The following is a 72,089-nucleotide window of genomic DNA, read 5'->3' on the forward strand; positions in this document are numbered from 1 at the left end:
CAGCAAGAGTCTTTTCCTTATCCTATCTGTTGCTTATATCTTCTGCACATGAGAAATAAAATAATTGGCAGGAACAAGTTTCTGGCGCAGGCACTTTGTAATTGCACAGCACAATTAAACCAACAGGGCACATAACTGACTATATTGTGGATGTTCATTGAAGGTACTAATATGTGCTTCTATATTTTATGTTGTCCACATATGGTGCTAGAAAGTATGCTATTTCTTATTATATTTGTTCATTTTCTCTCCTTGCTCTATGTCCTAGTGTTTGAGCAGATAATTAATCCTCCCACTGTTGAAGTCTTCAACACCATCTTTATATTATGAACATCATCTGCTGCTGCTGCAGGTGCAGCCATACCCAACAAGCTTAGCCCCTTCCTCCTTGTTGGTGGAGCCCTTGTTTTATTTTGGTGTTCTCTTTCCTATACGCTCAGAAAAAGTGATGCCTTTCTCAGCCCCAAGAGGGTGACTCATGACAAGTTCTAACTGATCATGCTCATTCTATCCATCCCTCACCCTCCACCCCCACCGGTGGGTGATTGGTCTAGGTATGTGCATGAGGCAGATGTATCATCACAAACATTGAGTGAATCTCATTTCAAAGGCGCCAAAATGTTAAGCACTGGACAAGAAACATCACTGTTCTCTCAGGAGATTATTATTTAATTGATAGGTGAGACATGCTTACATGAAGACATAATAAAATATAAGATATTAATAATGCTAAATGCCAAATAAGCTATATAAACAATAACTTTAACTGAAATACAAGGGAAGGAGAGACTATTAATCTCTACTTTATAGGCCCCCTGTGAAGATATGTCCTTGATGATGGAACTGATTACTTTTTATCTGTATTGACAGAATGAAATTTATAGGCTCCAAATTACTGCAAGCAAGGAATAATCATTATGGAATAAATAGTCTCAGAATTTTTGAGGAGACTTGAGACCATAAATCACTATTCCCTACCAGCAAAAACTGAAGAGTGTCCATAGAGGCACTTACAGCAATTGTCAAAAAAGTGACCTGGACAATAAATACATTTTTTCCATGATGTAAAGAAACCATCTTTCTATTATCTAACTTTCCATTTAAAGAAAATGCACACTTATTAGGGAAAATTAGAAAAGGAAAATTGAAAGACAGAAAAAGTTTATCTTTCATATTCCCGATCTTATGACCATCACTTTACTTTTAGCATTTTGATATCTGTTCTTCTAGTTTATGTGTATGTCTCCTTATTTTTCTTTAGAATGTATTTTGGTTAGCCAATATGTAGATTTTTAAACCATATTTGTATTAGTAAGCTAACTGTCCAGTACTATTTTGTAATAAACAAGTCTCATTACCTCATCCCTTGGATCGTCTTTGACCATCTGACCTTCTCGTAAACATCCAAGGAAGACATTGCAGTAGAGATGAGAACGAGGCCACCTAATGAGATTTTAAAAGAGTAGAATATGACATCTGGCTACCAGAGAGAGTTTTAGCATATAAAAATATCCTGAAGGAAATGAACATGAGAGTTAGGTTCTTTAAAATACAAAATGTTGAAAACACCAGTAATAGAATTTAGTATTGAACCAACCTAAATGGCTTTCTTGTTGTGTACATGAAGTTGGTTGTCTACACCAAAGAAGGGGTTTTCCTTTTACTTAAACACACACACAAATATACTCAGTCATCCCTCTCTCAAGGAGTGCTTGCTCTCTCAACAGTAGAAGGGTATGATAAGTATGGGAAACATTTGTCAGGTAATTAAAACTGCCTGTGGGAGGAACTTCACAGCTAACTGGCTTTTAAATTTTTTTTCAAATTGAAAAAAAACTTGTTAGGGTAAACTAAATAAAAACGGGCTCAAAACAGTGTTAAAGGAACATTCAAAACACTTAAAAGTCAGGAAGTTTCAAAACACAGTGTGAACTTGACTGTTTCCTTATCTGAGTTTTAGCTGCTTAGAGAAGTATTTTGCAGTATTCCCTTCTCCCTTTGGCAGCGCATATACTAACATTGGAACAATACAGAGAAGATTAGCATGGCCCCTGCTCAAGGGTGACACGCAAATTTGCGAAGTGGTCCATAAAAGAAAGAAAGAAAGAAAGAAAGAAAGAATTTGTAAGCTGCCGTGTATGCTGAATAAGCTGAAAATTCAGTTGCTTGAAATGGTCTACACACGGAACATAACTACAAAGCCAAAATGCTGTTTCTATAGAACCATTTGTGAAAAATCGGAGTATACGTAATCACACAAGATGCTTCTGTTTTATTTCCAAGAAATTCATTCTGGATTTTTCATTCACTTTTTCTTTAGTATTTCATCTAGAGATGGGTAATTCATTCTGATCATTCTTACCTAAATTTTTTGTTTAGTGACTTTTGGGTTTGTATTCCAAAAGAAGAATATTAAGAGCCTGCGTGTGATAGGCTTTGTGTTAATAGGCTTTCGCACTATGTCCTTTTGTCACATTTCAAACAGGCATTTGTCAGATTAAATATATAATTTAGTTTGGGGAAACTGGTCACTCCTTTAATTGCAAAGTTTGGGAATTTGACTTGATTTTAAGATGCTAAGGATTTTAGTAATATCCTGAAATAAAATACCTTAAGATTTCAGGAATACACAGATGAGATAGAAATCCTTCACTGTGGAAACTGCAGAAAGATTTTATTGTTTAAAACCACTGGTATGAGTAGAGTGTTCTTAGTACAGGAAAAAGGCAGTTATGTTCTCTTTAAATCATCTGAAAGAGGGTAAGCAATTTGAGTAGTGTCTTTTTCACACTGTAATGTTTGTTTTGCATGTGGTCACTTCCTATAAAAACGTTCACGCTTGGAACTTTGTGCAAATGCTATCTTCTCCACACTAATCTTTGTTGCTTCTTTGCCTGAACTGCAACACTAGGCATAACACTGAGCACTCTCGGGGTATCTTTAAATCAGTGTCCTGGCTTTTTCCTTTACAAACACATCGTTAAATAACATTCAAATACCTGACTGTGTCTGCAGGCTTGGAAGATTAAAGATCTTTTCTAAAACCCTGTGAAATACAAGGAGTCAATTTGTGATGGAAAAAATAATGGATAAAGTTAGGACAGTCAAACCCCAGAAAATTCCTTAAATAAGATGTATTGAGCGAATGAAAATTGCTTTGGCTGTGCTTTGAATCAAATACTTGGTGTTCTAACTTTAGAGTGAAAACCTCAGTCCTATTTCATTACCCAGTTGACTCTCCAAAAGCCTGCTCATTGCTCAATCACCTTAAAGTGGCAGCCAGTCCTGGGTTTGAATCCAGATTGTGCAATAAACTGGCTGGGTGATTTGGGACAAGTCACTTAATCTCCTTCAGCTTTTCTTTCCTTATCTATAAAGCAAAGATACTTGCATGTACTTCATGAGGTTTTTTAAAATTAAATACAAAAACAAAGAGCTAGTAAAGTGCCTTAAATGTAGTGGGTGTGTCATAAATGTTTTTCTCATTTATATTATCTCTATGGATTAACGTAATTTTTAAGGTTTCCATAAATAATCAGAATATTAACAAAAAGTAGAAGAAAATATTGGTTTACCAGAAGAGTAATACAGATCAAATGGTAAAAGTTTCTAAATGTCGCCTATTGATAGCTCAGTATATCATAAATTTGAACACATAATCTAGATTTGGAGATGTTATATATATGTATGTGTTTGCATGTGTATGTGTGTGCCATATTATAAAAGAGCTACCTCTTTATAGTTCACTTTGAAATAACCTTTGGTCATTTTCACTTGGAATGCGTAAGTGGAACTTTTAGTATTACAATATTTTTGCTGAGATTTTAAAACATTTTTAGTAGAAAAATATTATTATAAAGATTATTGTAATGAAATTTTGCTTCAGAGCCCCTTGCATTGGAATAATTTCAATCTGTGGGTTGGTTTTATATAATGATATTGTGTGTGTTATATCATATGACTATACTGCGAAGGTATACCCTAAACCTAAACTACCACCAGTGTGGATTTTTTTAAAAGTGGGAATAAAAAGTAAGTTAAAAGAAAAGTCATGTTTATTGAGGTATAATTCACATACAGTAAAGTTCATCCTTTTTAGCATATAGTTCTATGAGTTTTGACAAATGCTTAATTACCACCCAAATTAAGATACAGAGCACTCCATTGCCTCCCTAAATTTCCTCGTATCTCTATGTAGACAACTGCTCCTTCTCCACCAACCTCTGGCAACCACTGATCTGTTTTCTACCTTACAGTTTTGCCTTTTCTGGTGTGACATATAAATGGAATCTTAACATATGTCACCATTTGAGTATAGCTTCTTTCACTTAGCATAATGCTTCAAGATCCATCCATATTATTTTCCTTCCTTCTTATTGTTGAGTATTATTTCCTTTTATGGATATACCACAGTTAGTTTATCTGTTCATGGAGCTGAAGGACCATCAGTGTGTTTTTAATTCAGTAGATAACTTTGTGATGACTAGAGAGACGAAGGATTATGACATTTTATCTTTTCTTTAAGAGTAACTATTGTGGTAATTAAGAGTAATATTTGAACATTTTACAATTTCAAATACTGAGAATCTCTCTTCTAAGCATTGAATTTAAGAGACTCTTGATTTAAGAAAAATGTAATTTTTGGAAAACATTTTAGAATGAACTATGTATTTTAAATTAGGCTTTCCCTAGTATTTCTTGGTATTTGAGAACCTATTCTTCTCTTAGTATATTTCTGAACAAGTGTGTCACATGATTTGGAACATTCATAAGGCACAGATATTATTGCTTCAGTTAGTGTAAATGAAGAAGTGTAAAAGCAAAGGCAAGAAGCCCACCAGACACACAAAGCCACTGTTTCCTTGACAACTTCCAGGGTTCTATATATGACCACAGTCTACTGAACTTCTGAAGCTAATGCCTAAATCCAAAACTATTCTGCCTTGCTCCCTTTTTATTATTATCTGGAAGCACAGTTTGATGAAATTGATTCTTTGTATAAAATCTTTAGGAAGTCTTGCAAATAGAATATCCATAGGTTGATTTGGAGGTGTTAAAAACTCTGTAATGTGATCCCTTTAAATATATCTATATATTATATATTTCTAACCCAGAGTCTATTTAATTGCTAAAGTAGCTGTAGCCTTCTTTTTCAGGGGGTTTAGAAGAGTTCCTGGAGATGGATCAATTGCATTTTTTTATGGATTTGGCTTGGGGCAGAGAAAATCTATTCTTTCAAATAGGTCTTTTGACATGCTTATTGAAGTTGAGTCCAATGTAGCTTAAAAGCCTCAAAAGTGGAAGCACAATTTTATTTTCTGTGGGGGGTACTGTTCTTCTTTCCCCACACACTCCTAAATAAGTAGCTAATTGTTAAAAGGAACAGACTAAAGTGGTTAAAAAAAAAAAGGTTTCAGTCTGCAAGACACTTCAAAACCAATTTTGAATTCCCTTCCTTCAAGGTGTGAAAAGTATGTCTGACAGCAACAGAATGTAGACTTTGAACTTTTTCTTTAAAATGAACTGAGGAAAAGTGCAAGATTGGGACACTGAATTATCACAGAGGGTCTTCACTATTTAAGATAGTTGATCAGTCTGTTTGGAGAGAGATTATGCTTTTGCATTTTCATTTCTTTCTAGGAGAAGTCTTTTTGGGTTTTTTTCCCCAATTTAATTACTCCCCAGGGCTCAACTCCTGGTTTGGCTTTTTCTGGGGTTGGCCACCTTTCATTAGCCTGTGTACTTTCAGACCGGCTTACCCAATTTAAAACTCTTGGTCCCAGAGCCCAGACATCAAATTATCAGATAGTTTATTTTCCTTTCTGTGTACTCTTCTAAATTCAAATTTAAAAAAGGAAAAGCAAACCCAGTCCAAAGAATTTGACATTTTCTGTTCTTTATTTTCTTCTTTTTTGTAAAACAGTCCAGGCTTCAGCTGACTCCAGAAATGGAACAAAAATCTTGTACAGGACCAGGGAACTGGGGAACAAGGGCTTCTCATCCTTTTAGAGGAAACACAGTAACCAAGAGAATTAGAAACCACATGTTTACTGCACAATTCAAACAAGATGTTTCCAGACAGCCCCTCCCCCACATAATTTAATTGGTTTTCATTTTGTCACTTTTTGCTGTAACTGAACCAAGTTCTTTGACTGCCGATAATAAAACATAGTATGAAGAAGTAATTTTGTAGCTGTTTGCATAAAGACATACAGAAGCTATATTCTAGAATCCTTTTTCTAATATTTTCAGTCAGCTTGCTGATAGTATAGTGTAATTCCCAATGTTGTTCTCCAAATATTTTAGAAGTTGAAATTATAGAAGCTACACGCCAAAGTGCTCTTCCTATCTGCATTGTCTAATAATCACTCTGCATATTTGAAAAATGGAAAATCACTTTATAACATGTCAATGACTTGTTAACATAAAAAAGAGTTCTGAGAGTTTAGTTGCTTTCTAAAAAGAAGGATGAAATTTAAGAAAGAGTAATGTACGTGAGATCCATTTAATACACTAAGACTTTCCTACTCCTCTAAGACGAGTTTTGGTTTATCATCTAGAAAATGAGGATGACGCTTACCTCATAGGAATGTGGTGAGGATGAATTAATGACATCTGCCAAGTGCTTTTTCCATTTGGAGGATAAAATTGTCTCCTGATTTGTACTATTATATAGTGGGGTTTTCTCACAGTTTGAAGGGTTATGAGATCTCGATGCCATAGGAATATGTAGACTGGAGTGGGGAAGAGAGAAATGGGCTGAGACTAGCCCTTGTAGGACCTTTGCTTGCTATTCAGGAACACCTGAAAAACTGGAGAAGCTGAAGTGTGTCAGTATGTAGCGACAACAGCTGCCACCCTAACATGCTGCATCTCAACCAAAGTAGAAAACAACTCTGACTCATGTGGAATATTTACTTCCTTTTGAGGCTTTATGGTTCCTATGCCTTTGAGACCACTTTGGCTCCAGGGGCTGGTTTTCATCCTTGTGGGTACAGAAACACATTTTATTCTTGTCACTAAGGGGTGTTCTGGTTCCAGTGAATGAATACGCTCTTAAACACACACACACACACACACACACACACACACACACACACACACACACACACACACACACACACACACACACACACACACACACACACACGAGACTAAATGTAAATCAGAAAGTTGGTTAATTAGTTTACTATGAGAGTGGCCCCTAGGCTGATAAATGGGACCAGCTGTCTGATAGGCACCCCACTTGGTAATGTAATCCACCACTTGGAAGCTTCATGAACAGAGAATCTCAGCAAAGGCAAAGAGAAATTGGGTTTCTAGGATGTTTTCATCAAGCTCTGGGGTCCTAAAGACTCCCTGTTCTTCACTCTTGGTACATTTCTGCCTAAACCACTAAAATTGCTGCCTAGAACAGATCACTGTCTCCTGATTATGCTGTAGAAACACTGAGAAATTCTTATTATCTTATTCTATAATTTTTTTTTCTGGATTACATGTTGATGCTACTACTTTTAATTTCCATGTTTCTAACTCTTTTCTGCTTTGGCAATATATAATTTTAAGAAATCATTTTATGTTGAGTGTATTTCATCTCCTTATTGTTTTAGGAAAAGCTTGTTATAGTGACCTAACTCTATCCCTAGACTTGAGACTCTCAGACTTTTTCTGATCTAGACTCACAGATTGTTGTAGTTGAACGAAATCTTAATGATCGTTTAATCCAACCCCCTCATTTCGTAAATGGGAAAACTATGGTCCAGAAAACAAAGTGACTTTTGCCTAAGGTCAAAAAGTGAATAAGTGGGAGAAACAGGACTGTAATTGACTCTTAGTTTAGAGCTTTAAACATAACATACTTTGTCTATTTTTCATGCCATGTTATTTCACCTTTTTCCTAATTTCCGACATTCCACCCAAGATCCAACGTAGTTTTGCATCTACTGAAATATTTGTCTACTTTGTATATTTTTTTAAAAGTTTTTTTTTAAGTTTTTTTTTTTTTTTTTCTCATCAAAAAGTATGTTGCTTGATTCAGAACATCATTTCTAACAGGAGAGTGGCCTGTTCTTCCAAGTTGTATATTCCCAACAGGAATGCTAGTCAGTAAACTGGCCTTTAGAAGAGCTCTGGTTTATTTTTTCATGGCTATATTTTGCCCCCACATTGATCATAGGTAGTGCTGGCCACACAGTAGACTCTCCATAAATATTTCTTGATGGATTCACTGGTTAAACCTTGACTAAGAAGGGTGAATAAAGCTAATTGGATTGAAATTAATCCTAGGTGCTTTAGCACAGAGATGAGATTTGATATTCCCTTATTCTACCATCATCCCTTTTTTGAATTTTTTGATTGACACATAATAACTGCACACATTTTGGGGGTACAGACTATTATTTCAATACATGTATACAATGTGTACACAATGTGTAATGATCAAATCAGGGTAATTAGCATATCCATCATCTCAAACATTTATCAGTTCTTTGTGCTGGAGGCATTAAAAATCCTCTCTTCTAGCTATTTGGAAATACAGAATAATTTATAGTTAACTATAGCCACCTGCCATCACCTCTTAATTGAAAAGTACCCCAAACTACTATTTTGGGTATCCAGGCTTCCTCATTTTTGTGTCATGACCAGCCAACTAGCACTAAAGACCATTTCCTGAAAGATATCCTTCATGATTCTTTTTCAAACTTTACCCTTTGCATCCCAACAAGTCCTGACATTTTAACCTCCAAAATGTGGTAAATCTGTTTACTTTTTACCACCTCCACTGCTACAACCCTAGTCTAAGCTACCATCATCTCTCACCTGGACAACTCGATAAGCTTATTAACTGGTCTTGTTTCCACTCTTATCTCCCTCTAATCTGTAATCTAAACTGCAGCAGGAATGATCTTTAAGAAAATAAGTAAGATCATATCCCCACCACAATCCATACCCCTACAATAAAAATTTTTAACTACTTTCTAATACTCCTAGAATAAAGATTGCCTCTATTACCATGCCATTCCCATTTGTTTCCACTCTCACTCTTGCTTCCCATTTTCCAGCAATAGTGATCTCCTTTCAGTTCCTAGAACAAACCACATTCTATCCCATAGTTGGGCATTTGCCCACTCTGTTCTTCCTTCCTAGATGGTCCTTTTGGGAGATCCAAGGAGGCTTCATAAAGTCAGCATTGGAGTTGGAATTTAACAGGTATAGGTAGGATTCCCACAGAAAGAGATGATTCATTTCAAGATTACTGTGTGTAAATACATTTCTAAGTGATCTGGGAGAGGTATTCGAATCATTAACTTGAATCCAGAAGGAGTTCATATTATTGTCCACTCTGATCGATTATTTCAAGGTATCCTTTCCTCTTAATAAATGTTCTTTCTTGAATACTGAATCTCATCTGCTGCACCAATACTTTTCTGTCACCGTTACGGTTGAATATGTAGTCATATCCAAATTATTAATACAAATGATTGAGACTGCTAGTTAACAATAATTGGAAATTTGTTTATTTTCAACAGCTTCACAATAGCATCTAGCCAATTAAACAATAGACCTAATATAGTATAAAATATACCATACCTATAGAAGCGATCATATTCTAATTGTTGTTAACCTGGGGAAGTTATACCTCTGAAGAAAGTGACACTCTCAGAGAAACATTTCTTCATTAAGGCTACCAGGGCTCTGTTTAGTGTACTGCAATAGTAATTTACAGAGTGGTACCTTATCAGTCTCGGAAATTTAAAACAACTCCCAAAGTGCCTGAAATACTCATTTTGTTTTCATCACCTTGTATACAAGCAAAACAATCCAGAGCCAAATGTTTGATTGGATTATACATGTTTTGGGCAACACATTTGACATCCGATTAGTTTTTTTCTTAGGTTAACAATAAAATTGGTTTGTATTGATTGAAGTCACACCAATTAACAGAAAACAGTTAAGGGGTGTGTGTGCATGTGTGTGTGTATGTGCATGTGTGTGTGTATGTGCATGTGTTTGTGTTAGGGTGGAGGTGGATAGGTTGGAAGAACAGGCAGAAAGCTATCTTAGAGTTTCAGACCTTCTGTATATAATCTGGTGTTTGAATAATCCACATTTAAAACTGACTATGTTAAGTAAAATCCTGGTTTCATGCAATGGGTTCGGACTGAAGCCATCCATAAGAGAGAGATTTTCTATCAAAAGGGAAGGGTTTTTTTATTTAATGTACATAAATATTGTAAAAGCTGCACAGAAATTTTAGGGTCATTAAATTTCCACCAGGAAATCAATGGAGACCACTCAGAACTCCCCACTTCCACATCACTCACCTACAACCATCACCCCTACCAATACGGCCATCACCTTCTACTGTGATTACAGGGCAGAGGAAGGCAGAGGAAGAGGATGAAAGAGCGATCAAGAAGATGATGTAGTTAGGTTTCTTGGTGACAAAGACACAATTGAGTAGATGAACCTGAGTCCTCCTTAAGACCAGTCCAAGCAGGGCAGAAGCTGGTGGATGGGAAGACATGCTCTCACAATCCTCATGGGGGCAGGAACACAATTCTTATACTCTTTCTGCCACAGAACACTGTAGGTGTGTAATAGAATTGCAGTTGCCCAGTAAATAGAGTAGTAGGTTATGTACTCATAACCCTCCTTGCCAAGATCATCACAGAGAACCAGGAATTTAACAAAAAAGCTCTGAGAAGCCCAGAATGACATTACGAATCCCTGCAATTAACACTCAGCCACTTCTCTCATAGGTCTGGATTGTTGAAGTTCCATTATACTTTTTAAACAACTGAATGTATCGACCAATTGATAGGTTAATTCACCATTCTTTCATTTTATACACACACGTGTGCATGCACACTCTGCCATGTTCCAGGCAATCTGATGTTCTAGGGATACAGGAAGGAATATGATGTTGTCTCTGTTCTTAAGGGGCTCTTAGTCCAGTGGGATATGGACAAGTAAATAGAAGATGACAATACAGGGGACAAAGGTGAGCTCTGTTTCTCTGATGGGAGCAATGAGGCAGAGAACTGTGCGATTGCCTGTGAAGGAACCATCAAGGGCAGTGGACACACAACCAGTGAGAATATGAACTCTGCCTTGCCTGAATACTGTAGGAAAATTACAGAAAAATGATGATGGATAAGAACAGAAGATCTCAGATTAAGGAACAGGAAAAGTGATGTATGGTGGTAAATTTTTACTTGATTTACATAGAGAAAAATAGGAAAGAAGCAATGAACTCTTTGGGGTTATACCCGAGCTGTTGCTGACAGAAAAGAAAATTCAGAGTCCAGAAGCCTGGGTTGGAAAGTATGATCATGCTTCTAAGAAGAGATGGGGGTCTGCACCCACATAAGGTGTCCTGCTGCCTGCCCAGCTCTGGGGAGACAGTCCTGTGGTCAGCAGAGGGTTTGCACTGGGACCTTTCGGAAGTGTGTTCCTCTTTAGTCCCAAATTACTTGGAAGCTTTTTGGCTTGTTTAGACCCTTTAAAAAAATTTAAAAGGTGATCTCCATGACAAAATGGTGCCTGTGTTTTTGAAAACGCTTCAGCAAGCCATCAAGATGATTTAACAGATTCAGAAGAACCTGATAAATTCCTCATGGCAAGTATCAAGGGAGAGGTACCTTTGAGTTTCCAGCCTTATGTTACAGATGCTCTGAATGGTGAGCTTCCAAAGAAACTTTTGGAGTATCTAATATTTCTGAGCAAAGCATTCTGGTTCCCATTTTACAGCAACACAGAGGCAGCCTTAGCAACTAATGGATTTTACATCTGGAAAAGGAGAAAAGAACAAAGTTTTTGGCCAATGACTAAAATATTTCCACATCATCTTGCCTTTGAAAGATCGCCTATGAGACAGTTCAGTTTTAGAACCGTAGAAGTTAAATAAAGTAATTAATTCAAACTCTACTTCTTTGGGAATACTTTTCAAGATTCTGCCTAGTGTAGATTACGCCAGGGAAAATGTGGAGTTGAATCAGATGGCTCAGCCACATACACTTGCCACTGGATCTGCTTTGAGAGAGAGAGAAAGAGAATTAATTTAATTTTAGGAAGGCCTCCTATGCCTTCAGAAGAAATGGAGCAGAAGGGACCTGCATTTTTGTTCTTTTCTGAAGGATTTTGATTTATTTCCTCTTCTGAGCACCCAAAGGGGTTCTGGAATGCTCTCTGAAGCCCTTCTTTATCTCTCTTTAAACCTTTGTGCTGCTTTCTTCCTCTGGGTGCCCAGAGAATAAAGACTGCAATGGAACAAGCATGGAGCACAAATGATATATATTGATGACACTATTTTGCTATATAAGGGTACAAGAGTCAAGGAACAAAACTGCACTGAAACAATTTATATGCATATTTCTAACCAATGGGATTCAAGTACTCAACCAATCCTCAGTTACTGTGGATTGGGGCTTAGGGTGACCATCACTTTTCAGGGTATACTTCACCTTCCCCCTCAACAATTTTTGGCTACCAAGTAGGAGGGGTCCAGATGGATAACCATCTGAGTACCAGCCCAGGGACCAGAAGGATGATCAGTGTGGACATTTTTGACATTAACAATGCCCCTTTGGGGACTCTTAACTTATGCCTTGAGCCCAAAATAGATGTGGTCGACAAGCTACACTTTGTGGATGATTTTGACACAGATTTATCAAGCAATTAAAGTCAACTTTACAATTTATTACAGTCATGTTGTACCTGACTTACTTTTGTATGACCACTTTGTCCAGGGCGTTATCTAGCCAGAGGTGATTAGGCCAGTGCATCTGTTCTACTGCATTTTGTCTTGTCATCTTCTGTTTTCCTTTTCTTTGTCTTTCTTCCTTTTCCTTGTGTTTACTACAAGAAGCTTATGGTCCCTTAATAATAATTTTGAATACTTGCTATGTGCCAGGCATCATCTTAAATGCTTTAGATACACTATATGATTTAATTTTCTAAAAACTCAATGAGGTTGGTCCTATTTTCCATCCCACTTAGCAAATGAGAACACTGAGCCTTCATATAGCTAAGTACTTTAATATATTAGTCATCTTTTGCTGAGGTCACAAACAAATAACCCCAATATCTCTGTGCTTAAATCAAGGTCTGGCAAATTTTTATTAAAGGCCCAGATAGTAAATATTTTAAGCTTTGTGGGCCATATAGTCTCTGTCACAACTACTCAACTCTGCCATTGCAGCACAAAGGTAGCCATATACACTGTGTAAACAGATAAACATGGCTGTGTTCCAATAAAACTTTATTGATAAACATGGAAATGTGAATTTAATATAGTTTACATGACATGAAAAATTCTTCTTCTTTTGATATGTTTTCAGCCATTTAAATATGTAAAAACCATTCTTGGCTCACAGGCTGTACAAAGATGACGGCAGGCCATATTTGGCCTCCCTGGGCTATAGTTTGTGAACCCTTGACTTAAACACCCATTTATTTCTTGTTCATGTTATGTGAAGACTGCAGTTCAGCTGTGGATCTGCTGGGCTCCATCCAGATTGGCCGTGCTTGGCACCACAGTTCTCCTTATTCTGGAAACTAAGCTGAAAGAGTAGCCATTATGTGGGGCATGCTGTTTGCATAGGACAGGAATAAGAGAAGCAGAGCCAAATTACATAAGCTCATTGTCTTAGATTGTTCAGGCTGCTATAACAAAACTACCATAGACTGGGTGGCTTATAAACAACAGGAATTTATTGCTCACAGTTTTGGAGGCTGGAAAGTCTAAGATCAAGGTGCTAGCAGATTCTGTATCTGGTGGAGGGCTCATTGTTTGGTTCATTCAAGTTTTCTTCTTGCTGTATTGTCACATGGTGGAAAGGGCAAATGAGCTTCCTTAGACCTCTTTTATAAGGGTACTAACCCCATCCATGAAGGCTGTGCCCTTTTGACCTAATCACATCCCAAAGATCTCACCTCCTAACACCATCACCTTGAGTGTTAGGATTTTAACACATGAATTTTTGGAGGATAAAAATATTCAGACAGTAGCAGTCATCTAAAGCTTGCTTATGCTTACACATAGTATATGTCATGTCTTCTCATATTCCACTTGCCAGAGCAGGTTACATGGCCAAGTTCAAAGTCACTGGGGCAGGAAGGGAAGCCATGTTCAGGGAGGAACTGTATCATTGTAAACTAGATAACTAGTAATACAGTTTATCATTTTATCTTATATTGTATGATGGGACTCAAAGATCATGGTTTCTTGCTCCAAAGGCTGTGCTCTTAACCACTGTGCTATCATCCCTCCACCTCTGCTAGGACTTTGCTTCTTCCACACTCTCTTAACAATGTTCTTTATTACCTATTCAGTTTCTGCTTGTTGCAGATCTCTCATACAAGTGCTCCTTCCCTTCTGAGTTGCTCTTACCATGGTCTCAGTCTTTACCATGCTGTATGAAATTCCTTGCACATTCTACTCCCCTCCAGACCAGGAGAGCGGGACTCACTGCGTCCCTCAGACCACGAAGGCATCCACCCAAACTGCCTGGATATACAAGTCACTGTTTTCCCTCTCATTCTCAGCATGAATGATGGAAAGGGCTGGGCATCTCTCTCAGGAAGCCTGCTTGTTTCATCGGGAAAAAACTGTCTTCCTGGCAGAAGACAACAGAAATAAACCCCAATTGCACCCTCGACCTCCGGCCACTACTCCCTTTCCAGGAAACAATAGCTGACATTTGTATCAGGCTTTATAGTTTACAGAGCCCCTTCCCTGTATCACTCCACTTGATCTTTATAACCATACTGAGAGGCAGACAAGATTATTACCATTTTACAGATCAAGAAACTGAGTCTAAGAGAAAGTTTAAAGTTTACTTGAAGATCACGGAGTTATTTATCTAGTTATTTACTTAGTTAGTGGTGGAGCTGGAACTCAAACCCAGGGCTCTTTCTACCCACCCAGAAACACACCCTTTCTTTGATGTTCCCTAGTTTCCTCCCTTTAAAGCATTCCTACCACCGCTATGAGGCAGGATTAGAGGCCTTCCTCCCCTGGGATTTCAAGAACCTTAAAAGGACTGGCAGAAGTGAGGTTTAACTCTTTACTGCTCTCTGTGTGAGAATTACATCAGCTGTTACTCAAAGGTCATAGTCACTTGAAGGTGGAAAATTGTGATTGCTAGTACACTAGCATCCTAGACTACCTACTTCCCAAGCCATTTCATCTTTCAGGATCTGATTTAATGAAACCTCCTATGTGAAGCCCCTTCCCATCTTCCCCAGGTAAAGAATTGAGTCATCTTCTCTTCTGTGCTCCTATATTCCCTGAGCTCTCTTCTCCCATAGACTCTATCACTCAATGTTATAATTGTTTGCTAGTATGTCTCTCCTATTAGGACCTGAGCTCTCTGTGAGCATAGATCATATCAGCTTCACCTTTGTCTTCCCTGTCACAGCAGTTCTCTCTCTGCCTTGCACTTATCTGGTTGCTTGCCTATCTGTTGTACTGAGCTCCATGAGGATAGGCACCCCACGTATGTTCTTTACTGCTATACTCACATGCTTATGCCAAGCATGATCCTGGCACATGGTTGATGCTCAATAAACGGCCAGTGAATGTTAGGATTTGGTTGTTTCCCACTTGGATCCACCCTCCTGATATAGGAGCCAGTTGTCTCCTGTTGTAATCAAGTGTAGTAAAAACCACCTTCTCTTGCCCCAGTATTTCTTGAAAGTAATCAACTAATCAAATTCAATGGGCAATTGGAAAGGTGGCACCATTGTTACCTGGTTGGTATCAGCCTCAAGGGTTTGGCTAGAGATTGGAGGGGTGGAAGGTCTTGACTTCAGTTCCAGGGGACCCAACCAAGTATGTTTCTTCTCCCACACTGCATAGTCCTTTGAGGCTCGCAAGTGAACTAGTTATTAAAAGCCGAGAGGAAAGTAGAGAGCAAGAACACTATTTTAATGCTTTCTGTTTCCTTACTCAGATTCCAGTCATCTGTGCAGTACACTGCTTAAAAACTTGAAAATCCAAAACATAGCATGGAAAAGGTGAAAGAAGAAAGCTCCTTTAATCAGCCTGCCTCTCAGTGATGTTCCCACCCTACAGGCACTTGAGTTCTGAAGCAAAACTCAGCATGATATGAAAAAGTTCCAATCATTCTGATTTGCAACTTTCCTGGACAGTGGAAAACCATTTGTTTGCCCATGAAAGTCCATTTTTCCCCATCTGTTCATGAACTCCAGTTAAAATTATTAGGAAACTCTTAGCCCGCTGAGCGTAATCTATTCAAGCTCATGTTTGTCAGAAGTTACCAGAAGCTTTGCGCCTTCTAGTAGACCCTAAATGTAATTTAATATGTGATGAACAAACTCATGTTTCTCAGGCATGGTTAAAATTAGGAGAGAGCAGCTTTTATCCAATATGGCCAAAAATCTATCTTACAGATGGAAGCTATGACGAAATGCCACTTTAAATAAGCAGCCCCAATATTGTGCAAAAACACCCACCTATATACTCCCTCAAACCTGAATGCACTTCACTCACTCTGTATTTTGTCATCATGGACGGACAGAGAAATTCAAGCCAAGATGCATGATTTAGCAGATGTTTTGCAAAAGGTTCCATTCTTCTGGCCATCAACACATGTGGAGCTGTCAGGAGCCCTGTAAAGATTTTACAAGCCTTATAAGTCATAGTTTATTGAGCCTGGGATGGAATTTAATATATCATCATGGTTCTGGAAGTTCCCTCCTTTCTGTCTGATATAGTCTACAGCTTTATTTACCTTTAAATAAAAAATGTTGGGTATAAAAATGAACAGGCAAAGCTCCCCATTGGTGCCCCTGTGTCATCACTTTCTAGGCCTGGTTCCTTGTTTGCAGTATGATGGCAGTACTCTCACTTTCTTTTTCAGTACTGCTGCTATCAGCAAGGCAGATCAGCATTTTAGCAAACTTTTAGCTCATTTTATTTTCCATTGGAGGAAATGTTTCCCAAAGTTTCTTAATGGTCCTAAATTCTTATAAAATTACCCAGTGATCCCATTTTACCAAAACTGTCATGCTGCATGATGTTCCAAACATGTCAAAAAGACTTTGGATGTCCCAGATTTTATAGCATTTATCAAAACTGGGCTAAAGAGTGATATAAAAACTTTATGCAAAATCTAATATCTCAGGCAACTGGGATGCCTCACCAGCTTAGTACACTTATAGGTTGGGCTTGTTTTGCCAAATTTGAAGAGTATGTGAGCAGATTCATTTGCAACACTGGTAAGAAAATAGAATAGAAATTGCAGCTGCCATTCGTTGATCACATGCCTCTCAACAACTCTGTGAGATAGATCTCTCTTTTTCGTTTTTGTAAAGTCCCCATTTTATAGATGAGGAACCCTGAGGCTTAGAAAGATAAACTACCAGGCTTAATTAAAATGACACAGCAAGTCTTTAACAGACAAGGACTTGAATTTCTTGGCTTTTTACTACACCTCAACTTTCCACTTAAGCTGTGGGAGGGACCATATGGTGTGGCATAAACTTGGAAAGAGTGAGGCATTGAAGTCAGACAGACTCAGGCTCAAACCCCCCCAGGCAGAAAAACTTTTCCTTGTCATTTATTCCCATCAATATCCATCTCTTCCTTGAAGCTTCTCCTGATCCTTTTTCTCTTCCGCTCTCAACAACTATGTGTGTTACTGCCCTTCTTTGAATCATTGAAGCACTTTGTTTGGAACATTTTTGGTCAAAGGTTACTGTTCTTGAACTATAATAATTTCTTCATTCTTCGATTCTCTATACAGCTATTTTTGAGTCTCTTATGTGCATGACGGTGTGCCCAGTATTCTGGAGACAGAGAGATAAAGTACATTCGAGCAATACCTGCAAGGAGCTTACCTTCTAGAACAGGAGAAAAAGCATGTTAATAAGAATAAAAAGTGCTTCTCTTTACTCAATACCTACTATGTTCCAGGGCCTGTGCAAGACATTTTACAGGTATCTTTCCAATTGGCTCCTTTCAACGGTCCTGTGGAATAGATATTATAAATCCCATTTTCAAGGTGAGGAAACTGAGTTCAAGGGAGATTAAATGACTTACTCAAGGTAACCCAGCTACCTAAGAGGAGGAGCTGGGATTTAAGGCAAAGTCTGATTGCCTAGCTCAGTGCTTGCTACTATACCACACTGCTTCTCTGTAGAATACCAGATAGACAGTAAGTGAAACTGCCAAAAGAGAGGTACAGCAAATGTACTAAGGAAGTTCAGAGGAGAAATAAAGTTTTTGTACTGGTCTTTGTAGCATTGCTCCTTTTCTCTCCTTCTTCCAACCCTTAAACACAGAAACTGGGGGCTTGAGCATGGAAACTCTTTTTTCATCTCTTTATCCTCAGTGCCTGGCTCAGTGTTGTGAGCACATGGCAGATGTTCAGAAGATGTGGGTGGAATTGAATAGAGTGACTTTTTGCAGGAAGAGGGAACACGATGCTCTGCATCATGCAACATTCACTCCTCAACTGCAAACTTGCTGGGAAGCTCTACTTGGACTTCCTCGCATGTGTGGCCCTGGAAGGAGATATAGTCACAAAGGCAGAGAGGGGATTTAACAGACAGCATTTCATTGTGGGCTTTACTATTTTTCATTAGCCATATTTTTATGATTTGGGAAGGGATGTTGATATTTCTTTTGTTCATGGAAATGTTAATGTATCAATAAAGGGGTGCTTGAGTGGGACTTTAGGAAAGTCATTTCATTTTATATTTCTTTTCTAGGATAAATGTTGGATTTTCTATAATGATTTTGACTGTTAAATGCAGTTACGAGGCAATGCAATGAAGAAGGGATAGTATAGCCTTGTGGTTAAACACATAGACTTCAGAATCAGGTTTATCTGGGGTTGAATTCTAGCTTTTCCACTTAACAACTGTGGGGACTTGGATAAGTCACTTAACCTCCTTGAACCTCAGTTTCGTTATCTTTAAAATGGGGATAATGATATGAGAAAATATTTGCAAACCATACATCTGATAATGTGTTAATATCCAAAATATATAAGGAACTCAAACGACTCAATAGCAAGAAAACAAATAACCGAGTTAAAAAGAGGGCAAAGGACTTGAGTAGACATTTTTCAAAAGAAGATATACAAATGGCCAACAGGTATATGAAAAAAATGCTCAACATCACTAAACATTGGGGAAATACAAATTAAAACCACAATGAGAGAATACGTTACATCTGTTAGAATGGGTTTTATTAAAAAGACAAGAGATAATAAGTGTTGGTGAGCATGTGAAGAAAAGGGAACTCATGCACACTCTTGGTGGGAATGTAAATTGGTACAGTCATTATAGAAAACAGTATGGAGGTTTCTCAAAAAATTAAAAATAGAACTACCATATGATCCAGAAATTTTACTTCTCAGTCTATATCCAAAGGAAATGAAATCAGTATGTTGAAGAGATATCTGCATTCCCATGTTCTTCATAGAATTATTCACAATGGCCAAGATATAGTATCAACTTAAGTGTCCACTGATGGCTGAATGGATTTTAAAAATGTGCTATATATACACAATGAAATACTAATCAACCTTAAAAAAGAAGGAAATCCTGCCATTTGTGACAACATAGATGAACCTGGAACACATTATGCTAAATGAAGTAAGTGAGACAAAGAAAAGCAAATACTGCATGATCTCAGTTATTTGTGGAATCTTAAAAAGTCAGACTCACAGAAGGAGAGAGATAGATGAATGGTGGTTACCAGGGGCTGGGATGAAGTGAAAGAATGGGGAGATGTTGGCCAAAAGGTACAAAGTTTCATTTAGACAGAAGGAATAAGCTCTGGACATCTAACGTACAACATGGTAACTATAGTTAATACTGTGTTTACTTGAAAATTGCTGAGAAAGTACATCTTAAACGTTCTCACCACACAAAAAATGGTAAGTATGTGAGGTGGTACGTGAGGTGATGGATATGTTAATTGCCTTGATTTAATCATTCCAAAATTTATACGTATATAAAAGCCTCAGGTAATACTCTATAAATATATACAGTTTTTATTTGTCAATCAAAGAAAGTACGTTAAAAACAACCAAAAGAATGGAGATAATGAGAGTTCTTGTGAAGAATGAATGAAGTGATACATGTAAAGTGCCTACCTAATACATAGAAAATGCTCAGTGATTACTAGCTGTTATAATGATAATCAGACCATTTAATTGAGACAAATTTTGAGTTATTTTCACCATTTTTCAATAGTATTCAACCAATTTTACCAATGTTTATTGCCCATAAAGATGCATTTCTTCTCATACCCTCATTGTCAATTATGGTTTTCAAGGAATGCTAATGTAACAGATGAAAAACCCTGGTCATTTCCATAATGAAAATGTCTTGCCAAAGGATACACAGAAAAAGAATTTCTTTTTCTCTTTTCATTTTTCTTAATTTCCTGACAGCAAGCAAAATGGCACTGTGAGTTCCGGAAAGGCAAGATGTACTGTAAATGTACAATATTCAATTTCCTTAAAAATTACAACAAATTGAGAGCGAAAGGGTGCACTGTTGATAATCAGGCTGGAAAAACAGAAGTAAACCAGGATTGTCATAGACAAAACTGGGCATGTGGCACCCTAGACAGAGGGTATGAGCAAACTTTTGAGTCAGACAGACTTGGGTCTGTTTTGCTCTTCTCTATGCCTTTTTAAAAAACCTCTTCTATGCTGCCTATTCTCTTACGTTTTTGGCATGATGTAGTATGTAAGAACACAGGCTCTGGAGTCCATTTAGATCCTGCTCCAGCAGTTACTGGCTCTGTGATATTGGACATGTTATTTAATCTCTGAGCCTCGATTTCCTTATCGGTTAAGTGAGAGTAATGATACTAGCTATAGGGCCGATCCCGTGGCGCACTCAGGAGAGTGCAGCGCTGGGAGCGCAGCAGCGTTCCCGCCGCGGGTTCAGATCCTATATAGGGATGGCCGGTGTGCTCACTGGCTGAGCGCGGTGCGGCTGGACACAAAAAAGACAAAAAAAAAAAAAAAAGATACTAGCTATATCATGGTGTTTTAAAGATTGTGGTAAGTAATTATGGAAGACTTTCCAGGTGGGATTGTGTGAGACAGGTCAGATTAGAGTGCAGAGTGTGTCCTGGAGGGGGTGAGTGAGAATGAGGATTGGCTGGGTAAAGTGATTCCAGGTTATGGTAGGCTTTGAAATTCAGGCAGAAGTATCTGGACTCAATGTATTAGTAACAGTAGCACTAGCCCAGTCTTCAGGTCCTTGCTCAAATTTCACCTTCTCAGTGAGGCCTTCCCTGACAATCCTTCTGGTGAACAAAGCAGACAAAAATCCCTGTCACGGAGCTTTCAGTCTTGAGGCTGGGGGGATGGAGTGAAGAAAACAGATACATGTAGTATTGAAGATTGCCATCAGTGTCGTGAAGGAAAAGAAGAGGATGCCAATGGGGACTAATGATAGCGGGGGTTTATATTATGTTTATATTAAGTGATCTGGGAAGTCCTTTCTGAGGAGGTGGGCTTCAGCTGAGATCTGAAGGTTTCCAAAGAGCTACATGAAAAGAAGGGAAGAAGCATTCTTGGGAGAGTAAATAGCGTATGCAAAGACCCAGAGGCAGGAAGGAAAAATTGAGAAGAAGCTATTTTGACTAGAGAAGTAGTGAGCTATGAAGACAATAAAAGAGAGTGATGTGATAGGAAGTGACAGGGGTGGAAGAAGGGGCAGGTCCTTTAAATCAGGGGTCAGGGTAGGCTGCTCTAAGGAAAAGACATTGAATTAAGACCTGAGCAGAGACAAGGAATCAGCCATGTGGGAAAGAAATTTCCAGACTAAAAGAATGGCCATTACAAACGCCTCTAAGTACACCATGCTTGGCTTGTTGACGAGAAAGTGAGGCCTTGTGGCTGGAGTAGAGCCTGCGGATAGGGAGTGGGAGGAGGTAAAGCTGGAGAGCTGGGAAGGGGACAGATTCTACGAGGCCTTGCAAGCAATGGTAAAGACACTGGATTTGACTCCAAATGAGATGGGAAGCATTGGAGTGGGGAGGGGTGGGGGTGCCTTTGAGTCAGTCTCCGTCTCCGTTGGAGCCCTGCAGATCTCACCTTCTGTACTGTTCTTTGGCTTCCAGTATGCACTACCTTATCCAGAGCTGTTGTTTGCTCAGCATATCCTGTCAAATTGGACAGGGATGCCCTTAAATTCGGCATTTGGATATGAAGCACTCAGCACTGGGACAAAGCCTCGGAGTGTATGGGCAAGTGTGTGTGTGTGTGTGCGAGTGTGAGTGTGTAGGAAGAGAAGGAGTGTGTCTTGATGATGTTTATGAAACCCCAAGCTAGAAATGCAGGTGGAGAAGATAAAATACATTGATAGCATAATATATATCTTAGATGTTTTAAGGGTGATGCCAGAGTAACTTGATGGGAGTCTTTATTAAGTAAGTGTGTGTTTGGCTTACGATGGCTGGGATGAATTGTACTAGGACAGATCCTCTGTTTAAGAGGTGAAAAAAGCAGTGCCTTTGTTTTTGGGCTTTCTGGGGCTAACCTTAATTTTCAGGTATAGATACTTCCAGACCCTTATTGTGTAAGTGTCTCCTAGCTTCCTAGTGATAGTGATGTCTCAGAAACAAGTCTCTCCTTTTGCTGAAGTGTGCGAAACACTGTGCTTTATCTATCTGCATTATTTTATTTAAATCTCAAAACAATCTTATGGAACAGGTAATCATATTATTAATATTACTATTTTATAGAAAGCAGAGACTCAGAGAAGTTGAGTCATTGGCTTAAGATTACACAGCTAGTTAGTAGCTAGCTACTAACCCAGATCTGCCTGATCCTAGGTTCCCTCTTCTTACTATTATGTTGCCTCTAAAGGTTGGTTTCAGCATCTCCAATCCTCACTTATACTGCAATATGGCTGGATTTGTTAAGGTAGATCTGTTGTCTTTCCATGTTTCCCCTCTCTGGTGGTCTATCTTCTATTTTCCTTTCATCATTAAAATCTCCTGACATAGCATTTAAGGCTCAAACAGATGTCAGTTAATTTAGGCAGGAGCGGTACATTCCTGCTCAGGACAAAAATTTGTTTGTCATATTTCTGGAGGGTGGAGATCATATCTTACAGTTTTATATTCCCCTCAGTACACAGCACAGAATAGACTTATAGCCTACATGCTCAATAAATGCTGATTTGAACTCAATTTCTAAAGCCCAAAATATTATGTGATTATTCCCATTACAGCCAGACAAGACTACTCCAAACTTCTACATAATTTTTTGGGGGAGGGCAGAGATTGGTTGCGTGGGGTCCATGAGTATGTTTGGGATGGGTGGAGGGAAACTGCTGTAAGTTTTCTAAATCTTATGAGTGGTATTGGAAGAGAAATGTAAACTCTGTCCACCTCCTACCCTCTCTAGTTTGTTCAGTAATACATTTAATTGTTTATTTATTTACTTGTTTTTTGTGGCAGGCTGGTACGGGGATCTGAACCCTTGACTTGGGTGTTAAAACACCATGCTCTCACCAACTGAGCTAACCGGCCAGCCCCAGTAATACATTTAGTTTATGAAAATATGTAATATTTTCTTAAAAGCAAAGGAGGCCAGGGGGAACTCCATAATTTATACTTTGCCAGTCTCATCTGTGCCTTAACATAGCTCCTTATTCAGGCAGTGAAGGAGAACTATACTCTCTCTGGGAATTGGGACACATGCCAATGGTTGCACAGAACTCAGAGGTTTTGCCTGTGTACTTAGCTCTGGACTGGCCAGTCTAGCATGTGGATCAGATCAGAGACTAGTAAATGTCATTTTGTTCTGACACTGTATTGAAATGAGGGGAAAGAGGTTCCTGTTTCAAGAGATTAGAAAGAAAGGAATGCATTGGAAAAGTTTGAACTTGGTGTACCATTAACAGAAGAATATATGATCCATCCAGGCTGGGTTTAAAAACATCTCAGGACTAGGATTGTACCAAATCTGGCAATGGTTCAGTTGTGTAGTGATGCAAAGGGACAGGAAATGTGGAGGAGCCCAATATTAAGGGCAGTTCAGTTTCATATATAGAGAGGTAGGTTTTTTGAATGTAGGTACAAATCCATACTGTAGAACAGATTTGTTTACTAAAATGTTTATTTTTGTCTACAGTAGCAAGGCAGTTACTAATTACTCAGCAGGTTTTATATGCCAGGCATTGTGCTAAGCACTTTCCACACATTGTCTCATTTGATTCTCAAACTGAAGTTAGTGCTATTATCTACTTTTTACCGATGTGAAAACTGAGGCTCAGAGTGGTTAAGCAACTTCCCCAAAGTCATACAGGTAGTAAGTGGCACAGTCAGAATTCTGAAGTGAATCTCTGGCCCAAGGGCTTTTAATAAAGCTAGAACCAACAACTCTGGGGATGAAGACCTGGTCCAGTTTCTAAAATGAGTTATATCAAAGGAACACATCTCAAGCACTCTGTATTGTGTCTGTGAGTGCATGTGTGTGTGTGTCTTAAGTTCTTTAACAGAGAAAGTGGGTAATTTTCATTGTGCTTCTTAAATAATGATTGTTTAATTGCCTTTAACACTCACAGCCACTTAGTGGTTAAGTGATGTCTGTTAGGAAATTCTCTTGGCAGTTGCTTTTTGAGTAAGATGATCAAAAGCACACCAAGAATGCCAGTTAATGCCATCATTATTTACTTAGTATAAATTTACAATAACAGGAAAATATGTTCATGGAAATAAAATATCATCTAAAGAATTTAAAGAATTGAAAATGATTCTCATCTTTGTTGTTTGGCCTTACCTTCCTTTTAAAAACAAGCAAACCTGTTTATCACTTTGTCACAGGAAACAATGACTGTGTTGATAACAAAAAGGTAAGCTTAAGTAGGAATAATAAATAACTATCATCTTGAATGAAAAGCCTTTGTAAAAAATTCTTTTTTAAAATCCTTGAAATATTCTTTTGAAGAAAGGTATGTGGCTTAAGGGTTAATTGATAAATCAGACACCGAGGAACTGTACCTATGTCTACCCACTACCAAAATAATATCAAAATTGATAGGTTGCTACAAAATTAGGTCAATTTAATTGCTTTCATTTTCTCCTTATGTATCCTTTGCTCCTACTAAATCAGTTTCTCCTCAGTTATACCCTATGTTTTCCTAACTTGGTGTCTTTCGTCATGCTGTACCCTCTTCCTAGAGTTCTTTCTCTCTCCATAGTCACATATCCAAGTCCCCACTCATTCTTCCAGGTTAGCTCAGGTGTCACATTCTCTGTGAAGCTTCTCTGTCCCCACATGGAAGCAATATCTTCTGTCTGTCTCTTCATCCCCACCTCCCTTACCTTAGCAAATCCTATAGAAGTTTACTTTTATATTTCTTGAGTCCCCTCTCACTTTCCATCTTGAAATTTAATTTTCAATTCATTTGTCTTGTGTCTTCTATTAGTCTCTAAGTTTCCTGGAGTCAGAACCCATTTTTACTCAGCTTTGGGTGGTCCCCAAATACCAAGCACAGTGCTTTGAATATAAACATCACTCAGAAGCATCCATTCATATTTGAGTGCCTAGCATGTGCCAGAAACTGGGTTTGCAGGATGAGTGAAACAGTTTTTGCTCTTAGTGTACTCATGGGAGACAGACATGTTAACAAAGATTTCCAACATGATCTGGCAAGTTTTAAGACAGAGTTGTGAACAGGGCAGTATGGAAGTCCAGAGTTGAAGCTTGACCAGGGAAAAGGCCTAGACTGGACGATGGGCAGTCTTGGTTAGAAAATGGGATATACAGCACCAATTTATGATTTTGAGGTTAAGCCATTCTAGAAGATGGCAATATTTAGGATGTGACTATAAGAGATGAGTAGGCCAAGGAATGTGAGTATAGGATGTAGGATGGCTTTTCCAAGTGGACAATGGCACCAGGAATTGGGGTAGAGAGGATTCCAGTGAGCCAGATGCCAGAGTCCTGAATGAATGAAGGAAAACATTCAAGAGAGAGGTAGATGTTCATCATGGGAAGGAGTAGAAGTTGGCATTTCCAGATGGTGAGAATACTATGGCAGAGGGGCTTTTCATGAAGCTGGAGCAAGGTGCTGGTAAGGGCAATGGGGAGGCAGGAGAGTGCTGGTTCTCCATGCTACGTCACCCTCTCCATTCCAGAATATGACATTTAGAGATCAAGTGGCTTAGTTGGAGAGAAAGCTGCATGGTGAGGCTCATTGTCTTTGTAGAGAACTAGGTCTTCACTAGGGCAAGAAGTAGAAGGTGTTTTGTAAAAACACTGAGGGTATAAAAGTGCTTATTTACAAGTTGAATGAATGGAGATAAAGCTGATAAAATGGGAGAGCTAGAAGGGAATCTCAAGGATAACCTAGTCCACCTTTACCATTTTACATCTGAATACTCTGAGACCCCCCCCAAAAGTGGCTTTTCTTCTTGGGCTTCCATAACTATGTGTAAAATTTTCTTCTAGGAGTTATTTTGGTACATAGATCAGTGTTTCTCAGAGTGTACTTGAAGCACATGAATGGTCTATAAAGGCCTCGCAAGGTAGTCTGTGGGCTATTTCATAGTACAGTATTTCTAAAATGATAAACCTATGAAAACATACAAATATGATGATTTGACATTAAGAACCTGCATATGAAATTTTATACACATGTGTCAATAACTCATTGGCATTTATCACAGTAGCATGTTCTTTTTAGATATTTATGAATGATTCCTTCCCCCAGGAACCTCCATCCCTAACCCAACAGTGAGTCTTTCGACTATATGGTCTTTGAAGCTTCCACCCACAGCACTCTGCTAAAACAGCTCTCACTAAGGTCATCAGTGACTAATCGGCCACTAAATCTGACACTTTTCAGTTTTCATCGTATTCAGTCTCTCAGTAAGCATTTGATATTGACATTTTTCCTTCTTCCTGAACTACATTATACTCTTGCCTTCTATGAAACTACAGTCTCCTAGTTTTATTTGCCCACTTTTTTTAAAATTTAAACTCCTGTGCAGGTTTATTCTGTACTTGGCTATTAAGCATTGAAGTTCCTCAGGACACTGTTGTAGACACTCTTAAACATCTCATTTCATACTCTTTCTCCAAGTGATTTAATCTACTCCCATCGCTTAAAAATAACATCTTTGTGCTGAGGATGCCAAGATTTATATCTCCAACCCAGGTGTCTTCTCCGAGCTCTAGACCCTTATATCCAATTCAACATCTCCACTTGGATATCTCAAGGGCATCTCAAATTCAGCTGGCCTAAGAGTGACCTTATGATTGCTTCTTCCAACTTGTTCCTCCTCCGGTGTTTTGTATCAGAGTCAATGTCAAAACTATCTACTCCAGGGTGCAAGCAAGAAACCTGAGTCATCCTCAACACTTCCTTTCTCTCAACCCCCAAATTAAATTCATCAACATGTCCGGTCGATTTTACCTCCATAATGTCTATCAAATTTATTCACTTTTCTCCATCTCCATTAGTACTACCTTTAGTCAAGCCATTTGCAGTAGACTTTTTTTGGTAGCAGCTTTATTGAGATTTAATTCACATATAATAAAATCAACCCATTTAAAGTGTACTATTCAATGGTTTTTAGTATATTCACAGAGTTGTGCAACCACCAGTACTATCTAATTTTAGGACATTTTCATCAACCCCAAAAGAAACACTGTAACCTTTAGCAGTCACTCCTCATTTACCCCATGCCCAGCCCCAGGCAACCATCAGTCTTCCTTTCTATAGATTTGCCTATTCTGGGTATGTCATTTCAATGGGATCATACAGTGCATGGTCTTTGGTGAGGGTTTCTTTCACCTAGCATAATGTTTCAAGGTCTATTTATGTTGTAGCATGTAACAGCACTTTGTTCCTTTTATGGCTGAATAATATTTCATTATATGGCTATATTACATGTTGTTTAATTATTCATCTGTTGATTGACATTTGGGTTGTTTCTACTTTTTGGCTATTACAAATAATGCTGCTATGAATACTCATCCACAAGTTTTTGAGTGGGCATATGTTTTCATTTCTCTTGGGAACAGGATTGCTGGGTCATATAGTAACTCTATATTTAACTATTTGAGGAACTGTCAGACTCTTTTCTAAACCAGCTGCACAATTTTACATTCCCACTGGAAATGTATGGTTCTAATTCCTCCACATCTTTGCCAAGACTCATTACTATCTGACTTTTTGATTCTAGCCATCCTAGTGGGTGTGAGTGAAGTGGTAGCTCCTTGGTTTTCATTTGTAGTTCCTTAATAACTGATTATGTTGAGCATCTCTTCATGTGCTCATTAGCCATTTGTGCATGTTTTTGGAGGAATGTCTATTCAGCCTCTTTTCCCATTTTAAAAATTGGGTTATTTGTCATTTTATTATTGAGTTGTAAGATTTCTTTATATGTTCTGGATACAAGTCTCTTATCAGATGTATGATTTGCAGATATTTTTCTCCCATCCTGTGGGTTGTTTTTTCACTTTCTTTATAGTGTCCTTCAAAGCATAAATGTTTATAATTTTGATGACATCTAATTTATCTATTTTTTCCTTTGGTAGCTTGTGCTTTTGGTGTAATATCTAAGAAACTATTGTTTAGTCCACAGTCATGAAGATTTATACCTATGTTTCTTCCAAGCATTTTATAGTTTTAGATCTTGTATTTAGATTTTTGACTCATTCTGAGTTAATATTTATATACGATGGTAGGTAGGAATTCAACTTTATTCTTTTGCATGTGGATAGCCAGTTGTCCCAGCACCATTTTTCAAAAAGACTATGCTTTGCCCATTTAATTGTCTTGGCACCCTTGTCGAAAATAAATTGACCATAAATGTGAGAGTCACATTGGACTCTTAGCTATTTTCCCTGAGCCACTCTAGGCTGTTTTCTAATCTATTCCTCTCATGGAAGTTAGAGTGACCTCTCTGGAGGGTATAATCAATCCTATCACTTCTTCCTCAACAACACACTCAAACCCCTTCAGTTGGTTCTTTTTATCTTTAGGATAAAGACTAAAATTCTTTTTCCCCTCCAGCTTTTAAAATATATAATTGACAAATAAAAATTATATATATGTGTGGTATACAGTGGGATGTTTTGATATATGTACACATTGTGAAATGATTATATAAAGCTAATTAACATGTCCATCACCTCACACACTTACTTTTTTGCTTGCAATAAGAACATTTAAAATCTACTCTCTTAGCAATTTTTAAATATACAACACATTATTATTAACTATAGTCACCATGCTGTGCAATAGATCTCTAGAAATTATCCATCTTGAATAACTGAAACTTTGAGCTATTTAACCAACATTTCCCCATCCACTCCCCCTGCTCCCAGCCCCTAACAACCACCATTCTACTCCTTGCTTCTGCAAGGTTTGACTTTTTTAGATTCTACATAGAAGTGAGATCACATGGTATTTGTCTTTCTGTGCCTGGCTTATTTACTTAACATAATGCCCTTTAGGTTCATCCATATCATCGTGAATGACAGAATTCTTGTTAAAGGCTGAATAATATTCCATTGTATGCATATAGCACATTTTCTCCATCCATTCATCAATAGACACTTAGTTTGATACTGTATCTTGGCTATTGTGAATAATGCTGCAATGAACCTGCGAATGCATATATCTCTTCATCATAATGATTTTATTTCCTTTGGACATATACTGATTTCTCAAAAGAGAAATGTGCTGGATTATATGGTAGTTCTATTTTTAGTTTTCTGAGAAAACTCCATATCGTTTTCCATAATAACTATACCAATACACTCCCAACAACAGTGTGCAAGGGGTCCCTTTTCTTCACATCTATACTAATACTTGTTATCTTTTGTCTTTTTGATAAAATCTATTCTAACAAGTGTGAGGTAATACCTCAGTGCCATTTTAGTTTATATTTCCCTGATAATTAGTGATGTTGAGCAATATTTCATATACTTGTCGGACGTTTGTATGTCTTTTATTTTTTTTCTTAATCTAAAGATATGCTTTTATTTTATTTATTTATTTATTTTTATTATGTCGATATACATTGTGGCTGATTATTGTTGCCCATCACCAAAACCTCCCTCCATCCTCCCTCCCCCCCCAACAATGTCCTTTCTGATTGCTTGTCATATCAACTTCAAGTAATTGTGGTTGTTATATCTTCTTCCCCTGCCACCCCCGTTTTTTTTTTGTGTGTGTGTGTGTGTGTGTGTGTGTGTGTGTGTGTGTGTGTGTGAATTATATATTAATTTTTAGCTCCCACTAATAAGTGAGAACATGTGGTATATCTCTTTCTGTGCCTGACTTGTTTCACTTAACATAATTCTCTCAAGGTCCATCCAGGTTGTTGCAAATGGCAGTATTTCATTCGTTTTTATAGCTGAGTAGTATTCCATTGTGTAGATGTACCACATTTTCCGTATCCACTCATCTGATGATGGACATTTGGGCTGGTTCCAACTCTTGGCTATTGTAAAGAGTGCTGCGATGAACATTGGGGAACAGGTATACCTTCGACTTGATGATTTCCATTCCTCTGGGTATATTCCCAACAGTGGGATAGCTGGGTCGTATGGTAGATCTATCTGCAATTGTTTGAGGAACCTCCATACCATTTTCCATAGAGGCTGCACCATTTTGCAGTCCCACCAACAATGTGTGAGAGTTCCTTTTTCTCTGCAACCTCACCAGCATTCATCGTTAAGAGTCTTTTGGATTTTAGCCATCCTAACTGGGGTGAGATGGTATCTCAATGTGGTTTTGATTTGCATTTCCCGGATGCTGAGTGATGTTGAGCATTTTTTCATATGTCTGTTGGCCATTTGGATATCTTCCTTAGAGAAATGCCTACTTAGCTCTTTTGCCCATTTTTTAATTGGGTTGCTTGATTTTTTCTTGTAAAGTTATTTGAGTTCCTTATATATTCTGGATATTAATCCTTTGTCAAATGTATATTTCGCAAATATTTTCTCCCACTCTGTTGGTTGTCTTTTAACTCTTTTAATTGTTTCTTTTGCTGTGCAGAAGCTTTTTAGTTTGATATAATCCCATTTGTTTATTTTTCCTTTGGTTGCCTGTGCTTTTGGTGTCGTATTCATGAAGTCTGTGCCCAGTCCTATTTCCTGAAGTGTTTCTCCTAGGTTTTCTTTAAGAAGTTTTATTGTTTCAGGGTGTATATTTAAATCCTTAATCCATTTTGAGTTGATTTTAGTATACGGTGAGAGGTATGGATCTAGTTTCATTCTCCTGCATATGGATATCCAGTTATCCCAGCACCATTTGCTGAAGAGGCAGTCCCTTCCCCAGTGAATAGGCTTGGTGCCTTTGTCAAAGATCAGATGGCAGTAAGTATGTGGGTTGATTTCTGGATTCTCTATTCTATTCCATTGATCAGTGTGTCTGTTTTTATGCCAGTACCATACTGTTTTGGTTATTATAACTTTGTAGTATAGCTTAAAGTCAGGTAGTGTTATGCCTCCAGCTTTATTTTTTTTGCTCAGCATTGCTTTGGCTATGCATGGTCTATTATTATTCCATATAAATGTCTGGATAGTTTTTTCTACTTCTGAGAAAAATGTCATTGGTATTTTGATGGGGATTACATTGAATTTGTATATCACTTTGGGTAGGATGGACATTTTCACTATGTTGATTCTTCCAATCCAAGAGCATGGGATATCTTTCCATCTTCTTGTATCCTCTCTAATTTCTCTCAGCAGTGGTTTGTAGTTCTCATTATAGAGATTTTTCACCTCCTTGGTTAACTCAATTCCTAAGTATTTTATTTTTTTGGTGGCTATTGTAAATGGGCAGGCTTTCTTGATTTCTCCTTCTGCATGTTCACTATTGGAGAAAATAAATGCTACTGATTTTTGTGTGTTGATTTTGTATCCTGCTACTGTGCTGAAATCATTTATCAATACCAAGAGTTTTTTTGTAGAGGTTTTAGGCTGTTCGATATATAGGATCATGTCATCTGCATACAGGGACAGTTTGAATTCACCATTTCCAATCTGGATGCCCTTTATTTCCTTCTCTTCTCTGATTGCTCTGGCTAGTACTTCCAACACTATGTTGAGTAGGAGTGGTGAGAGTGGGTATCCTTGTCTATTTCCTCTTCTTAAAGGAAAAGCTTTCAGCTTTTCCCCATTCAGCATGATATTGGCAGTGGGTTTGGCATATATGGCTTTAATTATGTTGAGATACTTTCCCTCTATACCTAACTTATAGAGGGTCTTTGTCATGAATGAGTGCTGAACTTTATCAAATGCTTTTTCAGCATCTATAGAGATAATCATATGGTCCTTGTGTTTGACTTTATTAATATGGTGTATCACATTTATTGATTTGCGTATGTTGAACCAACCTCGCATCCCTGGGATGAATCCTATTTGATCGTGATGAATAATTTTACGTATGTGTTGCTGTATTCCGTTTGCTAGTATTTTAGTGAGGATTTTTGCATCCATATTCATCAAGGATATTGGCCTGTAGTTTTCTTTCTTGGTTATATCTTTACCTGGTTTTGGTATCAGGATGATGTTTGCTTCATAGAATGAGTTTGGGAGATTTGCGTCCGTTTCAATCTTTTGGAATAGTTTGTAAAGAATTGGTGTCAATTCCTCTTTGAATGTTTGGTAAAATTCTGCTGTGAATCCATCTGGTCCTGGGCTTTTCTTTGTTGGGAGCCTTCTGATAACAGCTTCAATCTCCTTTATTGTTATTGGTCTGTTCAAATTTTCTACGTCTTCATGGTTCAGTTTTGGGAGCTTGTGTGTGTCCAGAAATTTATCCATTTCCTCCAGATTTTCAAATTTATTGGCGTATAGTTGTTTATAGTAGTCTCGAATGATTCCTTGTATTTCAGATGAATGAGTTGTAATATCGCCTTTTTCATTTCTAATTTTTGTTATTTGAGTCTTCTCTCCTTTTTTTTGTTAGCCATGCTAATGGTTTGTCAATTTTATTTATCTTTTCAGAAAACCAACTTTTTGATTCATTGATCTTTTGAATTGTTTTTTGGTTTTCAATTTCATTCAGTTCTGCTCTGATCTTAATGATTTCTTTCCATCTGCTAACTTTAGGTTTAGATTGTTCTTGTTTTTCTAGTTCTTTATGGTGAAGTGTTAGGTTGTTCACTTGCCATCTTTCCATTCTTCTGAGGTGAGCCTTTCATGCAATAAATTTCCCCCTTAATACTGCTTTTGCAGTATCCCACAGGTGTTGGTATGTTGTATCATTATTTTCATTAGTTTCAATGAATTTTTTGATTTCCTGCTTGATTTCTTCTTGGACCCATATGTCAGTAAGTAGAATGCTGTTTAATTACCATGTGTTTGTATAGTTTCCAGAGTTTCGTTTGTTATTAATTTCTAGTTTTAATCCATTGTGGTCTGAGAAAATACATGGGATAATTCCAATATTTTTGAATTTATTGAGACTTGATTTGTGACCTAATATGTGATCTATCCTGGAGAATGATCCATGTGCTGATGAGAAGAATGAATATTCTGAGGTTGTTGGGTGGAATGTTCTGTAGATATCTGCCAATTCCAATTGGTCTAGAGTATTGTTTAGATCTTGTGTTTCTCTGCTGATTCTTTGCCTAGATGATCTGTCTAATATTGACAGTGGGGTGTTCAGGTCCCCTGCTATTATGTTATTAGTGTCTATTTCCTTCTTTAGGTCTTATAGAGTTTGTTTTATAAATCTGGCTGTTCCAACATTGGGTGCGTACATATTTATGATTGTTATGTCTTCTTGATGGATCAGTCCTTTTATCATTAAGTAGTGTCCCTCATTGTCTCTTTTTATGGTTTTTAGTTTAAAGTCTATTTTGTCAGATATAAGAATAGCTACTCCAGCTCGTTTTTCTTTTCTGTTTGCATGGTAAATCTTTTTCCATACTTTCACTCTTAGTCTATGTAAATCTTTATGGGTGAGGTGGTTATCTTGTAGGCAGCATATAGTTGGTTCCTCCTTTTTGATCCAGTCAGCCAGTCTGTGTCTTTTGATTGGGGAATTTAAGCCTTTTACATTAAGAGTTGTTATTGAAATGTGTTGATTTATTCCTAGCATTTTATTGGTTGTATGGTTGTCTTAGGTGTCTTTTGTTCCTTGCTTTTTGATTTACTGTTTTGTTTCTGTGTTTGTTGGTTCCTTAGGTTGTAGATAGCGTTTTTGTTTGCTTGTTTTCTCTTCATGAATGCCATTTTTATTATACTAGTGGGTTTAGATTTTTCTTGGGTTTTTATGGCAGTGGTAGTTATTTTTCAGGAACCAAACCCAGTACTCCCTTGAGGATTTCTTGTAAGGGTGGTCGTGTGGTAGTGAACTCCCGCAGTTTTTGTTTGTCTGAGAAATATACTATTTGCCCTTCATTTTGCAAGGATAGCCTTGCAGGGTAAAGTATTCTTGGCTGGCAATCTTTGTCTTTTAGTATTTTGAATATATCATCCCTTCCTTTCAAGCTTTTAGGGTTTGTGATGAAAAGTCTGATATTAGCCTGATTGGGGCTCCCTTATAGGTGATTTGACGCTTCTCTCTTGCAGCTTTTAAGATTCTCTCTTTGTCTCTGAGTTTTGCCAATTTGACTATAACATGTCTTGGAGAAGGCCTTTTTGGGTTGAATACATTTGGAGATCGTTGAGCTTCCTGAATCTGAAGATCTGTGATTTTTCCTATACCTGGGAAGTTTTCTGCCACTATTTTGTTGAATATGTTTTCTATGGAATCTCCATTTTCCTCCCCTTCTGGAATACCCATGACTCGGATATTTGAGTGCTTAAGGTTGTCTGATATCTCTCTCAGATTTTCTTCAATGTCCTTGGTTCCTTTTTCTTTCTTTTTGTCTGCTTGTGTTATTTCAAACAGCCCATCTTCAAGTTCAGAGGTTCTCTCTTCAACTTCGACAATCCTGCTAGTTAAACTCTCTGTTGTGTTTTTTATTTTGCTGAATAACTTCTTCAGTTCAGCAAGTTCTGCTACATTTTTTTTCAGGACATCGATTTCCTTGTACATTTCCTCTTTCAGGTCCTGTATACTTTTCCTCATTTCATCATGATGTCTAGCTGAGTTTTCTTGTATCTCATTCAGTTTCCTTAGAATTATCACTCGAAATTCCTTGTCAGTCATTTCAAGGCCTTCTTGTTCTATAGGATCTAGAGTTTGAGATTTATTAACTTTTGGTGGTGTACTTTCTTGATTTTTTGTATTTCTGGTATCTTTTTTTTTGATGTTTATTCATTGTGGCAGGGGGTTTCACTGTCCACCAGTTTGAGACTATTGACTAACTAAGATGTTGCTGTGGTTGCCAATTTGGTATGGCTACCTCCGTGACTGCTCAGCAGGCCTTTAGTGCCTTGTGTGTATGGTTGCCTCGGGTCTTGGGCCTCTCCGGGGAGCCACCTTTCTGGTCAGCTTGGGCTCTGCTGGGCTGGTGGATCACGTACCACAGGGTGTGTGATCTCTGTTGAGCTTTCACTTCCCGTGCAGGACTTCTCCCTGTTCCGTGTGCTCTGGCCCAGGCTGTTGGATCGTGCAGTGGCGACCCCACAGGGTGTGTGGTTTCTGTCGAGTCTCCGCCTCCCTGGACACATGTCTCCCTGCTCTGTGCGCACTGGGCTGGGATGGGACGTGTCTTCTGCAACCCTCGTCTATCAGCTGGGCCTTCAAGACCCTGCTCCGCACCGCCTCGCCCAGGAAGTCTACCAGGTTTCTGCTAGGCACAGATGACCGGTCGCTCTGGGCGCCTTTGTAGCACTGTGTAGATCTTTCTCAGGACTTATCACCTTACTCCTGGTATAGCGGTTATTTGTGTACTTGTCTTATCTCCCACACCAGAGCGTGAGCTCCTCGGGGAAGGCGCCCACAGCACACGGTTCACCTTTGTAACCCCCCGGCCCAGCCGAGTCCAGTGCCTGCCTTCAGACAGCTCTCCGGCAGGTTTAAGCGGACTTCGGAACTCTCCTACCACACTATTCCCAACCAGAAATTGGTTAGGCATTTTTCTAAACTGGTGGCCGCAGAGATGGTATCTGTCTCCCAGTAACAGGAAGTTTACCCAGGGCCAGAGTCCAGGGTGTGTTGGAGTGTTAGTCGGCCCCGCCCGTACTTCCTTGCCCTCCCGACACTGGCTGGGGATGCCCCACGCCACCAGCCCTGCCAGAAAACCGCGGAGGGAGTGGGAGGGGAGGCCAGCCCGCAGGCCCTGGGAAGCCCCACGCCGGGGCAAGCAAGTGGGAAGGCTCAGTGAGGAGCTGAGCCAGGCTGGAGCTGCCACCACCTGAGAAAATGGAGGCAGCGCCGTGGTGGTGAGTAGCCCGGTGATGCAGGCGGAAGGCGGGTGGTCGTCAGCCCCCCGAGCAGGGCCGGGCCAGGGGTCATTCATAGGGCTGTGCCAGGTCGGGCGCTCACTCTGTGCCTCTGGTTTGTCGCCTTCCCCGTTCTCGGTTCCCACTGCCTCGGGCTGCTTGCTCGGTCCCGCGGCACTCCTCGGGCACTCCCAGGAATCTTCTTTTATGCCAGCCTGAAACCTTGAATCATGAATAGGGCAGCTGGCTGCCTTCAGCGTGGCCCTGGCCTCCGGAATCCTGTCTGCATCCACAGCAGCCCTGGTGCCGTGTTCCCTGTTTAGAGACTCACTTTTGCAGCTACGAAACAGTTCTTTTCCTGTTCCATACTTCAAAGCTGTTGCCTGTAAATGAGGCAGCCTCTCCTGCTGGGGGCAAAGTGGCGGTCAGCCCCCACGACTAGCCCCCAGCAGCTATATGTCTTTTCTTTGCCCGTTTTCAATTGGGTTATTTGTTGTCTTGCTGTTGAATTGTTTGAATTCCTTATGTACTTTGGATATTATCCCCTTATCAGATCTATGGTTTATAAATATTTTCTCCCATTCCATAGATTATTTCTTCACTTTTATGATTGTTTCCTTTGGAGTCTAGTTTAATTATTTGAAATCTTTCTATTTTTTGATGTAAGCATTTATTGCAATAAACTTCCCTCTTAGTACTGCTTTTGCTATATCCCACAGGTTTTGGCATGATGTATCCTTATTTTCATTAGTTTCAAGATGTTATTTTATTTCCTGTTTAATTTCTTGTACCCATCGGTCATTCAGGAGCATGTTGTTTAATTTCCATGTATTTGCATAGTTCCAGAGTTTTGCTTGTTATTGATTTGTAGTTTTAATCTATTGTGGTCTGAAAAGATACTTGAAATGATTTCAATTTTTAAAAACTTGTTGAGATATGATTTGTGACCTAGCATATGGACTCTCCTGGAAAATGTTCCATGTGCTGATGAGAAGAATGTATATTCTGTAGTAGTTGGATAAAATGTTCGGCAGATATCTGCCAAGTCCAGTTGGTCTAAAGTATAGTTTAAATCCTTGTTTCTCTATTTATTGCCTAGATGATCTGTCCAGTGCTGAGAGAGGGTTCCTCAGTGCCTTACTATTATTGTGTTGGGGATCTACTTCTTTCTGTAGGTCTAATAGTGTTTGCTTTATATATCTGGGTGCTCTGGTGTTGGATGCATACATATTTATGATTGTTATGTCTTCTTGCAGGATAGATCCCTTTATCATTATACAATGGCCTTGTCTCTTTTTATGGTTTTTGGTTTAAAGTCAATTTTATCTGATATAAGAATAGATAATCCTGCTTGGTTTTGGTTTCCATTTGCATGGTATATCTTTTTCCATCCCTTCACTTTTAGTCTGTGTGTGTCTTTACAGGTGAAGTGAGTCTCTTGAAGTCAGCATATAGTTGGGTTTGGCTTTTTAATCCAATCAGTCTGTCTGTCTTTTGTGTGGGTAGTTTAAACCATTTACATTTAGGGTTGTTATTGAAAGTTATTGTCTTACTCCAGGGATCGCTTTTATTTTTGTTTGGATGTTTTAAATATCTTTTGTTCCTTTCTTCCCCATTTATTGCTTGTCTCAATGTTGGTTTTTTGAGGTGGTAAGGTTTAGTTTCTTTCTCTTTCTCATTTGCATTTTTGTTCTGTCATTGGGGTTTGTTCTTTCCTGTGTATTTGTGGTAGGGATTATCTTTGTTTGGATTCTAGGTGCAGGACTCCCTTGAGGATTTCTAGAGCTGGTTGTATGGTGGTGAACTCCTGCAGTTTTTGTTTGTCTGGTAAATAAACTATTTCTCCCTCATTTTTGAAGGATAGCCTTGCTGTGTATAGTACTCTTGGCTGGCAGATTTTTTCTTTTAGTATTTTTAATATATCATCCCATTTTCTTCTGGTTTATAGAGTTTCTGTTGAGTCGTCTGCTGTTAGTATTATGGGGGCTCCCATATAGGTGACTTCATGTTTTTCTCTTGCTGCTATTAGGATTCTCTTTGTCTTTGAGCTTTTCCAGTTTGACTATAATATGTCTTGGAGAGGATCTTTTTGGATTGAATCTGTTTGGGGATCTTTGAGCCTCCTGAGTATGAATGTCCATATCTCTCCCTATACCTGTGAAGTTTTCAATTATTATTTCATTGAACAGGCTTTCAAAGCCTTTTCCCTTCTGCTTTCCTTCTTGAACAAAGTTGTCTGACAGCTTTCTTATATTTCCTTCTTTTTAAAAAATTCTTTTTTCCTTTTCTTTTGTCTGTCTGAGATATTTTGAAAAGACTAACTTCTAGGTCAGAAATTCTTTCTTGTGCTTGCTTAACCCACTGCTTAAGCTCTCAGTTGTGGTTTTTATTTCATTGAATTAATCCTTCAGTTCCAGGAGTTCTGCTACATTCTTTTGTAAGGTATTAAACTCTTTGTAAATTTCTCTTTCATATCTTAGGTATTTTTTCTTGTTTCATTGTGTTTCCTAACTGAGTCTTCTCATATTTCATTGAGTTTCCTCAAAATTGTTGCTCAGATCTCCTTTTCAGTCATTTCAAGGGTTTCCTGCTCTATGGGGTCTGGTACATGAGAATTGCTATATTCCTTTGGTGGTGTCACATTTTCTTGGTTTTTTGTATTTCTGGTATCTCTATATTGATGTCTGGTCATCTGATAGAGCAGTTTCTTTTTCTATTCCTCTGGAGTATGCTTTGAGGAGGAAGACTTCCTTTTCCTTTTACAGTCTGCTGGTGACTCTCCTTGTGTCAATGCAGTCAAGTGGGCATTGGGCCACCTGCATTTTGATGGAGGGTGCTACTGTGGCTGCAAGCTGCCCTTGCAGTAGTAGTGGCTATGGCAGTGGCTGTAGTGGACCACCTGTGTGGCAGTGGTGTTTTTGGCATGCTTCTGCCTTCTGCTAGGTGTGTGTGTGGTGGGAGGGGGGTGCCTGTGGCTCCTGCCTAGGACCCCAGGCATGTTCCTGCCTTCTGCTGGATGGTCCAAAATTCTTAAGATATCATTCAGGACTCTGAATAGCATTCTACTGAGAAATAGACATTAATCAAATAACTATACACCTAAACATAAAGCTTTAGTTGTGATAAGTACTACAACAAAATATGTTATGAGAGTCTATAACAAATGAATTTGACCTACCCACAGGTCTCCTGTATTTGCTGTTTCTTTACCTGTTGGGAAGGTGTCTGTTTTGTTCACTGATGGATCTTCAGTCAAAAACATTTTTTTTTTTAGCTAGATGTGAAGACTCAAAGTTATGTTTAGACTCTACTCTTAACATGTTATGAAGCACAAGGGAATAAACACCAGTTGGCTACATTATGGAAAAGTAAAACAGTTCACCTAACCAATGGATTGTAGCCATCTTGTAAAAGAGTTACTACTATTACAGCCAAAAACAGCACAACAAACTCTGTGAAAGAAAAATAATTTCCATTTTTCCTCAACACTGTAGGCACTTCAAGTCAAATATTAAAAACAAACACATGAGACTTCTAATCAAAGTAGTTAGACTGGCTCTTGTTTAATGATTATGGGCATCCCTTAGTTCTAAGACCCACTGAACCTTTCATTTTCAAACATCTCTAGTAAACACACTGTAGACATTGTTTTTTTAACAATCTGACACATTTTATGATGTCCAACTTTAAAGAGTGAAATTTCCTAAATGGTAAATTTCAGTTGATTTTTGTGACTGCTGCCATATATATGCCCAAGAATAAAAATTAGAGACTAGAGACATTTTTCTGTTATGTGATATAGACATATTTTTGCTCTTTAGGTTAAAGAAAAAAACATATTCAAAAACCTGTGATGTGGAATGGGAAAGAGAATATTTAGAGAGCTGTACACTATATTAACTGAGTATAACTACACAGTCTTTAAAAATAAAATTTTCTTCAGAGAACTCTGGAGTCATTAAAGGAAAAAATAATAAGAACAATATTCACTTAAGAAAGCATTTGTACAATCTAGGCTTTCAGAACCTGTATGCTTTTGACTAGGCCCAGGATTTTGTTTGGGAGGTTATTTTTCTTTTGTTTTCTTGGATCTTATTGGAGTCAGTCAGTACCTGGTTAGTGATATGGATGTTATCAGACATTGGGCAGAAAATTAAAGGTGAACAGTCATGTTGAATGTATAGAACAGGAGACAACAGATTTATCAGACTGGAGTATCAGTATAAAAGAAAATATTTAAGAGTTGTAGCACTCTGCTTCATAGTTTATTTGAGGTTTTTTTTTTTACACGTACAATTTCTAACAAGAAAATATTGAAAAATATTCTGGTAAAGAAAATAATTTTACATCAATAATTTCTGAGCAGAAATAATTGATTTCAATGATAACTATTTTAATTTTACTGTTTTAGACAGAATAAACTAAATAAGAGTAGACAATAAAATTCTCCTTGTGGCTAGCATGTGACCCAGCAGGTAGACCTCTTCAACACCACCCGACTCCATCCCCAGCCCTGCTGAGTGCATGCTGATCAGAGACGTGCCCACCTGTAGAAGCCCAAAATCTGCGGAGACCACAAGCCCTGTGGTGCCAGCGTGCAACCCAGCAGGTAGGCCTCTCCACCACCACCCGACTCCATCTCCAGCCCCACTGAGTGCACGCAGATCAAGGAGGTGCCCAGCCAGAGAGGCCCAAGTTCCTCAGAGACTAAGCGCCCTGCGATGCCAGCGCATGACCCAACAGGTAAGCCTCTTCACCACCACCTGACTCCATCCCCAGCCCCACCAAATGCACACCAATCAGAGTAGCATCCAGCTGGAGAAGCCCAAGATCTGTGGAGACCACGTGCCCTGTGGTGCCAGCAAGTGACCCAGCAGGTAGGCCTCACTGCCACCACCCAACTCCATCATCAGCCATGCTGACCAGAGAGGCACCGTGCTGGAGAGGCCCAAGATTCAAGGGGAAGATGCACCCGAGGCACTAGTGGGAAACAGAGCAGGTACTGAGGCAGCCATACCAAATTGGCAGCCCCAGGAGCACCCTAGACAGAAAATAGGGTCAAACCTGTGGACTGTGAAATACCCTGCCACAATGACTAAATATCAAAGGAAAGATACCAGAAAATATGAAAAATCAAGAAAGTACACCACCAAAGGGTAATAACTCTCAAGATCTAGAGCCTATAGAAAAAGAATCCCTTGAAATGTCTGACAAGGAATTTCAAGTGATAATTCTAAGAAAACTAAATGAGATAAAAGAAAACTCAACTAGACAACATGATGAAACGAGGAAAAGTATACAGTACCATAAAGAAGAAATGTACAAGGAAATCAATGCCCAGAAAAAGAATGTAGCAGAGCTTGCTGAGCTGAAGAATTCATTCAACCAAACAAAAAACACAACAGAGAGTTTAACCAGCAGGCTTGGCGGAGCAGAGGAGAGAACTTCTGACCTTGAAGATGGGCTGTTTGAAATAACACAGGCAGACAAAAAAAAAAAAAAAAAGAATTAAAAACATTGAAGAAAATCTAAGAGAGATATCAGAAAACCTTAAGCGCTCAAATACCCAAGTCATTGATATTCCAGAAGGGGAGGAGAAAGGAGATTGCATTGAAAACATATTCAACAAAATAGTGGCAGAAAACTTCCCAGGTATAGGAAAAGACACAGATCTTCAGATTCAGGAAGCTAAAAGATCCCCAAATGTATTCAACCCAAAAAGGTCTTCTCCAAGACATGTTATATTCAAATTGGCAAAACTCAAAGACAAAGAGAGAATCTTAAAAGCTGCCTGAGAGAAACATCAAATCACCTATAAGGGAGCCCCAATCAGACTACCATCAGACTTTTCATCACAAACCCTAAAAGCCAGAAAGGAATGGGATGATATATTCAAAATACTAAAAGACAGAGATTGCCAGCCAAGAATACTCTACCCTGCAAGGCTATCCTTTGAAAATGAAGGGCAAATAGTATATTTCTCAGACAAACAAAAACTGTGGGAGTTCACTACCACACAACCACACTTAGAAGAAATTCTCAAGGGAGTACTGGGTTTGGTACCTGAAAAATAACTACCACTGCCATAAAAACCCAAGAAAAATGAAAACCCACTAGTAAAATAAAAATGCCAACAATGAAGAGAGAGAGAATAAAAGTTTATTTACAACCCAAGAAACCAACAAATACAGAAAACAAACAGTAAATCAGAAAGAAAGGAACAAAAGACACTTAAGACATCCAAAATAAAATCAATAACAACTCTTAATGTAAAAGGATTAAATCCCCCAATCAAAAGACACAGACTGGCTGACTAGATAAAAAAGGAGGACAAAACTATATACTGACTTCAAGAGACCAATCACACCCATAAAGACTCACAGACTGAGTGAAAGGATGGAAAAAGATTTACCATGCAAATAGAAATGAAAAATGAGCTGCAGTAGCTATTCTTATATCTGATAAAATGGACTTTAAACTTAAAACCATAAAAAGAGATAATGAGGGCCACTACATAATGATAAAAGGATTGAACCATCAAGAAGACATAAGAATCATAAATATATATGCACCCAATGTCGGAGCATCCAGATTTATAAAGCAAATTCTTTTAGACGTAAAGAAGGAAACAGACACTAATACCATAATAACAGGGGACCTGAACACCCCACTGTCAATATTGGACCAATCATCTAGGCAAAGAATCACCAGAGAAACACAAGATCTAAACAACATTCTAGACCAATTGGACTTGGCAGATATCTATAGAACATTCCATCCAACAACCTCAGAATATTCATTCTTCTCATCAGCACGTGGATCATTCTCCAGGATAGATCACATGTTAGGTCACAAATCAAGTCTGAACAAATTTTAAAAAAAGGAATTATCCCATGTATTTTTTATCACCACAATGGATTAAAATTAGAAATCAATAACAAATGAAATTCTGGAAACTATACAAACACATGGAAATAAAACAGCATTCTACTTAATGACATATGGATCAAAGAAGTAATCAAACAGGAAATCAAAAAAATTTATTGAAACTAATGAGAACAATGATACATCATACCAAAACCTGTGGGATACTGCAAAAGCAGTACTAAGGGGGAAATTTATCACATTAAATGCTTACTTCAGAAGAATGGAAAGATGGCAAGTGAACAACCAAATACTTCACCTTAAAGAACAAGAAAAACAAGAATGATCCAAACCCAAAGTTAGCAGACGGAAAGAAATCATTAAGATCAGAGCAGAACTTAATGAAATTGAAACCCAAAAAACAATACAAAAGATCAATGAATCAAAAAGTTGGTATTTTGAAAAGATAAATAAAATTGACAAACCAGTAGCATGGCTAACAAAAAAAAGAAGAGAAGACCCAAATAACAAAAATTAGAAATGAAAAAGATGATATTACAACTGATACCTCTGAAATACAAGGAATCATTTGAGACTACTATAAACAACTTTATGCCAACAAATTTGAAAGTCTGGAGGATATGGATAAATTTCTGTACACACACAAGCTACCAAAACTGAGCCAAGAAGATGTAGAAAATCTGAACAGACCAATAAAAATAAAGGAGATTAAAGCTGTTATCATAGGGCTCCCAAAAGAGAAAAGCCCAGGACCAGAAGGATTCATATCAGAATTTTACCAAACCTTCAAAGAGGAATTGACAACCATTCTCTACAAACGATTCCAAAAGATTGAAAGAGAGGCAAATTTTTCAAACTCATTCTATGAAGCAAATATCACCCTAATACCAAAACCAGGTAAAGACACAACTAAAAAAGAAAGCTACAGGCCAATATCCTTGATGAATATAGATGCAAAAATCCTCAATAAAATAAGAGCTAACAGACTACAACAAAACATATGCAAAATTATACACCATGATCAAGTGGGATTCATCCCAGGCATGCAAGGTTGGTTCAAAATACACAAATCAATAATTGTGATACACCACATCAATAAAATCATGGATCATATGATCATCTCTATAGATGCTGAAAAAGCGTTTGATAAAATTCAACACTCATTCATTATAAAGACTCTCTCTGAGTTAGGTATATATGGAAATTATCTCAACATAATTAAAGCCATATATAATAAACCCACCTCCAATATTATCTTGAATAGAGAAAAGCTGAAAGCTTTTCCTTTAAGAACAGGAAGTAGACAAGGATACCCACTCTCACCACTCCTATTCAACATAGTGTTGGAAGTACTAGCTAGAGCAATCAGAGAAGAGAAGGAAATGAAGGGCATTCATATTGGAAAAGATGAAATCAAACTGTCTCTCTTTGCAGATGACATGATCCTATATATCGAACAGCCTAAAGCCTCTACAAAAAAACTCTTGGAGTTGATAAATGATTTCAGCAAAGTAGCAGGATACAAAATCAACAGACAAATATCAGTAGCGTTTCTATTCTCCAATAGTGAACATGCAGAAAGAAAAATCAAGAAAGCCTGCCCATTTACAATAGCCACCAAAAAAATAAAATACTTAGGAATTGAGTTAATCAAGGATGTGAAAAATGTCTATAATGAGAACTACAAACCACTGCTGAAAGAAATTAGAAAGGATACAAAAGATGGAAACACATCCCATGCTGTTGGATTGGAAGAATCAACATTGTGAAAATGTCCATACTACCCAAAGTGATATACAAATTCAATGTAATCCCCATCAAAATTCCAATGACATTTTTCTCAGAAATGGAAAAAACTATCCAGACATTTATATGGAATAACAGAAGAGCACGCATAGCCAAAACAATTCTGAGTCAAAAAAATAAAGCTGGAGGCATAACACTTCCAGATTTTAAACTATACTACAAAGTTATAATAACCAAAACAGCATGGTACTGGCATAAAAACAGACACACTGATCAATGGAATAGAATAGAGAATTCAGAAATCAACCCACACACCTTCAGCCTTCTGAACTTTGACAAAGGCACCAAGCCTATACACTGGGGAAGATACTGCCTTTTCAGCAAATGGTGCTCGGATAACTGAATATCCATATGCAGGAGAATGAAACTAGACATGTACCTTTCGCTGTATAACAAAATCCACTCAAAATGGATTAAAGAATTAAATGTACACCCTGAAACAATAAAACTTCTTAAAGAAAACATAGGAGAATCACTTCAGGAATTAGGACTGGGCACAGACTTCTTGAATATGACCTCCAAAGCACGGGTAACCAAAGGAAAAGTAAAGAAATGGGATTAAATCAAACTTAAAAGCTTGTGCACAGCAGAAGAAACAATTAACAGAGTTAAAGGACAACCAACAGAGTGGGAGAAAATATGTGCAAAATATACATCTGAAAAAGGATTAATATCCAGAATATACAAGGAACTGAAACAACTTTACAACAAAAAAACAAGTAACACAATTAAAAAATGGGCAAAAGAGCTAAATAGGCATTTCTCAAAGGACGATATATGAATGGTCAACAGACACATGAAAAAATGCTCAGCATCACTCAGCATTTGGGAAATGCAAATCAAAACCTCACTGCGATACCATCTCACCCCAGTTAGGATGACTAATATCCAAAAGACTGTGAATGATAAATGCTGGTGAGGTTGTGGAGAAAAAGGAATTCTCATACATTGTTGGTGGGACTGCAAAATGGTGCAGCCTCTATGGAAAATGGTATGGCGGTTCATCAAACAATTGGAGGTAGATCTACCATATGACCCAGCTATCCCACTGCTGGGAATGTACCCAGAGAAATGGAAATCCAGTGTTCATTGCAGCACTCTTTACAATAGCTAAGAGTTCGAACCAGCCCAAATGGCCATCATTAGATGAGTGGATACGGAAAATGTGGTATATCTACACAGTGGAATACTACTCTGTTATAAAAAAGAATGAAATACTGCTATTTGCAACAACATGGTTGGAACTAGAGAGAATTATATTAAAGTAAAAGTAGGCAGGCACAGAAAGGGAAATATCACATGTTTTCACTTATTTGTGGAAGCTAAAAATAAATAAATAAATTCACAAACAACCTGGGGGGGGAGGGAAGAAGACACACTGCTTACAATTCCTTGAAATTGATACAAAAAGCAAACAGAAAGGAGTTTGTTGAGAGAGGGGGGGAGAGAGGAGGGAGGGAGGGAGGTTTCGGTAATCGGCTACAATAATCAACCACATTGTATGTTGACAAAATAAAATAAAACTAAAAAATATAAAAAATTTAAAAAAATAAAATTCTCCTTGACAATTTAAAATTACTTAATCATGAAACTGAATTGTAATTCATTTGAAATAACTGAATATAAAACTTAATTTTTTAATTCCTAAATAAAAAACATGTAATATCAATATATTTGATTTTCAACTTAGAGTACATCTGGAAACTCAACATCTAGCATATAAATTCCCTCTTTTTTTCTCCAGCAGTTATTTATTGCCTTTTTTTTTTAAGAGGTGAAGAAATCCTTAGAGACCTTTTAACTAGCAGATCAGGAAATTTGGGCTTGGAGAGCTTAATAAACAAGTCAAAAGTCACAAAGCTGGTTATTGGCAAAGTCTGATTTTGAACTTATGGCTCTTCATTGTCATTTTGCCTCCTTGAGATGCAATTCTATAATGAGAAATCATAATGTGTATGCATAAACACACATTTTCAAAATGTATATTATGTTTCTTTTTTCTGATTATAAAATTGGTCACTGTAGAAATGTTCAAACAGCCTAGTGTAAAAAGCAGAGTGAATTCAGGCCTTCCATTCCAGTCAAAAGGCAGGTATTTCACATAGGTAAAAATGAAGATGAGTCAGCTTACTGTAGCTTAGAACTTAAAGCTGGGAAAAGTCTAGTTTTTTGAATTTGTACCTCTTCCTCCTACCATAGAAAAGCATTCATTCAAAGTCTGTCATTACTTCAGGCCCAAATTTAGAAAGTTATGACTATGATATTACCACTTTTGAAGGAAAATATTACACAGAGAAGTTTTGCAAAATGTGAAATTGAGTGCTATGGAAACAGGACACCGCCTGACTCCCCTTTGGAATACATGAGGTAGTCATTTGAATTATACCTTTGCAAAGGCATGTTAGAATGCACTTTTTAGATCGCTGTTTGAAACAGTGATTAACATTACCGTTTTGGGGGAGGTTTGATCTGCTTGTCAGCTGTCTTGAAACACAACAGGCTCTAAAAGAGAGTTTATTATACAAGTAATAAGACTGAAAAGGTACAGTGCATGCAGAAAGACAGATTTTTTTCTGTCCTGGCGTGTCTCAGATATTTATTAATCAAGATGGCATTTGCAGTGGCAAATCCCATTTCCCCTTTCACATCCCCTCTGGCTGGCATATGATGATAGCATTAGAGCAGATGCCACTTGGCTGATCATGCATTGCTGATCACCATTCAAGGCAACCCGAAGAGACAAAAGAGAAGGCCTTGCAGTCCCCAGAGTACTAATGTGAGGGGGAAATTGCTCATTTGAAACGTTTTAGAGTTTCATTCCATTTCTAAACAATAACAAAATGTATTACTTTCCTTTTATTCTTATATATTATTGAATGGGATGCAGGCCATTATTTATAAACCACTTGGAAAGCTGCTCTTCCCATTTCTCCATCCCCCTCCCACTGCTATCTTCCAGTTCCCATCCCGAGTACCACACTGTCTTATTTAGCATTTTTCCCTTTGTTCTATTCTATGCTTCTAGTTTAAATATGATAGGTTATATGAGATTGATCACATATGTAACATCAGGTGCCAGAAAAAAGAGAAAAGAAACCAAAAACTTATAAATAATGTTTGTATTTTTGGGATACCTCATGGTTTTACTAAACATTCTATTGCTTCATGTTTAGAATTAATTTAACTTCATTGCTGAATATAATAAGGAGCCATATCAAAGACACAATTAGATGCTTTTCCTAATTACTAGTTTCGCCGTTTAAAGAGACAGTTAAAACACTGACGTAGAAGGGTGTGAGTTTATTCACAAGTCAAGAGAGAGTCTACACCCACTACCTCAGTGATTGGAATTTCTGTTAAAGGGTCATAAAAGTACTACATCTTAAGAAAATTCAGGAAAAGTTCCTGTGAGAAGTCAACAAGTTCATGAGATGAGAAAATCTCTAGAATACAGTTCCATCTTTGATACTTTGCTAATTTTCATGTCATAATTACATTATAATCTTACTTTTAATATTATTGAATTAAGTCATGATAAGAAGGAACTCTAAATATAAAACTGGAACTCAGAAAATACCATCTGCTCTTCTTTTCATAAAATCCAGGCACTGTTCTAGGAAACATAGCAGTAAACAAAGTGGACAAAAACCTCTGTTCATATAGAGCTTGCATTTTAGTAAAAACATGCTAATTGGGTGGACTCTATAATATAAATGTCAGTAGGTGACTGATATTATTATATTTGATTTAACAATGAGAAAACTGGAGGCTGCCTCCATCCTAGGTCAGTTTATGCACAGACCTCTGAAGACATTTGGTATATCACTATGATGTGGACTTGACAGCTAATGTAAATGATTGGGATAAGTTTCTTACAAGACCTGTAGAACATGTCACATAATAAAATTGTAAGAGATGTGGGAGGGGTCATTTGGTTGCAAATGGTGGGCATTGATACCAATTTTATTTCCTCTTCTATAGGTTTGGTCCAAGTAACTGCTCATGAGCATATGGTATCTGGCTAAAGAACTGGGGTCTTCTTAGTATGTTCAAGATTAAGGTACACAATTTAAAAGTTTTTTTCCTAAATCTCTTCACTTCTGCTATATACAGTTCTGGAGGAAACATGGTGTCTTCTGCAGTAGGAGGTGGTGCAGTGGAAAGAAGACAGTCTTAAAAATCAGGAGATGGAGTTTCTAGTCTTGGTGTTTTTCAGAAACTATATGAGTAAACTTGGGTTAACTATTTCTCTTTTCCAGACTCAATTTTCCCATCTACAAAATGAAGGGCATGGCAGATGATCCCTAATAGCCCTTCCAAGTAATACATTCCATGATTCTATAACTTGATGAATAAGGGTCATATAGGAAGTTCTTCTCTGACCACATATATAGAGTTTAATTTCTCACTTCAAATCTTAGTCTTTCTTGGAATTGATTTAAACGCTTTCTTCAAAGCTAAAAAAAAATAATAATAAGTATGCTAGAAGAGCTATTTTATTTGATTCCCTAAGTTCAAAGTAAAATAAAATGATTTTAAAAATAAGAAATCAAGAGTCTTATGTATAAGGATGGAGTTCATTTCTAATCATTGTTCCAACCCTATATACATTTGCAAACGTTAACACGGAAGACCTCTTTTGAACTCAATGGAAATGAGTCAATGATGCAATATGCCCAGAATGGTTAGCCATTTGCTTCCACGTCAAACCATTTTGTGAAGATTAATAATGAATAATAATTACCTGTTCATGGCACTTTGATCACATTCATAATCCATCACTTACTGGGTGACATTAACGTCTCTGGCAATGTCCTAATCTCCTCACATATCTCAAGTCACTATAATACTGAGATTTAGATATTATTGTGCCTATATTTGCAAATGAATAAGCTGAAACATAAGGTAAGTAGTTTGAAAAATGTTAGATACACAGTAAGTGGCAATACTGGAATCAAACCTAGGTCTTTCTGATTGCAAAGGTCTAATGCTCTTATATATACACTGTCCTACCTCATTTGATCCCCACAACAACCATGGGAGATAGGTAAGGCATTATAAGCCTCACTTTATAGAAGGGAAAAGCAGATCTAAGGATTTATGTGACTTACTTCAAATCACAAAGTTAGTAAGTAGTGGAGCAGGGACTGGAGCCTGATGATGAGTATCCAACCAAGTGTAAGCTTATATTAGCCAAGCATTTGTGACAACAATAAAAGAGAATCAACATAGTGAAAATGTCCATACTACCCAAAGTAATATACAAATTCAATGCAATCCCCATCAAAATTCCAAAGACATTTTTCTCAGAAATGGAAAAAACTATTCAGACATTTATATGGAACAATAAAAGACCACGAATAGCCAAAGCAATGCTCAGCAAAAAAAATAAAGCTGGAGGCATAACACTACCTGACTTTAAGCTATACTACAAAGCTATAATAACCAAAACAGTATGGTACTGGCATAAAAACAGACACACTGACCAATGGAATAGAATAGAGAATCCAGAAATCAACCCACACACTTACTGCCATCTGATCTTTGACAAAGGCACCAAGCCTATTCACTGGGGAAGGGACTGCCTCTTCAGCAAGTGGTGCTGGGATAACGGATATCGATATGCAGGAGAATGAAACTAGATCCATACCTCTCACCGTATACTAAAATCAACTCAAAATGGATTAAGGATTTAAATATACACCCTGAGACAATAAAACTTCTTAAAGAAAACATAGGAGAAACACTTCAGGAAATAGGACTGGGCACAGACTTCATGAATACGACCCCAAAATCACGGGCAACCAAAGGAAAAATAAACAAATGGGATTATATCAAACTAAAAAGCTTCTGCACAGCAAAAGAAACAATTAAAAGAGTTAAAAGACAACCAACAGAGTGGGAGAAAATATTTGCAAAATATACATCTGACAAAGGATTAATATCCAGAATATACAAGGAACTCAAACAACTTTACAAGAAGAAAACAAGCAACCCAATTAAAAAATGGGCAAAAGAGCTAAGTAGGCATTTCTCTAAGGAAGATATCCAAATGGCCAACAGACATATGAAAAAATGCTCAACATCACTCAGCATCCGGGAAATGCAAATCAAAACCACATTGAGATACCATCTAACCCCAGTTAGGATGGCTAAAATCCAAAAGACTATGAAGGATAAATGCTGGCGAGGCTGCGGAGAAAAAGGAACTCTCATACATTGTTGGTGGGACTGCAAAATGGTGCAGCCTCTATGGAAAATGGTATGGAGGTTCCTTAAACAATTGCAAATAGATCTACCATACGACCCAGCCATCCCACTGTTGGGAATCTACCCAGAGGAATGGAAATCATCAAGTCGAAGGTATACCTGTTCCCCAATGTTCATCGCAGCACTCTTTACAATAGCCAAGAGTTGGAACCAGCCCAAATGCCCATCATCAGATGAGTGAATACGGAAAATGTGGTACATCTACACAATGGAATACTACTCAGCTATAAAAACGAATGAAATTCTGCCATTTGCAACAACATGGATGGACCTTGAGAGAATTATATTAAGTGAAACAAGTCAGGCACAGAAAGAGAAATACCACATGTTCTCACTTATTGGTGGGAGCTAAAAATTAATATATAAATTCACACACACACATACACACACACACACACAAACCGGGGGGGGGGGGGAAGAAGATATAACAACCACAATTATTTGAAGTTGATACAACAAGCAAACAGAAAGGACATTGTTGGGGGGGAGGGGGGGGAGGGAGAAGGGAGGGAGGTTTTGGTGATGGGGAGCAATAATCAGCTACAATGTATATCGACAAAATAAAATTAAAAAAAAAAAAAAAAAAGAGGTTCCTCAAACAATTACAGATAGATCTACCATATGACCCAGCTATTCCACTGATGGGTACGTACCCAGAGGAATGGAAATGTCGAAGGGATACCTGTATGCACTCCCGTGTTTATTGCAGCCCTATTTACAATAGCCAAGAGTTGGAACCAGCCTAAATGTCCATCATTAGATTAGTGGATGAGGAAAATGTGAAATATCTGCACAATGGAATACTACTCTGCTATAAAAAAAAAATGAAATACTACCATTCGCAGCAACATGGATGGACTTAGAGAAAATTATTGTATAGTGTAGTAAGCCAGGCACAGAAAGAGAAATACCGCATGTTCTCACTTACTTGTGGGAGCTAATAAAAATAAATAAATAAATATACAAACAAATAAATGAGGGGGGGGGAAGAAGACACAACAATCACAACAATGCCTTGAACCTGTTAAGACAAGTGAACAGATATGATGTTGATGGGGGGATGGGGGAAAGGAGGAATTCGTAAAGGGATACCAAAATCAACTACATAGTATATTGATAAATTAAAATAAAAAATAAAATAAAACCATGTGCCTATCCATGATATCAACCATATGAGTATTTTAGATTTTAGAGAAGTGGTTACAAAAAAAAAAAAAAAAGATTTAGGCTGCAAACTTAATTTATAGAAGATGATGCGTGTTATAACTATTCTATCAACCAAGAAGTTTCCATGCAACACCTAATTTATGCCCAGCATTCTTCTAGAATCTATGTGAGCATAGAAAAAGATATAACAGAGTATCTATCTTCAAGAAGCTTATAATCTATCTGGGAAGACAGAACTAAATGAAACTGTTGCAGAAGAAATAAACACTAAGCAACAATGTGCAGGATGGAAACCTACAAGAGGTTAGAAAAAGAATATTCAATAGGAACTGAAGACCACTGCATGAAAGGGGAGTTGAGTTTGGCCTTCAAGGAAAGTAGTGGTTGGGCAAATTGGCTAATTGTAGGAATAAAGTTGGAGGTGGGAAGGACCTGGGTATTACTGGGGACAGAGAATAGATGATAGGTGAAAAAAGGGTTTCATTATAAATGCCAGCTCTAATCATTTCTTGTTGTTTAGAGCACTGTATTGGGAAGGATTCAGAAGCTCAACTGATAATTGTTATATGAATGATTATTAATATCTATTATGATTATAGAAGGAGTGATAAGGACCCAGCCTTTTGTTATCCTGGGCTAGAACAAATTGGCTGGGGCAGAGAGTTTTCTTGGGAGTAGAGCAGGAGATAAAGCTGAAAAGAAAGATTGGGAGTAGATTACGGATGCTCTGGGCATGGGGTAGGCACACGTGGCCACACCATATGTGTGTACTGGGCACCTGAAATGCAGCTGTTCCAAATTGAGAGGGGTTGTAAGTGTGAAATACACACTGGATTTGAAAGACTTTGTCTTCTCCTAAAAAGAGTGTAAAATATCTCATTAATAATTTTCATATCTATTACATGTGTAAGTGGTAATATTTTGTAATAGATTAGTTCATAAATTAGTGGATTTCTTTTTTTATATTATAGTATGGTTACATAAAATATTATGGGGTTTCCATTTTTTGCCTTTTTTTTTTAATCGTGTTTTGGTGGCTGGCCGGCGTGGGGATCCAAGCCCATGACCTTGGTGTTATGAGGCTGCGCTCTAACCAACTGAGCTAACTGACCAGACCCTGATTTGTAAAATGTTAAAATGTGGGAAAACTGGGTAAAGGATGTATGGAAACTTTGTGAACTACTTTTGTAACTTTTTTGTAAATCTGCAATTATTTCAAAATAAAATGTTAAAAAATATTAACTCATTATCACTCCTAAAACCTTGCAATTACCCCATTTTTGTCAGAAGGACCACAATTCTTCCAATCTCTCAGGTGAGAAGCCGTAAAACATAGTTGATTCTATTTTCTTTACCCACCCCCTATATCCAGAAAATTACAAAGACTTATTTGTACTTCCTCTTAAGTGTCTCTTGGATTATATCCTTCTCCATCCCCACAGCCATCACCCTAGTCCAGAACAGCATCACCTCCCTGCTGGAGTGCCAGTTAGTATGGCTTATCCTCCCGGCCACTCTCCATGCCATAGCCAAACTGATCTGCCAAAAAAACCATCTCAGATTCCTTCTGAAGAACCTACAATAGCTGCCTGTGATCACATACAAATTCTAGCTTGGATTTCTAACCAGCTCTGTCCAGTAGAAACATAAGGCAAGCTACACATGTAATTGAAAATTTTCTAGCAGCCATATTTTAAACAGTAATAAGAAACAGGTGAAATTAATATTAATAATATATTTTACATTCTTTTTTTTTAATGCTATGTATTCAAAATCTGGTGTGTATTTTACACTTAGAGCATATCTCAATTTGGATTATCCACATTTCAAATGCTCAACAGCCACAGGTGGCTAGTGACCACTGACCTTCTTCTGCCCTTCTTTCTCTTGCTCTCCTTTCTCCTTCAAAATGGGCCATGTAAACCAGAATCCTTCTTCTCCAAGGCAGGTCGTAGAAACTAGAATCCCTCTCCCCCAAAGCCAACCATAAAATCTGCAAATGGTACTGTAACATTCCCCACCTTTCTGTGTAGGAGCTGGTCATAAAGAAATTCCCTGACTTACCTTGTGTAATAGTAGGTCATAAGACCCTCATTCCAGAAAGAGTCCTGCCCTTTACCTGGGAGGAAGGAATGCTGCACAGACAGACCAAGACGAATCTGAACAGACAGGCCTTAATGGGCTTCCCCCCTCAGTCTATTATCATTATATCATACCCTTTTAGTTCATTCACACTTCCACACGGCTATCCATTCTTAATCAAATCTAAGCATAAAAATGGACAATTTTCCCAAAAGTCTCTGGGTCTTCATTGCTGAAGGTTTTGTGTCATGGAGGAAGAACTTTGATGAAATAAATCTGTTATGCTTTATTCTTGCTAACCTGCTTTTTTCCCTCCCCTTATGGAGGGGAGGAAAGGGATCACACCCATTTCACTCATATAGTTATGCTGCCTAATATGGGGTGACTGAGACATCTGACTTGCTCCAGAGACTGCAGATGAGATCCTGGGACAACTGACAAAAAGCTGGCAAATAAGACTTAAAAATTTTTTTTTTTTAATTAGAGCATAGTTGATTACTGTACCTATCTGTGAGGTAAAGGGTTGAATATCACTCCCTGTGTGCAATATGTGATGTTCAAATCAGGATAATTAGTATATTCAACATTATATAATGTAATAGTTTTTTGTGGCCCTTTACGAATTTTTTTTTTTTTTTTTTAACCAAGATTACCTCTCCCAGATCCCTTCCTGTAATGCCTGGTCAAAAATGGAAGGTGAAAATTTCTCTTTGTCCCTTTGGATAATTTGGGTTGGCAGAAGAAAATCATTTGTTTGGAATGTGACTCTTGTATAAATTTTGTTTGGGGGTACCTATTTGTTACTGATTCTTTCCCTCCCAGGGACAGCTATCTCTTTCCAGTTTATTTCATTTTATGTCCTGAGAGTTTGGCTTTATGACCAGTGAGAATATTCTATCTGGTGTCTGTTAACCAGAGGGTGCAAGTGTCGGCTTGTGTCAGGCAGCAAGTGAATGTTCTCTGTGAAAGGCCAGGAATATTTGTTGTTCGTCCTGGTTAAAATCTCATAATAAGATATTTGAAACGATTTTTTTCTTAAGAGCTCTATGGTCAGAAGTCAGCTTAATTGGAAGCTGATATTCAAGCTATCATTTTTTAAGGCCTCTGTGTTCTCTCTATTGGATACTGCTTCTCTCAAGAAAACTTCTTAGTTGACTGAAACCCTTCTTCTTGAACCCATGCTAACAATATGTTCAGCCCCTAAGTTTCCTTCCTTTCTTGCTGAGGATAATATGGAACTTCATTGGCACTTTTGGAAAATTTAAGACCTCCCTAAATTGGCTCCTCTAAAACCTGTTCTTCCATTTGCTTTTTCTCTTTCTTCCTCCTTTTGCCAACTTCCATCTTCCGTCCTGTTCCCTTTAGTTCCTGATATGTTCCCCTTCAAGCACCTACCTTCTCCATTTGGTGGTCAGTGGATGGAAGATTACTAAGAAGAAACATTAGAGTTCTAGGACCACATGAAGGGACCTGAAGGAGACTTCTGGCAACCCTGAGACCCCTTGAAAGAACACAGGAAAGGTGCTGCTGACTCCCTTTCTAGGGTCCTCTGTCTTCCTCATGGAGCCCTAAGAGTAGTGAGTAAGTTCCTCTCAGTTCTGAACCTCTGCTCTCTTTTGCACTGGGCTCCTTGATCTCTTTGGCTTTTGGGGTATCAAGGGTTAGGCTGTGCTGTGACAGGGCACTTGATCTTTGGGCTTGTTGTGGCTGATGAGTCACTGGCAAGAGCTTCAATTTTAAAGGTGACTGACAGCGATTGCAGGAGATGAACTCTGGCTTTGAGAATTCACAGGATTTGAGGTTTTATCCTCTTCATTTCTTTTTCTGGTACACTTAGGTAATGGAGGCCTCTGTTTTCTGACTGTGTCAGAGAGAAACTGGAAAATCGTTGCCTAGGTTGGTAAAGGGGATCTCAGAGCCAAAGCCACTACTTGAAGGTAGGCAAAGATCAAGAACTTAAAAGCTATTAAAGTGCTCACCACCCTCTAAATAAATAAATAATAAAATAAAACTCTCATGTTAAAAAAAGCTAAACATGAAATGGACTAGTTGATGTTAGGTCATCCACTAGCCTCAAGAAAATGTCTGTGCTGCGACGTACACTGCAAAAGCATTACATGACCCAACCCATTTGGGTTGGCATTTTTCCTTTTAGGCTTTCATCTCAGCTCTGTGAGACCCAAGATTAAACAAAAGCTAAATTGAAAAGCCACCTATCTAACTAAATTGGTCTCCAAAATATGACTTTCTGGCATTCAGCCAGTTATTTTGAATAGGCTTCTGAATTTTCTCCTAGGCCCATCTGCGTACTTCGTTATACCACTCAGAGGGATCTTTTGTAGACATTCAGACAGCTGCTAGAAGTCTCCTCAGTTGCCAGCCTAAAATCTAGTCCACAGCCTTTATAACACTGATCTCAGATAATAGGCAAACATGTCCCAGACTCCTTGATAAAGCTTGCATTTTTCTCTGTGCCTTTGGAATGTAAATTTCTACCCTGTCTTCTCTAGAACTGGATAGTTCTCTTTTGCAAATACAAACTTCAGGGATGTAACTGTCATCAGAAAGAAAAAAAAAACTATTCAAAACTTGTCGAAAGAAAATTCTTAAAGGCCTTCTCAACAAATACTGGCAAAAAGATTGAGCCATCTGAACAGGTGACTATAGCTTTTCCCATTTGCCAGATTCAGCTAGTGAGTCTCAAACTGTTGGACCTAGCATGTGGCTAAAACTCTTAGAGTAAAAACTGTAAAATCTACTTCTGTCTGTATATTTATGTCATTAAATATAATACAGACATACATTTTTGCCTTGGTTGCTGATTGGATGGATTTGTGTTACCTTTGTTAGATATTTAAGGTGATAAAACTATGAATTCAATCTAAGCGTAAATGCAGAGTAAAAATGAATTGCTGAAATGTGTGTCAGTTGCGGGGAAGAAAAAGAGAGAGGAAAAAGCGATGTTTAACTTTTCCCTTTTTTTTTGCTCCAGTGATATTTTTGATACTTGCCTGATTAATCAGGGGGCTGTGGGGAGCTGGCTGCTAGGCTCCCCTGAAACCTTGTGCACATCTTATTGGGAGCTTATGTCTTTAGTTTTGAGCCTCTGGATTCTAGGGCCTGGGGCAGGTGGCTGTGGTGAAGCCTGGGGACTGTGTTTCCACAGCCCCTGGGCTGCTAGCCATAGCTCTAGCCCTGTCCTCCTTGGCCCAACTGTGCCTTCGGGCCATCCCGGGAGTGGTTGGACCCTCCAGGCATCTTCTTCACAGCTGTCTGTCCCCTGTCTTCTGTTCTTTGTCCTGGTATGTGGGTCAGAGACCCAAATGGGCCATGCCTTTCATATCTGTCCCAAGCACTATATAGGTGCTTGGGAACCAGGGTGACTCACGGGAGGAGGCATTGGGGAGTGTACCTGTGTCTGGTGTCTCAAAGGCCTTGGTTAGGACAAGGCTGGCTGATGCAGGGTTAGCTTGGTTTTGCTTTTTGAAAAGAAAAAATAAGATGATAACTAGCTTTGTTTTCCCTGAGTAATTCAAACATAATTGTTAAAGAGTAAAATTAGGTGAATGTGAATGGGATAAATGTTTGTGAATGAACTTGTCATAATCTCAAAGAAATCTTTTTCTGTACTTTGAAATCTTAGAGTCATGTTATATTAAATTAAGTAGTAGATAATCATAAAATATCTAAGTCATTTATAAGTAAGTTAAAAAAAAAACTGAAACATTAATCGGTGGTATAAAGAAGCTAAATATATTTAGGTCTGTTAATGAACATGAGAAATTGTTTCTAGAAATTATGAAATGGTAAATGCTGATATAAGATAGTTCATGATGTTTACTAGTTTTCACCAGAAATTAAGGTTACTAAGAGTTAAAAATTATAATTAATCTATGTAATTAAACTACTAAAAATTATAGAGGGAACAACTCTGTATGTGAGAAAAATAAGATGAATTTAATAAAGAAAATTATGAAGGATGCATTTTTGTTCAAAAAGAGTTTATAAAAGGTTTACGAAAATCTTACTTTGTATTATCAAAGCTGACAGATTGGATGGATTTATTGAAAATGTTTTATTAAAAATTAGCTTTAGTATTAATAGTACACTGATGCAAAAGTAAAATTTGGTCTTCTCTTGTGAATGAAAAGGTTTTCTTGAAGTATTGGTATGAAAATGTGAAATTACTTTTCTTTTCGAGTAATTGGCCGAGGAAACAAAGAATTTGTGTTTTAATTTCTTGTGCTTGCCCTTGTCTTCTATTGGGTCTTTGTTAACTCTGAAGAGGCGAGTCTTCTCAATATTAGAGGAGCTGAGCTTTTGTTGGCAACCGTGTAATCTGCTGTATTTGCCTTTTGAAGTTTTAAAAATTTTCACCCTGGTTAAATGAATGACTATTATTTCACACTAACTTGTGATTTGATTTTGATAAAGTGTTTTAAAATTTTAATATTTTTTTGACAAATTTCCACAAATTAAATTCTAAGTTAAGTCTTTTTGACCTTGAATTAACTTTGAAATTTTTCAGTTGGGCCTCGGGAAATCCCAAAGGATGTGCCTCTCACCCTATGGAAGAGATATATTAAACTAATTAGGCTTATTTGATATGTTAAGTTATATGGGAAGTATTGTCTAATAATAAGTGATGCTAAGTTATACTTATGGCTTTGTTATTGACATGGGAGTTCCAAAATTATAATTTTTGGTTTATGCTAAAATGTCGTATGCCACAGAAATAACCAAATTTCCTTGTCAATTGCATCATGAACTCTCATCAGATTTTTAACTATGGCCTTGTTGTCCACAGTTAATTGCTTTATTCTGATGCTTTTTCTGAAAGCTCTTTGCAAGTAACTATAATCCTAGAGTGTTGCATCTTCAAGGTGTTTTAGGAATTAATGCAAAGAGCTGAGATGTATGGGTTTCTGATAACTTGGAGATTGTGCCATTGGGTTGGGTAAGAATTTCCAGAACTCTAACAGTAAAACTGAACTTGTAAATTGCTAACCGAATATCAAAAAGAATAAGAATTAATTACATGGGACTGAACTAATGAAGGATTATGATTTTTTATGAATCAGCATTGCTGATTCTTCACTTTAATGTTTTGTTTTACAGATTTAAGAAAACTTTTTCCTTCTTTAAGCTATCTATATCTTACAGCAATTTGACAAAGTATACCTTTGTGAACAGAATTGAAACATTTACATTTTCTCCCTACCTGATCCCTCCAAAATTTAGAAACTATTCATGAATATTCTTAGTTTTATGGCAAAGTAGTTATTTGTATAAGTTCGATAAGAATATGTTCTTTTTGTAACAGGACACAATTAGAAACTCTGGTTATATTACCAAGGCTTTGACTGAAATGTTATACTTTCTGATATGACCAGAAAACTTTAAGAGCTAAAATTGACTTTATGGAGCCAGTAAAATCCCCCTTGGTAAAACAGACCTGGTACCTTTGAATACATGGTTCACATGGTTACCTCACAGGTGGATAAGGAATGTCACTTCCTGGCATGTCCAGGAAACCCCAACTGCAGGCAAAGTTTGATGTTTAAGTACTTGGCTTCCTAGCCTTTCTTATTAAAAATTTCAGCAAAGCAGATTTAAAAAGAGTTTATGTGGTCCATCACTATTCTTGCTGCACTTATGTAAATAATCAGGTTATGTTCAGTGACACTAACCTTATTTTACAAACAAATTAGTCTTACTTTGATTATCTTTGGTAGAAATGGGAGTTACTGTAGGGAGGAAAATTACATTTGAGAAGAAAATATAAAATGTGCTCATTATTAGACTCTAGCTTATAGTTTTTGTAGGTTTGTTATCTTCCTAAAACCTGGATTGGGTTCTGAATTCTTCTGCTTTCCAGCAATATTTGTCTGCAACTCTCCAAACTAATGTTTCCAATTTTTCATCCACCCCTCTGGCTTGTAATCACTGAAATTAAAACTGCTGTTTTCCTGAAGCACTGCAAACTGAAGCTGAACAACTTAATATAGACTTCAGAGAAACACCCAAAACAGCTTATGAATAAAAAATCTCCATGCCTATTGCTGTATGGATTACTCAAAACATTCATTGGTACATTTGATGCAAACTGCAAACCAGGAGAATCTGTCAGATTGTCACTGCCTGCCCTTCTTGCTCCAACTAAAGATGCTTCTGGCGCAAATCTAGAAACTTTCTCAAATGGGTACCCTCCAGACTCAGAAACTAGCTTATAGACTGCTCTGACTGTTAACCTTTCTTTTTCTTTTGTTTTTATAGAAATGTCCCTTAATAGATATCTGAATTCTCTTATCATCTCTAACTTTGGTGGAGGCCCATCTGCAACACCACCTCATGAAATGAAACACAACTGTTAACTCTTTAACTGGACTGACCTGTTCTCAGGACTGAGAGACTGGTTCCAAGGCTGATGAGAAAATCCACCAACCCAGTTTCTGGATTGTGAAACTTCTGTGGAAAGTTTCAGATGGGGGAATGTTGGGGCTCAGAAAACAATACCCAAATTATGGCATTTTGGCATACTGATCTTTGAACTGAAGAACATTGGAAGAACCTCAGAAGCAAAGCCTCTTTCTGACCTTCTCCTGCCCTTCTTTCTCTTGCTCCCATTTCTTTCCCAAGGAAGGCCATGGAAACTAGAATTTCTCTTCCCCAAGGCAGGTCATAGAAAATAAGATCCCTCCATCCCAAAGCCAACTATAAAATCCAGAAATATTGCCTTAACATTTTCCTGCCTTTTTGTGTAAGAGCTGGCCATGAAGACATTTCCTTACCTACACTGTCTGATAGTAGGTCATAAGACCTTCATTCCAGAGGTGTCCTGCTCTATACCTGGGAAGAAAGAATGCTACATACAAAGGTGAAGAAGAATCTGACCAAACAGGCCTTGATGGGTTTTCCCACTCAGTCTATTACCACTAGGGAGTACTCTTTTAGTCCAATCACATTTCTACATAGCTGTCCATTCTTGATGAAATCTAAGCATAAAAATGGACAGTTTTCTCTTATGTCTTTGGGTCTTTATGTCTGAAGCCTCCTGTGTCATATAAAACTTTGATTAAATAAGTCTGTTTTGCTTTTCTCTTGTTAACCTGTCTATTGTTATGAGTATTGGCTGTGATCCTTATGATAGGGAGGAAAGGTATCACATGTATCCTGCCCCTACTGACATCTGTGGTATATATATATATATATATATACATATATTATTTTTATTGTGGTAAAACATATGTAACATAAGAATTTCAATTTTAAGCATTTTTAAACAAACAATTACATGGAATTAATCACATTCACAATGCTGTGCAACCACTACCTCTATTTCCAAAACAGATAAAAAACTTTGTACCCATTAAGCAATAACATCTCATTATTCCTTTCTGCCTGTTTCTGGTAACCTCTAATCTAATTCTGTCTCTGAAGATTGTTTTTATTTTTATTTTTTCTTAATCATCCTATGATAATTGTACATATTTATGTAGTACAATGTGATATTTGGGTACATTTTTACAGTGTGCAATGATCATATATCAGGGTGTTTAGCATATCCATCACCTCAAACATTTGTCACCTCTTTGTGTTGGGAACATGCAACATCCTCTCAACTACCTAGTTGAAGTTATACAGTAATTGTGGTTGGCTATTGGCTCCCTATATTGCTATCGAACACCAGATCTTATTCTTCCTGTCTCTACAATTTTGTCTCCATTGACTACCCACTCCCCATTTACCCCTTCCCCTTCCTGTCTAGTAACCACTATTCCACTCTCTACTTCTGTGAGATCAACTTTTTTATCTTCCACATATGAGTGAGAATATGTGGTATTTCTCTTTCTTTGCTTGGCTAATTTCACTTAACATAATTTTCATTGAGTACATCCATGTTGCTGCCAATAGTAGAATTTCATTCTTTTTATGACTGAGTAGCATTCTATTGAATATAGATACTACATTTTCTTTATCCAGTCATCTGAAGCAATATTTAGGTTTGTTCCAACTGTTGGCTATTTTGACTAGAGCCATGATAAACAAGGGAGTGCAGATATCCCTTCAACTTGTTGACTTCCATTCCTTTGAATATACCCAATAGTGGGATTGCTGGATAACATGATAGTTCTATGTGTAGCTTTTTGAGAAATCTCCATACGGTGTTCCATAATGGCTGCAATAATTTACATTCCTACCAACAATGTATAAGAGTTCCCCTTTATTCACATCCTTGTTGTCATTTATTATTTTCTGTCTTTTTGATAATAGCTATTCTAACTGGGGTGAGATGATATCTCATTGCAGTTTTAATTTGAATTTCTCTGATGACTAGTGATGTTGAGCATTTTTTTATGTACCTGTTGGCCATTTATAGTTTTCTTCTGAGAAATGTCTATTCAGCTCCTTTGCCCATTTTTAAATTGGATTATTTGTGTTTTACATTTGAGTTGTTTCAGTTCTTTCTGTACTCTGGGTATTAATCATTAGTTTGCAAATATTTTCTCCCATCCTGTAGGTTGTTCTTTGCTTTGTTGGTTGTTTCCTTTGCAGTGCAGAAGCTTCTTAGTTTGATATAATTCCATTTGTTTATGTTTGCTTTTGTTGGCTGTGTCTTAGATGTCTTATTCATAAAATTTTTCTCAGTCCTATGTCCTGAAGTGTTTTGCCTGTGTTTTTTCCTAGAAGTTTTATAGTTTCAGGTATTATATTTAAGTCTTTAATCCACTTTTAGTTGATTTTTGTATATGATGAGAGATAGCAGTCTAGTTTCATTCTTCTGCATATGGATCTCCAATTTTACCAGCACCATTTATTGAAGAGGCTGTCCTGTCCCCAATGTATATTCTTGGTTCCTTTGTGGACAATTAGTTGGCTGTAGGTACATGGATTTATCTCTGAATTTTCTGTTCTGTTCCATTGGTCTATGTGTCTGTTTCTGTGTCAGTACCATACTGTTTTGATTACTATAGCTTTATAACATATTTTTAAATTAATTAATTAATTTATTTATTTTAGATTGTTAACTGTAGAGAAGCATAGCAAAGTGGGGAGACATTTTTGAAAATGATTTTTTAATTTGCAGAACTTATTATTTATTTATTTATTTTTATTTTTATTGAAGCATTATTGATTAAACATATTTTGGAGGTACAACATTGACTACCATCACCTGTGTATAGCATATGTTGATCAAATTAATATTATTAGCATATTCATTATTGCAAATAGTACTTACTCTTTGCGCCTTTTATCCAATCTCTCTCCATTACCCCTCCCTCCCACCCACATCTGATAACCATAAATTTGTTCTCTTTCTGAAAGATTAATGGTTTCTCTGGTTTTTATTTTACACACCCCATAGAAACACTCATGTTTAAAAAGTACATGCTAAGGTATCATTGGTGGGTTGGTTGGGAAGAGGAAAGGTGGGGCAGGGTTAAGGTCCTCAGCCCCCCAACTCAGGGCCTAGTTGCAGATGGCAGTGGGAGGGGCCGAGGCCTGCTGCTCTGCTGGCTGGTTTTCAGGGCCTCAGGGAGAATTTCGTAGCATATATTGAAGTCAGGGAGTGTAATGCCTTCAGGTTTGCTCTTTTTGATCACAATTGCTTTGGGTATTTGGGGTCTCCTGCTGTTTCATATGCATTTTAAAATTGTTTTTTCTGTTTCTGTGAAGTATGTCATTGGCAGTTTGATGGAGATTGCATTGAATCTGTAGATCGCTTTGGATAATATGGTCATTTTAACAATATTGATTTTTCCAGGGCCAGCCCGTGGCTCACTCGGGAGAGTGTGGTGCTGAGAACACCAAGGCCTCGGGTTTGGATCCTATATAGGGATGGCCAGTTAGCTTACTGGTTGAGCATGGTGCTGACAACACCAAGCCAAGGGTTGAGATCACCTTACCGGTCATCTTTTTTAAAAAAACAAAAACAAAAACAAACAAACAAACAAAAAACAATATTTTTCCAATCCATGAGCATGAGATGTCTTTCCATTTTTGTGTGTCTACTTTAACTTCTTTTATTAGCATTTTATAATTTTCCTTGTGGAAATATTTCACCTCCTTGTCTAAATTAATTCATGGGTATTTTATTTTATTTTATTTTTGTTGCTATTATAAATGGGATAGTTTTCTTGATTTCTTTTTCTGCAAATTTGTTGTTGATGTATAGAAATACTACTGATTTTTGTAGGCTGATTTTGTATCCTGCAACATTACTGAATTTGTTTATCAGGTCTAGGGGTTTTTTAGTGGAGTCTTTAGGTTTCTGTCTACATAAAATCATGTCATCTGCAAACAAGGGCAACTTGACTTTCTTCTTTCCAATTTGGATATCCTTTCTTTCTCTTGTCTTATTGCTCCGGCTAGGACTCCCAGTACTATGTTGAATAAAAGTGGTGAGAATGTACATCCTTGTCTTGTTCCAGTCCTCTGGAAGCTTTTCCCATTTAGTATCGTGTTAGCTATGGGTTTGTCACATATAGCCTTTATTGTGTTGATACTTTCTTTCTATACATAATTTGCTGAGAATCTTTATCATGATGGGATATTGAATTTCATTGAATGCTTTTCCTGCATCTATTGAGGTGATCATATTTTTTTCCTTCTCTTGATGTGATGTATCACATTTATTGATTTGTGTATGTTGAATCATCTTTGCATCCCTGGGATAAATCCCACTTAATCTTGGTGTATAATCTTTTTGATATGCTGTTGGATTCCATTTGCTAATATTTTATTGAAAATTTCTGCATCTTTGTTTATTAGGGATATTGGCCTGTAGTTTTCTTTTTTTGTTGTTGATGTGTCCTTACCTGGTTTTGGTGTCAGGGTAAGGCTGGCCTCAAGTATGAGTATAATTGTGAGTTTGGAAGAATTCTGAGCACTTCAAGTTTTTGAAGTAGTTTAAGAAGTATTTAGCTCTTCTTTAAATATTTGGTAGAATTCAGCAGAATGCCATCTGGTCTGGGATTTTCCTTTGTTAAGAGTCTTTTGAGTACTGATTCAATCTCACTACTTGTTATTGGTCTATTTAGGTGTTCTGTTTCTTTTTGGTTCAGTCTTGGTAGGTTGTATATGTCCAGGAATTTTTTCAGTTCCTCTAGGATTTCATATTTATTGGCATATAGTTGTTCATAATACTATCTGATAATCTTTTGTATTTCAGTGATATCAGTTGTAATATCTCATTTTACATTTCTGATTTCATTTATTTGGGTCTTTCTTCTTTTTTTCTTGGTTAGTCTGGCTAATGGTTTGTCAATTTTGATTATCTTTTCAAAAAACAATTTTTTGTTTGATTGTTTTTGGTATTGTATTTTTCACTTATTTCTGCTCTGATTTTTTATCATTTATTTCCTTCTTATTTTGGATTTGTTTTTTTCTTGCTTTTCTAGTTCTTTCAGGTGTATTATTACATTTTTTATTTGAAATCTTTCTATATTTTTTATGTAGATATTTATTGCTATGAACTTTCCTCTTAATACTTCCTTGGCTATATCCCACGGGTTTTGCTATGTTGTATTTCTGTCCTTGTTTGTTTCAAGAAATTTTTTATTACCTTCTTAGTGTCACTTTTTACCCATTTGTTGTTCAGGAGCATGCTGCTGAATTTCCATGTTTTGTGTAGTTTCAGAAGTTCTTGTTATTGTTTTCTGGTTTTATTTCATTATGGTTAGTAAAGATATTTGATAAGAATTCAATTTTTTTGAACTTCTTGAGACTAGTTTTGTTGCTGAGCACATGATCAATCCTGGGGAATGTTCCATGTGCTGATAAAAATAATATGTATTTTGCAGTTGTTAGATTAAATGTTATGTGAATGTCTGTTAGGACCATCTGGTCTATGGAGCCATTTAAACCTAATATTTCTTTGTTGAAATTCTGTTGCTGTGATCTGTCCAATGCTAAGGATGGAGTGTTAAATATCCCAGCTATTATTGTGTTAGTGTGTATCTCTCCCTTTAGATCCAATACTATTTGATTTATATATTTGGTTTCTCTGGTGTTGGGTGGATGTATATTTATAATTGTTATATCCTCTTGTTGTATTGATCCTTTTGTCATTATATAATGACCTTCTTCACTTCTTAGTACAGATTTTGATTTAAGGTCTGCTTTATCTGCTCTAAGTATAGCTACTCCTGCTGTCTTTTGTTTTCCATTTTAATGGAATAACTTTTTCCATCCCTTCACTTTCAGTCTATGTGTCTTTATAGGTAAGGTATGTTTCTTGTAGGCAGCATATGGATGGGTGATTTTTTAAATCCATTCAGCTGGTCCATGTCTTTTAATTGGGGCATTTAATTTATTTACATTCAAGGTAATTATTGATATGTGAGACCTTACTCCTGTCATTTTGTTGGTTGTCTTCTGGTTGTTTTGTTTATACTTTTAAAAAATTTTTTTAAAATTTATTTAATGTTAAGATAGAAAATTATTTTCTCAACATACAAATGAAGGAAAATATCATAAATTTAATTTAAAGTCAATTGATAAGAAGCAAATTTAACACACAAAGATTTACATCCTTACTATGTAGGGAACTCTTAAAAATGAATTAGAAAAATCTTAACAGAAATTTGGTGAAGGACATGAGCAGACAAGTCATGCATCCCAGAAACACAAGTGGCTAATAAATACATTCTAAGGTGTTCATAGAAATGGAAATTAAAGCAGAAAAATAAAATATTTCATTTCTCAAACTGAAAAAAATATGACACTGTATAATACTGGTGCTATGAGAGAAACAATGTCAAAATCTTCTAGTATAAGTATAAATTGGTAAAAATTTTTGAAGAACAGATTGGATTCATAAATAGAATTCTTTATAATGTTCATACACTTTCAACTAACTATCCTTCTTCTTGAAACTGTAGGCAAATAATCAAAGAAAATATATATTTTTAATGTGGAAGGCAGTTATATAAATGTAAAAAATTGAGAATAAACTGAATGTCCAACAATATGAGAATAGCTAAATAAATTATGGACCTTCATAAAATGTAATATAATGCAGTTATTAAGGTCATAATTTTCAAGAGTATTTAAGACAAATTTTCAAGATGTAATATTAAGTGAAAAAGCAGGATGAAAAACTGCACTAATTATAACTAAGCATGTCTGTTAGTCCATTTTGTGTTGGTATAACAGAATACCTGAGACTGGGTAACTTATAAATAACAGAGGTTTAATTGGCTTATAATTCTGGAACAGCTGCATCTTGTGCAAGCCTCAGGTTGCTTCTACTCATGGCAGAAAGCAGCATGCAGCTGGTGGATACAAGAAGATCACATGGTGAAAGGAAGCAAAAGAGAGAGAGAGGAGGTGCCAGGGTTTTTTAAACAACCAGCTCTTTTGGGAACTAATAGAGTGAGAACTCATTCACTACCCCCTCCCCCCAGGGAGAGCATTAATCCATTCATGAGGGACACCCCATTACTCAAACAGCTCCCAATACTGTCACATTGGTGAATATATTTCCATATGAGTTTTGGGGGGACAACACTTCCAAACTCTCTCAGTATGTTTATAAACTCCAGATATAACTCCAAAAAAAGTCTGAAAAAAAATTTTTTTAAATTTTTTTTTTCTAAAAGGGAAATTTATTTAATGTAAATGCATACATTAATTTAAAAAAAATGATCTCAGATCAACAATCACCTTTGCACCTCAGGAAACTAGAAAATGAAGAGCAAACTAAGTCTGGACCTAGCAAAAGGAGTAAAATTAGAGCATAGATAAAAGAAATAGAAAATATAAAGAAAACAGAGAAAATCAATGAAACCAAAATTGGTACTTTGAGAAGATCCACAAAATTGACAAACCTTTACCTAGATGGGCTAAGAAAAAAGACAGAAGTCTCAGGTAACTAAAATCAGAAATGAAAGAGGGATCATTACAACCAAATTTACAGAAATCCAAAGCATTTTAAGAGAAAATGATGAATAACTATTGGTCAATAAATTAGATCATCTAGATGAAATAAATAAATTCCCAGAAACATGCCACTTACCAAAAATGAATTAAGAGAAAAAAGAAAACAGAAAGTTTGAACAGAATTATAGCTGGTAAGATGAGTGATTATCTTTTTTTGGTTTCCTGATGCAAGACTTCCTTGAGGATTTCTTGAAGGGCTGCTCATCTGGTGGTGAACTCCCACAGTTTTTGTTTGTCTGGAATATATACATTTTACCCTCATTTCTGAAGGATAGTCTTGCTGGCTACAGTGTTCTCAGCTGGCAGTATTTTTCTTTCAGTTTTTTGAATATATCATCCCATTTTCTTCCATCCCGTAGAGTTTCTGTTGAAAAGTCCACTGTTAGTCTGGTATGGGCTCCCTTATAGATGACTTGATGACTTTCTCTTGCTTCTTTTAAGATTCTCTCTTTGTCCTTGAGCTTTGCCAGTTTGACTATAATGTGTCTTGGAGAGGATTTTTTGGGTTGAATCTCTTTGGGGAACCTTGAGCCTCCTGGATCTGAATAATCCATGTCTCTCCCTATACCTGGGAAGGTTTTGGTTATTACTTTGTTGAACAGGTTTTCCATGTCTTTTCCTTTCTCCTCCCCTTCTGGAATACCTGTGATTTGAATGTTTGTGTGCTTAAGGTTGTCTGGTAGCTCTCTTAAATTTTCTTCATTTAAAAAAAAATTCTTTCTCATTTGCCTGGGTTATTTCAAGAAGACTACCTTCAAGAACAGAAATTCTTTCTTCTGCTTGTTGTAGCCTGCCAATTAAGCTCTCAGTTGCATTTTTTATTTCATTGAGTGAGTCTTTCAGTTCCATGAGTTCTGCTACATTCTTTTTAAAAGTCTTATTTCTTTGTAAATTTCCTCTTTTATATCCTCATTTTTTTCCTCATTTAATTATGTTGTTTAACTGAGTCTTCTCGTATCTCAGTGAGTTTCCTTAAGATTGTTGCTCAGAATTCCTTTTCAGGCATTTCAATAGTTTTCTGCTTTTTAGGGTCTGGCATTTGAGAATTACTGTATTCTTTTGGTAATGTCATACATTTTGGATTTTTGTATTTCTATTATCTCTGTGTTGATGTCTGGTCATCTGGTAGAATAGTTGCTTCTATTATTCTGTAGAGGGGTTTGAGGAGAGAGACATCCTCTTCTTTTTCCAGTCTCTGCTGGTGAGACTCCTTGTGTCAATGCAGTTGAGTGTCTGGCGGGCCACCTGTTTGGTGGCTGTGGCATTGCGATGCTTTTGTGGCAGCCATGGCTGTGGCAGTGGCTGTGGTTGGCCACCCATGTGGAAGTGATATTTTTGTCATGCTCCTTGTCCACTTCTGGGTGGGGGCTGGTGCCCTTGGCTCTTGCCTAGTCTCCTGGGTGTTGTCTGCTGTTTGCCTACTTCTGGTTGGAGGGGGCTGCTGCCCTCAGTTCCTGCCTAGGCCCCCTGGACATGCTCTGCTGCTTTCCTGCTTCTGGGTGGAGGGAGCGGCTGCCCTTGTCTCTTGCCTAGGCCCTCCAGGTGTGGTCTGCTGCCTGCCTGCTTCTGGGTGGAGGTAATTTGTCCCTTTCTTTCTCTCCTATTATTTGTCCTTGTGGTTTTGTGGTTTTCTGTATTGATGAGGTTTGATTCTGTTCTCTTTTCCTTTATTCTCGGCTGGTAGTTTTTTTTCTGTCAGTACTTTGAACATGTCATCACATTCTCTCCTGGCTTGTAGGGTTTCTGCTGAGAAGTCTGCTGTTAATGTAATGGGGATTCCCTTATAAGTGACTTGATACGTTTTTCTTGCAGTTTTTAGAATTCTCTCCTTGTCCTTAACTTTTGACAGTTTGACTACAATATGTCTTGGAGAGGGCTTTTCTGAGTTTGGGACTTTTTGAGCTTCCTGGATTTGAATTTTCCTATCTTCCCCAAGACTAGAGATTTTTCTGCTATTATTTTATTAAATATGATTTCAATATTTTTGTTTTCTTCTCCTTCTGGAATGCCTTTAATTTGAATATTTGTTCACTTTGTAGTATCTCACAAATCTTATAGCTATTGTTCATTCTTTTAAACTCTTTTTTCTTTCTTTCTTTTTTTTTTTGTCTTCCTGGATTATTTCAAAACAGGTGTCTTCAGGATCAGAAATTCTTTATTCTGCATGATCTAGCCTGTTGCTGAGAGTCTCAGATATCTTTTTAATTTTATTCAATGTATTTTTTAATTCCAAGATTTCTGTTTGTTTCTTTTTAATGATATCTATCTCTTTGTTGAGTTTCTCATTCAGATCCTGAGTTGTTTTTCTGATTTCCTTAAATTGTCTGTCTGTATTCTCTTGTATCTTAGTAAGTTTCCTTAAGATTGTTAATTTGAATTCCATTTCTGGCAAGTTGGCAATTTCTGATTCTTTGGTGTCAAAGTTACTGGAGCATTATTGTGTTTCTTTAGTGGTGTTATTATCCTTTGTTTTTTCATGTTTCTTGTTTCACTGTGTTGATATCTGTGCAGCTGGCGGAATAGTCACCTCTTTATATTTGTGCAGGGCTTGCATGGGGGAGGTTTCTTACCTGCAAATGTTTCTCTGTGTTTTGATTGGGTAGAGTGCAAGGCCACTAGGCAGGGCTGCTAGGAAGGGGAATTGTTGGTTACCTCTCAAGCAGTGGGTAGGGCTACTAGGCAGGTTTACAGCAGTTGGGGTTGGGGGCAGCCAGCTGCTTCTCAGGCAGAGGGTGAGGCCACCAGATGGGACTGCTGAGGGAACCCAGCCAGCACTTCTCAGGCAATGGTTGGGGCTGCTAGGTGGGACTGTTTGGTGAGAGACTTCCTGGCTGCTTCTCTGGGAGGGGGTGGATGAGCTTTACTTCCACTCGCCTTGGTTATGTTCATTAGGGTGGAATCCTGTGAGCTGTTTTTCTGGGTTTGAAGCTTGGGCATATAGAACTCCGCCTACTGGTGGGAGTGGGGTGGGAGTGTCTGCTTGTCTGATCTCTGTCCAGAGATGTGGAGATGTGTCTGTTTAGCAGGACTGGGATTGACTTCTCAGATGCTCATGACTGGGGTCAAATCCACTCCAGGGTCCAGGGCTCAAGCCACTGGGATCAGGGTGTTGTTGCCTCTCTTGTGAATGCTCTGGGATGACTGCAAAGCCTTAATGCTGGGGAAGCACTGTGGCTTCTGGTCCCAGGGCAAGGCATGCTTCTGCAATGGCTCTAGTGCCAAGATGGCGCTGTAGTGCATGGGTTCGGGTCACAAGGGAGTGGGGAGTGCACAGTATGTTCTAGAGCAATGCAGTGCATGTATTCTAGGTAGCTCCCTACACTTGGTTCTGGGCTTGCAGGGGTTATGGAATCCTCCTGCCAAAGGATCTGTAGACCTCTGTGGTGAGGATAGTTGTTGTGTGGGTCCTCTTCCTACCCTTTCCCCATGGAAGGGAAAGTCTCTCCTGCAACCATCTTAGTGGCAGAGACTTGGTGGCTGAGGCCATGTGCCTCTTTCTCCCTTCTAATCTGCCATCTGGGCTTTTGTGCTCCACAGGGATCTAACCAGTCTCCTGCTGCACTCCTGCAATCTCCCACAGATGTTCCTGATGTTGGTGTTATCAGCACCATGTTCTAA

General features: G+C 37.6%; 1 non-coding gene across 1 annotated transcript; it reads left to right on the top strand.

Annotated features, from left to right (window-relative positions):
* Positions 1-1,993: 1,993 nt before the first annotated feature.
* Positions 1,994-2,096, top strand: LOC134368779 (U6 spliceosomal RNA). Its single transcript, XR_010022488.1, has one exon. It is a non-coding gene; the product is annotated as a U6 spliceosomal RNA (small nuclear RNA).
* The last annotated feature ends 69,993 nt before the right edge of the window (positions 2,097-72,089 follow it).

This window comes from Cynocephalus volans, chromosome X, assembly GCF_027409185.1.
Source record: "Cynocephalus volans isolate mCynVol1 chromosome X, mCynVol1.pri, whole genome shotgun sequence".
Classification (NCBI taxonomy): Eukaryota; Metazoa; Chordata; class Mammalia; order Dermoptera; family Cynocephalidae; genus Cynocephalus; species Cynocephalus volans.